The sequence below is a fragment of the Lucilia cuprina genome, chromosome 6 (genome assembly GCF_022045245.1).
Source record: "Lucilia cuprina isolate Lc7/37 chromosome 6, ASM2204524v1, whole genome shotgun sequence".
NCBI classification, from domain to species: Eukaryota; Metazoa; Arthropoda; class Insecta; order Diptera; family Calliphoridae; genus Lucilia; species Lucilia cuprina.
Genome location: NC_060954.1, coordinates 41,451,815 through 41,523,903, shown reverse-complemented (window position 1 = coordinate 41,523,903; position 72,089 = coordinate 41,451,815). Strand labels below are relative to the sequence as shown.

Genomic DNA, 72,089 nt, shown 5'->3' with positions numbered 1-72,089 from the left:
AAAAGTGGTTTAGAATCTGAACAAATTTTCTATGGAAAAGTTCTTCAGAATCTCAACCAATTTCCTATAGAAAAATTCTTCAGAATCTAAACAACTTTTCTATGAAAAAGTGCTTCAGAATCTTAACAACTTTTCTATAGAAAAGTGCTTCAGAATCTGAACAACTTTTCTATGGAAAAGTGCTTCAGAATCTGAACAACTTTTCTATGGAAAAGTGCTTCAGAATCTGAACAACTTTTCTATGGAAAAGTGCTTCAGAATCTGAACAACTTTTCTATGGAAAAGTTCTTCAGAATCTCAACCAATTTCCTATAGAAAAATTCTTCAGAATCTAAACAACTTTTCTATAGAAAAGTGCTTCAGAATCTTAACAACTTTTCTATAGAAAAGTGCTTCAGAATCTGAACAACTTTTCTATGGAAAAGTGCTTCAGAATCTGAACAACTTTTCTATGGAAAAGTGCTTCAGAATCTGAACAACTTTTCTATGGAAAAGTGCTTCAGAATCTGAACAACTTTTCTATGGAAAAGTGCTTCAGAATCTTAACAATTTTTCTATGGAAAAGTGGTTTAGAATCTGAACAACTTTTCTATGGAAAAGTTCTTCAGAATCTCAACCAATTTCCTATAGAAAAATTCTTCAGAATCTAAACAACTTTTCTATGAAAAAGTGCTTCAGAATCTTAACAACTTTTCTATGGAAAAGTGCTTCAGAATCTGAACAACTTTTCTATGGAAAAGTGCTTCAGAATCTTAACAATTTTTCTATGGAAAAGTGGTTTAGAATCTGAACAACTTTTCTATGGAAAAGTTCTTCAGAATCTTAACCAATTTCCTATAGAAAAATTCTTCAGAATCTAAACAACTTTTCTATGAAAAAGTGCTTCAGAATCTTAACAACTTTTCTATAGAAAAGTGCTTCAGAATCTGAACAACTTTTCTATGGAAAAGTGCTTCAGAATCTGAACAACTTTTCTATGGAAAAGTGCTTCAGAATCTGAACAACTTTTCTATGGAAAAGTGCTTCAGAATCTGAACAACTTTTCTATGGAAAAGTGCTTCAGAATCTGAACAACTTTTCTATGGAAAAGTGCTTCAGAATCTTCACAATTTTTCTATGGAAAAGTGGTTTAGAATCTGAACAACTTTTCTATGGAAAAGTTCTTCAGAATCTCAACCAATTTCCTATAGAAAAATTCTTCAGAATCTAAACAACTTTTCTATGAAGAAGTGCTTCAAAATCTGAACAACTTTTCTATGAAAATAGCTTCAGAATCTGAACAACTTTTCTATGTAAAAGTTCTTCAGAATCTGAACAACTTTTCTATGTAAAAGTTCTTCAGAATCTGAACAACTTTTCTATGTAAAAGTTCTTCAGAATCTGAACAACTTTTCTATGGAAAAGTGCTTCAGAATCTGAACAACTTTTTCTATGAAAAATAGCTTCCGAATCTCAATATCTTTTCCATGAAAAAGAGCTTCAGAATCTAAACAACTTTTCTATGGAAGAGTTCTTCTGAATCTGAACAACTTTTCTATAAAAAAGTTCTTTAGAGTGCTTCAGAATCTGAACAACTTTTCTACTGAAAAGTGCTTAGCATTCAACACTTCAATAAAAGTATTTTTTTCTAAGAAAAATTTTTTCAAAAACCAAAGAACATCTGAATATTTCTTTTATAAAAGAGTCCTTCGAAATCTTCCGAAGTGTTTATAAAAATTTTCTTCAGAATCTGTAAGACTGTTCTAAGAAAAAATAAACAACTTCTCGGTGAAATTGGCTTTCTAATGTTCGATAGAAAAGTTCTAAAAAGCTTTTCAAAAGCTCAAATTAAAATTTGATAATCTGAGCAACAGTTTTACTAAGAACCAATTTTCTGAAAAAAAAAGTTCTTAATAATCTAAACAATTTTTCTATCAAAAAGCTATTCAGAATCTGAACGATTTCTCTTTCAGATTGAAAATTTGAGCAAAAGTTTTATTAAAAAGCTTCTTCAGAACTAATTTTCTTTAAAAAAGTTCTTAAGAATCTAATTAACTTTTCTATTGGAATAGCCTCAGAACTGAACGATTTCCTTTGAATGAAATGGTTCACCACAATCTGAATAGCTGTTCCTCTGAAACTTTTCTTTCTAAAAGTTCTTTAGAATGTGAATAACTTTAAACTACCCTAATGCTGACATCACTTTCGGATTCAGTTCATACTTGTACATTCGCCCAGATGCTTTAAATGATAAATTTAAATTTTTATTTAATACAAAAATAGAAGAAAACGTCATGACTACAGTGATATCATCAACCGTACTTGTGCCACCTTAAGCTAACACACTCTGATTTTGTGTGTGTATTTGTGTGTGTTTGTGTTGTTTCTGAGTATTTTGTGTGCCACTTCAAAAGCAACATGTTCAGACATCAAATGTACACATTTAAATTTTTATTGTCTATTGAAATTTGCATAACCAAGACGGTACTCGTATGGAAAGGGTATATTTGTTAGATGTAAAGTAATGTTAAATATTGAATAAAAAAAAACTTATTTTAAAAAGTAAAGTGTTGGGATTTAAAAAGAGACTTAAAATCTAAGAAGGAGTAATGTGCATTAAAAGAAAATTTGATTATATGTTGCCATCTATACATTTACGCATATAATAGCAAAAATAATTCAGACTATTAGAAACGAATTATTCAAAGTAAGAGCCTCTTAAAACCGTACAAATCTCTAAAATATATTTCTTTTTCTACTTCAGCCTATAGTATGTAATTATTTCAAAATTATTTTATTTTAAGCAGTTCCCCTGCTGCCATATTTATTTTCTTAAAACATTTATTTATTTTTTTATTTCTAACCAAATAAAAAATGCAAACAAACATTTGTTAAAAGATTCAACAATTAAATTGTGCTAAAAGTCAAAGTAATATATTTTTATTTATTTTCATTTTGTTTTTAAAATTGATTAATTATTTTCTAATTTATATTTTCTTTTCCTGCTCAAGAATGTAAATAAATTAATGAAAAATAATTTTGGAACATGTTTAACATTTTAAACGCTACAATAAATAAACTCATTTCCTTTTGAAAATATTAAAGCAGCGGTAAAATAAGAAAAACATCAAAAAACTAAAAGATTTAAACAAATAATTTCCATTTTTTATTTCTATGAATTTTTACTTGAATTTGTTATATTTTTATTATGTTTGTGTTATAAAAAAAAACGGCAACATAAAATTGAAGAAAAAATCACAGTTCCAAGGTCTTTTAGTTTAAACAAAAATTATTGAAAGGGGTTAATCTCAAAGGTTTTTGTGTATTCTGAAATTTAGGGGAAATAACACAATTTTGGGTTTCTAAACACGTAACGCATATGAAATTAGTACCAAGCTTTAGTCCATAAACTAGACTTAAGACCACACTTTGCTCTATTCTAGTCTACAGACTAGACTTTACTCTAGTCTATAGACTAGACTTTACTCTAGTCTATAGACTAGACTTTACTCTAGTCTATAGACTAGACTTTACTCTAGTCTATAGACTAGACTTTACTCTAGTCTATAGACTAGACTTTACTCTAGTCTATAGACTAGACTTTACTTTAGTCTATAGACTAGACTTTACTCTAGTCTATAGACTAGACTTTACTCTAGTCTATAGACTAGACTTTACTCTAGTCTATAGACTAGACTTTACTCTAGTCTATAGACTAGACTTTACTCTAGTCTATAGACTAGACTTTACTCTAGTCTAGACTAGACTAACTTACTCTAGTCTATAGACTAGACTTTACTCTAGTCTATAGACTAGACTTTACTCTAGTCTATAGACTAGACTTTACTCTAGTCTATAGACTAGACTTTACTCTAGTCTATAGACTAGACTTTACTCTAGTCTATAGACTAGACTTTACTCTAGTCTATAGACTAGACTTTACTCTAGTCTATAGACTAGACTTTACTCTAGTCTATAGACTAGACTTTACTCTAGTCTATAGACTAGACTTTACTCTAGTCTATAGACTAGACTTTACTCTAGTCTATATACTAGACTTTACTCTAGTCTATAGACTAGACTTTACTCTAGTCTATAGACTAGACTTTACTCTAGTCTATAGACTAGACTTTACTCTAGTCTATAGACTAGACTTTACTCTAGTCTATAGACTAGACTTTACTCTAGTCTATAGACTATAGACTAGTCTAGTCTATAGACTAGAGTAAAGTTTACTCTAGTCTATAGACTAGACTAGAGTAAAGTTTACTCTAGTCTATAGACTAGACTAGAGTAAAGTTTACTCTAGTCTATAGACTAGACTAGAGTAAACTTTACTCTAGTCTATAGACTAGACTAGAGTAAACTTTACTCTAGTCTATAGACTAGACTAGAGTAAACTTTACTCTAGTCTATAGACTAGACTAGAGTAAACTTTACTCTAGTCTATAGACTAGACTAGAGTAAACTTTACTCTAGTCTATAGACTAGACTAGAATAAACTTTACTCTAGTCTATAGACTAGACTAGAGTAAACTTTACTCTAGTCTATAGACTAGACTAGAGTAAACTTAAACTTTACTCTAGTCTATAGACTAGACTAGAGTAAACTTTACTCTAGTCTATAGACTAGACTAGAGTAAACTTTACTCTAGTCTATAGACTAGACTAGAGTAAACTTTACTCTAGTCTATAGACTAGACTAGAGTAAACTTTACTCTAGTCTATAGACTAGACTAGAGTAAACTTTACTCTAGTCTATAGACTAGACTAGAGTAAACTTTACTCTAGTCTATAGACTAGACTAGAGTAAACTTTACTCTAGTCTATAGACTAGACTAGAGTAAACTTTACTCTAGTCTATAGACTAGACTAGAGTAAACTTTACTCTAGTCTATAGACTAGACTAGAGTAAACTTTACTCTAGTCTATAGACTAGACTAGAGTAAACTTTACTCTAGTCTATAGACTAGACTAGAGTAAACATTACTCTAGTCTATAGACTAGACTAGAGTAAACATTACTCTAGTCTATAGACTAGACTAGAGTAAACATTACTCTAGTCTATAGACTAGACTAGAGTAAACTTTACTCTAGTCTATAGACTAGAGTTAGTTAGTTAGTTAGTTAGTTAGTTAGTTAGTTAGTTAGTTAGTTAGTTAGTAAGTTAGTTAGTTAGTTAGTTAGTTAGTTAGTTAGTTAGTTAGTTAGTAAGTTAGTTAGTTAGTTAGTTAGTTAGTTAGTTAGTTAGTTAGTTAGTTAGTTAGTTAGTTAGTTAGTTAGTTAGATAGTTACATAATTTGTATTTCGGTTTAATTTGTAACATTTAACTACAATTTACAAAAAAATTGTCACTTAAATGAACGTTTAAAACTATAATTTAAATTTAATGGCACAAACAAATTTATTACCACAACTAATAGCGTTAAAAATTTTAAAACGCGGAAGTTCTAGACTTGTTTCCAACTGTTTGTTTGTTACTCCTTTTTTATTTCAATATAAATTTCATTGGAGCGTGTTTAAATTGTTTTTGCTTAAGCATGCAATTTTATATGAATTAAGGAACAAAAACCTAATAATATTAAAGTAAGAAAAAATACAACAAATAAAAAAGTATAAAATATCTGTAAAAAACAGAATTATACCAAACCAAACTACTACTGGCAGTAAATTTATTTACACTTGAAAAAAATTTTACACAATTTGTAGCACTTTTCTTTCCATACATCTAGAAAATTTTTGGTTAAATGTTGCAAAAGATAGTATTACAGGAATAAAATTGTTTGTTTTTTTCTTTTTGTTGCTTTAAACTCACTACAAAGATGTTGCTCAAACAATTTACTAATGAAAAGTAGTTGGTTGCAAGAAAATAAAAACGAAGAATTGTTAACATTTATAATAAATTGCAGGCAATCATGCAATTTGTAGTTTATAACGAGAAATTTAATAAATAAAACGAATACAAAAGTTTTTGTATTTAACTTAAATTGTAAAAATGTCTGTTGTGGTTTTAAGTTTTAGTTAAAAGATAAAAATTCAATTTTTCTCTTTCAATAATTTTCATATAAATTAAACAATAGTGCGTATAATTGATGTGATGGGTATGAAATGAATTAAATATTAAGTATACGTCAGGGTGTTTTTACTAATTGTAGAAATATTTAAAATTTATGGAAATAACTATAAAGATTCTAATAAAAACCCTTAAAGTTATAAAAATTTTTACTTATTTTCTTTTAATGACGAGTGTAATGCAATTTGTTCTAACTAACCATTGACAAAGTGTTTCATTTTATTAGTATTAGAAGCATTTCTATTTCATCAACATCATCAGTTTACTTTATTAACTATAATTACATATTTTGTCAAGCATCTTATCACTTTTAATTCTTTTTTTATATATATTTTCTTATATTTCACACCTTTTTCTGCTGTACAGGTATCATTAATCGTGGCGACTCCTTTAGACGTCGTCGTTCACGCAGCAATAGTTTGGCACCCGTCAGTCCCATTCACCCACGCGTTGGTGCTTTAGCTGGCTGCACAGATGCCGATGTTAATCCCAACGATGCCAGCCAACAGCAGCAAGTAGAAGTTTATCATGTCGAAATGCTGGGAGCACCCGGTGTGGGCAAACAAGCACTTGTCTCACAATTTCGTACTTCAGACTGTATTAATGCTTACGATGGACCAGGTAAAGTGAATAATAAATATAATAATCTTATCTCATTACTTGTCTACATCGTTTTCTGTCTTAAGGCATTTACATATATTTACAAAGAAGATGATACAATGTAAAAATATATTTTTGTAGATTAAATGCAAGTTTTTTGAAATATTTTCCAAACCTAGTAATTTAGTAGTGAAATGTATTTGTGTAGTATAAATTACGGCTGGTATATATTTAATAACTGCATTTTATCATATTGTAGAACTGTCAGTTGAAACCTATTATTTGGAAAAATATAAAATGGAAATTAATATGCACATAATTGAGGTTTTTGAAAAATAGTGTATACTGGTAACCTCATATTAAAAATAAAATGTATCAAATATATTTTAAAAATTAAGCTAAAAAAGTTAGACAATTTCTGATTGATGGGAAATATACACCATTTCTATAGGAAATCTTTACGCTATTGTTATGGACTATAGAATATTATCTAATAATATAGTCATGTATTAAACTTATTGATTAAAGTGGTTTTATTTCTCAAAATCAAAGGGAGAAAGAATAATGTTCGCCTAATTCTTTAGCACTTTGACAGTATCATCACACTCTTATAGAACCTCTTGGTCACGCTTTCTATTGATTAGTTACTTAAGAAACCATTGCTTAGTCCACAATCTCTTTTTTCATCATATCTTTTACATAACTGTTTGGTCTATTGGATTTTTCTCTTTGAGTTTAAGGGCATCGTAGCTTCGTCTTGTGTCTAAGGCCTACGTTCTCACCTGGGATTTTTCTTCCTCATTTTTGGAATTCGAGACTTCTTTGAGAAGACATCTGAGTATGTTCTTGTCCAGTTTAGAATCTAGTCTTTGTCTAGTATACAATCCAAATTATATTGGAGTCTATAGTCCAAACTTTAGTCGAGTCTATAGTCCAGACTTTAGTCAAGTCTACAATCCAAATTATATTGGCGCTATAGTCCAGACTTTAGTCGAGTCTATAGTCCAGACCATAGTCGAGTCTATAGTCCAGACCATAGTCAAGTCTATAGTCCAGACCATAGTCGAGTCTATAGTCCAGACCATAGTCGAGTCTATAGTCCAGACTATAGTCAAGTCTATAGTCCAGACTATAGTCCAGACTGTAGTCACGTCTATAGTCCAGACTATAGTCGAGTCTATAGTTCAGATTATATTCGAGTCTTTAGTCCAGACTATAGTCAAGTCTATAGTCCATACTATAGTCGAGTCCATGGTCCAGATTTTAGTCGAGTCTATAGTCCAGAATATAGTAGAGTCTATAGTCCAGATTATATTCGAGTCTATAGTCCAGACTATAGTCGAGTCTATAATACAGACTATATCTCCAGACTATATTCGGGTCTGTAGGTCAGATTAGAGTCGAGTCCGTATAGCACTTATTGTCTAGACTATATACTTCTCTTTAGTCCAGGCTATTATAGATTAGTTTACGTTCTAGTCTAGTCTAGAATTAAGCCTTTCTATAGTATGCAGTAAAGATTATATTGAAGTGTTAAGTCCAGAATATAGTCGTGTCTATAGTCCAGACTATAGTAGAATCAATAGTCTAGATTATAATCATGTCTATAGTCCAGACTATAGACAAGTCTATAGTTCAGACTATAGTCGAGTCTATAGTCCAGACTATAGTCGAGTCTATAGTCCAGACTGTAGTCGAGTCTATAGTCCAGACTATAGTTGAGTCTATAGTCCAGACTATAATCGAGTCTACAGTCCAGACTATAGTCGAGTCCATAGTCGATTCTATGGTCTACACTATAGTTGGGTCTATTGTTGAGATTATAGTACATACTATATTCTAGTCTACAGCCTAGCGTCGGTAGTCGTTAAAACAGTACTGACAAATGTCGATAAAATAGTAACTACAGTCGAATCTACAATCCAGACTATATTCCTGATTATAGACGAGTTTGTAGTTCAGTCTATAGTTTAGAAATTATACTCTAGTTTAAACTTATAAAATCTTATATTCTATAGTACAGACTATAGTTGAACCTTAAATCCACAATATTTTATATACATCATCATTAAAGACTAAAATCCTGTATATAATTTAGACAAGAGTTTAACTTTAAATTTTGTTAACATTTTTCCTTTTTGCAGAATGTGATGAAGCTGAACAAAATATTTCAATTATTTTAAATGGTATCGAATCGGAATTGAAATTTTTAATAAACGCACGTGAATTAAAGGTACGTGTAATGGATATTTCCAAATAAGTTATTATCTAATAAGTATTGCATAACAAAATTGATTTTATAAACCTTTAATAAATTTTAAAAAAATCGATTATTTTATTAGCACAAAAAAGACTTTAAGCAGCTTACCAGCAATTAATAATGCAATTTTGTTTACAATTTAATTTTTAATTTAAAAATATAATAAATTTTTGAACAATTTCATATTTAATAAATGTGACAAATTTATAAATAACGCACAGCACAAATAAATTATAGCAAATATGATTTGTTAACCAAAAAAAAAAAAAAAAGAATACAACAAAAAAATTCAAATTTATTTGACTGCATAACAAAATATGAAACATTGAAAAACTGGCAACTTTTACACATTATAAACCAGACATTTTGGTTGATAATTTTCGTTTTTTCATTTTTTTTTTCAATTCCTACTATGCCTCCACCATTTAAAGTTAAAATGTATTTGTTGTTGTGTAAATTTCTTTGGTTACACTTTACAAAGTTGTGTTTTTTTTTTTTTGTTCGTTTCTACTAATGGGACTTGGTAAGCGCCCGGCATTTTTTGTTTTGGGGGGTTTGTAGTTGGCAAACAAACAAAAACACAAAAAAAATATAAGGGAAAACATGATGAACATTTATTTATTCCTCCATAATATATACAATGTATGTTTGGCCTTTGGCCAAATGCAAAACCCAACAACAACAACAAAAATTATAAATATAATCTATATATAAAAGAGTAGCGTTACTGACTGACTGATTCATCATCGCACAGCCCAAACGGCTGAATCTAGAATCCTGAAATTTTGACAGTAGATGTGTTTTTGGTTATGTACATCTACTAAGGAGGGATTTTTGGAAATTTGCACATTTACAGGTAAAAGGGGGAAAAACGGGTAAAACAGGTTTTCTTAATTATCTTATATAACATTAGTGATACATGAAAAATTTTAAATGCACCTGTATCTACTCTTAAAATGAGCAGATGGGTGTCTGGTACTTTTTTTGAAATTCGTACTTTTAAGGGGTAAAAATGTGTAACAAAGGTGATTTTGGTACCATTTTTAGCCCTTTATAATTTTTAAACTAATTAACATAATAAAATTTTTCTAAATATTTTGGATACATCTCTAAAAATTATGAGACACCTGTTTCGTACTTTTTTGAAATTCAGTCCTTTTTGGGTGTATTTATGGTACTTTTTTTAGCACATAAGAAAACCTTTTTCGGTTTATTGAATTATTCATATTAAATTACGGACTAACTCTGTAATAAAATTTTTGCTATTTCAATGGGTAAAAAAGTACCAAAAAGGTGAAAAACGGGAAATTTAATTTTATTCAAACTCATTGAGCCAACTTTTATAAAATTTCAAAAAGTAGTTTATTTACTCATACAAAATAAGCTTTTGGTATATTATTTTGTAATTCGAGTACGAAGGCCTATATAGGACCAAATTCGAGTAAATTGTTTGGTACCTTTTTTAAGGCACAATCTTTCTGGAATAAATGAAAGCAGATTTGAATCGTTTGAGTTTTATCTGTGATATATCTGTAGATTTAAATACAGAACATTTTCTAAACTTAATTCTGGAAAAATATACTTCTAAGCGAAAAGGGGAAACATTGTACTCTTTTTATTAGTACTTTCCACTTAGGTAAACTTTATTTCACTTTTGGTACTTTTTCTTTCTTCAAATGATACTCTATGTTTGTTCTTTAATATGAACTGAAAACACATGATCATTAAACATACACGGTCCTCATTGAATAAGATTCTTTAAGAGACAACTTTTTAGTACTTTTTATATCATAAATTGTACTTTTTTAATTTTCTAAAATATTCAACCTAGGAACATTAAGTTTAACATACATGGTCTTGACTGAATAATATTCTGTAAGTGGGAACTATTTGGTACCCTTTCTATTCTTTAAATGAATTCTTTATAATGGTTAACCGGAACACATGGTCCTTATTAAATGAGAATTTATTAAGAGAGAGATCTTTGTACTTTTCGTTTTTCCGATGATACTTTTTGATATTTTTACGATATTGAACATAGTTAGGGTAGTGAAGCACCCAGGGTATGCTAGTATATACATAAAAGGGAACAGAGACGTACCAAACGGTTGCAAAATAATAATTTGCATCATTTACAAAATCATATTATTTTGTAAAATTAATAGAAAAAACAGAACAAAAACAACAATACTAAAACCACTTATTCTGTGTGTTTGTTTTATAGAGTTTTTATATTTTAGTTTGTTTGTAATAAGTACAAGTATTAAGGCAAACATGACATTAAAAAGCAAATATTTGTAGTAGTAAATAAATACACTATACACACACACACATGCAGTTACTTGTGTAAAGATGAAAGAATAATGGACCTTAATGCCGCCAACATCATTTTAATACTCATTATCTCTTGTTCTTTCTAAAAAAACACACACACACATGAGTATACATACATATGTACATACATATGCATTAAATTAAATGTACATTGTATGTACCCAGTAAAAACTTTCATTAAAATGTAAGAAGTTAAAATGCTAAAATTTTCTTACACAATAGCATTTTAAGTCATTATTTTAACACGATGATGTCATTGGAGTACTTACCACAACCCTCGATATAACTATAAGGAAAAAAGTATTTCGCGGTTTACCACAGGGTGGCGTTTTGTCACCATTACTCTGTGTTACCACAATTAATAGCATCCTAAAGACCCTAACCGATAAAGGACTTAGATCCGTCTGCTATGCAGTCAATGTCATAATACTTTTAAAGGGAAAGGATCCAAATTAGTTGTGTAGAATAGCTGAGGAGATTCTGAATACGGTCTTAAGCTGGGCTCAACCGAGAGGCCTCAAAAACGGAAACCTGTCTTTTTACAAAAAGGACAAAAATTTCTACGTATACCAGTGACAGACAAAGTTAAGTACTTAGGTGTAATCCTCGACCGAAAATTAAAAAAGAGGCACAACATAGAGGATAGGATCAACAAGGCACATCAGAGCTGGGCGATATGTAGGAGAACTGTAGGCATGAAATGATGTATTAGTCCCACTATGACAAATCGGCTCTATAAAAGTGTACCAGACCAATTCTAGCTTATGCTTCAATAATCTGGTGGACTGCTTAAGAACAAAAAGTGCAATATCAAACTTCTACAGGGAGTTTAGCGTACATGCTGCTTGGGTATAAGAGGTACCATGTATACTACTTTCACCAAGGCTCTGGAAACGTTTGCTAGATATTCCACCCATTGAAATATATTTAAGATATGAGGCGGCGCTTACAGCCGAAAGGCTCTTTACTTTAGGCGGTTATAGGACACGTCATCAATGTATACTGAACACATCGGAAGGTTATATACAATCATCGAACGTGACTGATCGTATACCACACACAGAATATGTCGGAAACTTTGAAACGCTGATCCCAAATAGAATATTTTGGTCAAGCGGAACATTAGAGCAAATACCAGTAGGAATCCGTTACCAAATCGTAACACAAGCAGAAATACGATCAATAACGGAATGTATAAATTGGATTAGAATAAATATGAGGCCCAAAGCGCATAATATATTTACCGACAGCCAGAAGGTAATTAGGACGATATCAGGAGATAGAACTAAATCTAAGACCGTATTAGATTGTAAGAAAACTTTAACTAAATACTCTTCCAGAGGTAAGGGTCACATCATGTGGGTACCAGCCCACTCGGGAGTAGTCGGTAACGAAAGAGCGAATGTAATAGCCTTAAAAGGAAAGTAGCTCGAGGCAGTTAACATGACAAACGCAAAATCATTTGACGCAACAAAAGCTGAACTAAAACAAGTATGAATGTATAGTCGGGCGTAGCCGACCATATGATACCCTACACCAGTCAGTACGTATGTTAAAAATGGGGATTATTTAAAAAAATAAAGCATTTGGTTTGTTTTTTTAACTTTATTTCGGAATATTTTTACTTTTTTTGGAAAAAAAACAGATTTTTTAAGAGGGCTCAAAGGGGAGTAGGGCAAAATATGTGTTATTAAAAGTGTTATTAGTGTTTCTAAGTGAATTTTGATCTTTAAGTCATTTTCTGAAGGGGAGTTTGTATGGGGGATAGGGTCAAATAAAGCCCGATCATTACAAAAATCGATAGTGTCATTTAAAGTTCTATAAAACTAAGTTTTGTCGACTTTTGTTAACATAATTGATCATTTAAATTAATTATAAGCCAAAAGCCCTATATGGGGGGTACGGTTGTATAATGGACCGATGTTAACCATTTTCAATAGGCTTCTTCCTTGGGCCAAAAGAAGCGTGTATGCCAAATTTCATCCAATTATCTTGAAAATTGCGGCCTGTACTTTGCGCACAAGGTTTACATGACAGCCAGCCAGACGGACGGACGGACATAGCTTAATCGACTCAGAAAATGATTCTAAGCCGATTGGTATACTTTAAGGTGGGTATAGGACGAATATTTTTGTATGTTACAAACTTCAGCACAAACCCAATATACCCTCCCCACTAAAGTGGTGTAGGGTAGAAATATGGGTAAGAGAATCCCATAAGACCTCTTAGAATAATGAAACTGTGAGTGAACCACGAAAATCCTATGGGGTGACCCCGATGAAAGCAAGACGAAAAATCTCCTCTAAAGGAGCAAGTCTGAAGTTAGTATCATAGTTCGTATTTTGAGTAGACACACAGGATTACGATCACCTTTATGCAAAATTGGATGTGCGGATTCAGACGTATGTAGAGCATGTGGAATGGACAGTGAAACTCTGGAGCACTTTCTCTGCCATTACCAGGCATTCGTCGAAGTTAGATTTAAGTTTCTTGGAAGTGATTTTATTCCGGAAATAACATTCCTGACTAACACTGATTGGAAAATTCTTAGAAATTACGTTCAGGAAATAGAGTTTCTGAACACTGAAAAATAATTCATTCAGTTCCTTTTTTTAACCTAACCTACCACAACCCAGCAAAAAAGTATGTAAAAAGATGTAGTATTTTCATCACAACTAGTAACCGGAAATGCTTCTGATTCAGGTGAAAAACCTTTGAATTTTACATTAGCGTATCATTGGAGGAATGTTGTTCGTTTTTGGCAACTCTGAACTACATTTAATCTCAGTTTTAGAAGCAATATAAATGCGATATTTGAATGTCATAAATAAAACGCATTCTCTTAATGATAAGCTTATGTAAATTTCACTGGTTTTTCACCAAACCTTGATGTACTTCAAATATGTTATTTGTAAATACTTTTCTACACCTCTTTCCTCACTTTTAACTATATTTTCATTTGTAAGGAAATATATGGTTTATAAAAGTGAAATAATACGTAATCGCATTTTTAGATGTGATTAAGATGTGGTTTAAAAAGTATGACATCAATTATTTTTTGGTGGGAAACGATTACAAGTAATAAGGAAAAGTAGTCATTTTCACTGACAAGATGAGTAATAAATTAGAAAGTATTTATATAACCCATTATTAATAAGACCTTATTAGACTACTTCTATGTAATCCACACCATATGTAGTAGTCATTGAAAAGTATGTTGTTAGGTAAGTAATTACAATTGAAAGTCATTATCCAGTTTTTGCTAAATGCATTAGTGTAATGTTGTTTGCCAGCAGTTCGACAAAGAGTTAATGCATCCAAAAAAGACAGTGATTTCAACTAACTACTGACCAGCTGGTTTGCTCTAATTCCTCTTTCGTAACGGATGTACTCCTTGTAAACTTTCACCTTGGTAAGCGAGAGAGAGGACACTTTTAAAACAAACTAAAGCTTTATGTCTGTCTCTTCGTAATCTATTGGGTGACAATTGACTTACTCGTAGAACAAGCACATATTAAAATAACTGGTCACCTGGACAGTTGGTGACTAGGGATAACCCTTTGTAAGTAACCGAACTACTGGGTTATTGTTGTTGTTGTTGCTACACATATACATTTGTCAGTGTTTTACAAAAGAGAAACAAACAAAGAACTTCTAGGGATTTTAGAATTTTGTACAATTGCAGATTTTAATTTTAAGTTTTATTTCACTAAAGAGAATTTAAATAAATAATATGTAATGTTGTTAAAGTGTTACTTATCCTGAGAAGGACTAAATATATAAACATTAAAAGAGATACTTTTAATAATGATTTAATTTTAAATGAAAACAGTATTTGCGATTTTTTTTGAATTTGATTTTTACTATGACTTTTACTATTCTACCAACACAAATAAAAACTTCGAGTCTTCTCGATCTTATCTAATTTATACTAAATTGCTTGCAGTTATCGCTAATATTTGACAAAAAAAATTTCATGTTTTTGGTCCCTGCGTAGACTTGTAGAAAGTCGGGTATACTTTAAGTCTTAGTTATTTTCATATGTCTACTTTGAAGTGATGCCTTTTTATTTAAATCAATCTAATATCTGCAACAGTAATACTTAACATTGTTTGTACTTTCACAAACCGACGACCTTCAGGAATCAAACGAAAAATTTACAAATTGATGTTCATAATGGGTGTTTGAAAATTTTTCAAGATATTATTGTTAATTTTCACATTCGCTGTAGATACAAAACGAAGTCTGTGACTCAGGCTCTTTACACGATTCTGACGATCGTTGCCCTTATTGATGACTCTTTAGAAGAGATTTTTTCAGCTAGCCTTAACTTAACATTGCTGGATGAATATAAATATTGCAAATTACACTATGTAAATTCTAAAGAGAAGTATTTTATAAAATGAAATATTAGTCAAATGAAGATTGGAGTCAAAACTACAAAACCAATATTTTCTATTTAGATTTAAAATTGCTATTGCAACATATGATCGAGTATAGTTAGATAATTATCAGCTTATGCTCGTTTATAATGGATTCAGTGATCGATAATGCCACCTTGTGATTATATAGTCCGATTTCAGCAACTTACAGACGACCTTAATGATTCAGTCATTACATTGGTTGGGCATAAAAATTCGACTTTGGTTCATCAGGAAGCACATATGATTCTCTTCACTCTTTCCCTTCACTTTTATCATTAATGATTCGATGGAATAATGACTTTCTTTAGCGTTTAAGCAGCATTTTATTTTCAGTCTAGGTTATCAACTTTTAGCTGATTTTACTGTCATCAAAACATGAAATTGAAACATGTTACTTTAGTAACCCTCCATTACCTTCATGTTATTTCAAATCAAGTGTATAGAGTACTGTATCCAGTACTGCAATTCACCGGGTCAAAGTTATTTGACTTGCGGTCTGACTATGGAACGTAACTTATCTTTCATTGCTTTGAACACTGGTGAGGTCACTTCGGCGGAGAAACTATGTATGTATGTGTTATCGATGACGTTTACTATATCTTTGTTGTAGTATGTAGAAAACAGTTAATCTATATCGCATTTTGATCTACTGTTGCCGAAACAACAGAGGCCGCTCTAGAAAAGTAATTGATTTGGTTATAGAGAAAACTTCTAATGATATTTGAAGATTGCTGGATGGGACTGTAATGATCAGATATTACCCGAAAAACATTCACATGCCAAACGAACAGTTTTCTTATGTATTGAGACAAACAACTTCATAATGTCCTTAAAGATACATTGACAGATTCCATATCAACATTCGATATGGCTGTAGTAACATCTCTTAGTTTTCTGAAACTTTTCTCATTTTAATGATCATCAGTGTGACTTCCGATAGGTTAGTGGTTAGTGCTCTAGTAACCTTACAGACTGAAAGTGTTTATAGTAAACAAAGAAATTATATGTGTCGATCTATTACACTTTGATTTTTCAAAGTGTTAATAAATATCTTGTCAGTTGTTCATTTGGCAGGTCTAAAGCCACACTGATTAGATACGTCCAGGTTGGAGGAAACTAACTTAAAACTTTCTTGCAACACACTCGAAAGGCTAAAATTTTGGTAATTAGTGCTCAAGTACTGAGTATGACAAACTCAGACTCAAAACCTCAAATCATTCTTAATTCTTAGCCACCGGTACACATACTAATTTGGTGGTGTATAGTTTGAGTTGATTTCTTTTCGTATCCTTGCAGAAGACAGGCCTAGGTACCATAACTCTTACTCTTAACTATCTCGTAAAATTTTTGGCCTTTTCCCTGTACATCTCCATATTCTCCTCTATCGTTTCTTCTCTAGTCTTTTCAGCATTAATATTTAGTTGGTTCTCCTGCTTGACTCTTTCCTTGTGTCTCTCCGTTATAGTGCGGGAACAATTGGAATCAGCTTTGCAGACGTCTTCATACCAAAAGTTGTCTCAGTGATGTTGTTCTAACCCAGTATATTTCTGCTGCCATTTTATGTCAAAAACGTCTTAAAAAGTTGCTTTGAATAGAATTAGTTTAACGATATGTTTGGTGTAGGCTGTTTCTATATCCGGTGTTTAAAGATTAGCAATATTTAATTAATTTATTTACAAGATTTGCAATGTATACTTTCCCGTCCTGTCCATCTCATCTTCTGGATATCACTCATATCAGACTTAAACTTATCGAGGACATTTGTCAATTTGATAATGACTCCTTCTTTGTAAACAGACATGATATAAAGATATGTTCCTGGAATGACTATATAAGATATGAGATGGATAGTTACCACAGAAGCTGGCCTCCGGTAGGTTAGTGGTTAGTGTTCTAGTCTGGTAGACCGGAGGTGGTGGGTTCGATTCCCACCCGTGGCACTGGTTGAGGAGCGCACAACAGGCCCTATTGAGGCCTAGGTGTATTTCTTCGGATTTGATGTCTATACATCCTCCTTTCAAACTAACTAACTAACTAACTAACTACCACAGAAGCTTGATTGGAAACCTGTGACCTCTGCTTAAGTATTAATGTTATTATTGGTTCTTTTAAAAGTTTGTTATAAAACTCAGTTGGTTTCTCTAACATAGGCGTCATTAGTTACAGTTCAAATAAGTTATCCTTAAAAATACTATCATAACGAAAAGGGGCTTTTATGATGAAAATCCTTACAAATAATGGAGTTTGTAGCTTTATGTCTTTGTAGCAAGTATCAAATGAAAATTGTATCAACATGTAACAAATTTCTTTACCAAAAGTACAAAACTGTATATTTTAGTTTGTCCTAAACAAATATTTTAATTAAGACAAAAATAATACAATTTTGCTTCATTAGTGAATATTACCATAATATAATTATGTTTTTAATTTTCTAATTATTACACGCTCTGCTCAAATTAATAACAACAACAACAAAAACTGAACACACTCCCCCATAAAAAAGGATGAACTTGAAAAGGCCGATGCTTTTTTGGTTGTATACTCTTGCGTAGACAAGGAATCATTTACACGAGCCAAACAGATTTTATCACGTCTACAAGATATGGATTTAATTAGAACACGACCAATTATATTGGTGGCAAATAAAATTGATTTAGCGAGATCACGTGCCGTTTCCGCCCAGGGTAAGTTATAGTTAAAGTATAATTTATTAATTAAACATTTTAGGTGATAATTATGTTATAAAGTGATTTGTTAATCACCATTTTTATTATCCCTTTAGATGGTAAATGTTTGGCCTGTACATTTGGTGCAAAATTTATAGAAGTATCGGTGGGTATTAATCACAACTGTGATGAACTATTGGCAGGAACTTTAACACAAATACGCTTGAAAAAAGAACAAAATTTATTACAGGTAAGTGATGACATTAATAAAAAAATAAGTTTTATTAAGAGATTAAGAAAAACTAAATTTTTAAAATTTTCAAACAAAAAAAACTGGCTTTTTTTCTTTTACTTTCGCTTTTACACAACTACACATACATACACACACACACATGCAAACATAAACTCACTTTGACACAATGTTTCTCTTTTATTTAATTTTTTTTTATTTGTTTTTTATTATATTAATTGGCCGTAATTAAATAAATATTTGTTTTCTAACACATTTTGCAAAACATTGTATATTTTCCTTTTTGTATGCAAATTATTTCATTTTAATTTATTTAATTTTCTTTTTCCACAAAACTTCTTTCATATCTCATTGTTATTGTTCACTTTAGCCTAAAACGAAAAAAATGAAAAATAAATCTAAAGATAAAGATAAACCAAAAGACAATTTAAATAGCGACAATAATTGTCACAATAAAAATAATGATTTTGATCAAGGGGAAAAATCATTAAATGATAAAAATTGTGATGTTATGGTGAGTAAATGATCTGTATAAATGTTTCTTTTTTCTCTTTAATCTAACAAAATTCCCCATTTTCGTAAAACAGTATTTATGTTAAAACAATATTTTACTTATTTGGTGTTTAAATCCTGCCAATATTTCTTAATACTCTAAGCTCCATTATCTCAAGCTCCAGTTATCATTTACCAAAGCAATTATTGTGTGTTGGTAAATTTGTTACAATTAAAAATAACTAGAAATTGAGAAAATGTACATAAATGTTTTTCTTATAAATTTTAAATTAAATTTTTATCCAAATCCTTTTTGTAATATATATCAAACAATGTTTTTGTTATTTATTTATACTCCCTTAAATTATACCATAAATATTTATAAGAAATGTAGCCTTAACATAGGCAATAGTTTTTTAATGTTATTTACAACAGTTCAATAAGTTTTTCTGTAATTCAAAATAGTTATTTTACTTTTAAATTCCCTATAATTAAACTGCAAATATATCTAAAAATGAATAGCCTTTACATATGCAATGGTTTTTCTTTCCCATACACACTTATGTTTCTTTCAAAGCAGATTTCTTTCATTTTCTTTTAATAACTAAAATAACTGAAAGCTCTATTATTACAAAGTTTTCATAATCGGAGCTCAATATTATAACTCTTATAGGTTGTTACATCAATCATAGACCTAAATTATGTAACAGAAAAAAGTTTCGTTTTCCTAAAAATCTGACAAAAATTCCCCATTTCTTTATTATACACCCAATATATTGAGTCCATCACTTTATTTATTTACTATATATGTATGTCATATAACCGGAGTACATAACCTGCATATTCTTTAGAAAATTTTTCTCTTTTCAATATTTATTCTTGGCAACATTTATTAAATAAACTTTTTGATTTTTGTTTAAGATTTTAAAACATTTTCAAATCATCATCTTACATACATATGTATATTTAATGCTTTCTTTTTGTACCCTTTCTTATTTATATGTATATAAACACATATGTATATGTATATATAAACTGCACACTGTAACTATACTGTAAATAATTCAGTTACAATTGAGGTCAATAGCACTTGTGTTCTTATTATTTAAAGAAATACTATTTAAAGGGTGTGCCGAAAAAAAAGACAACTGATTTCAATACATACACACTACAGATTAGACTATAGACTAACTATGAACTAGACTATGGACGAGACTTTAGTCTAGACTAGCCCATAGACTAGACTATAGACGAGACATTAGTCTAGACTAGCCTATAGACTAGACTATATACTATGCTATAGACTAGACTTTAGACTAGACTATAGACTACACTATAGACTAGACTATAGACTTGACTATAGACTAGACAATAGACTAGACTATAGACTGGACTATAGACTAGACTATAGACTATACTATAGACTAGACTATAGACCAGACTATAGACCAGACTATATACTAGACTATAGACTAGACTAGACTATAGACTAGACTATAGACTAGACTATAGACTAGACTATAGACTAGACTATAGACTAGACTATAGACTAGACTATAGACTGGTCTAAAGACTACACTATAGATGATACTAGACTGTAGACTAGACTATAGAGTAGACTACAGACTAGACTTTAGACTAGACTATAGACTATACTATATGCTAGACTATAAACTTAACTATAGACTTGATTATATGCTTTAGTGCAGACTATTGACCGGTCTATAATTCAGATTTGTACTTTAGTGTTCCAAATTCGGCTGTTATCCAAAGTAGAGTCTAGGCTATAGTCGAGACTATAAAGTAGACTTAAGCCCAGAATATAGAATATATTCGAATATACTAGGCTATAGTACAGACGGCATCTACAAGCTAGACTATATATATGTACAATATAGTGTAGACAGTAGACTACAGCCCAGACTAAAAACCATAATCCAGACTGAATGCCATATATAGTAGACTACAGTCAAAACTATGCACTAAACTATATAAGTGATTATAGACTAAACAAAGAGCCCTATTTAAACTAGATTAAGTAATATTTATTGAATATTTAATACGTTAAAAAATTTATTTTTTTAAAAAACTATAATCTTTTCGATCCACCCTCAAACATTTTATGAAATCATGAACATATGTGTGTATTAATATATTGTACAATCTGCATATACTATAGATCTATTATTTAGTCAGATTTCTTAATGTTCATTACATATTTGCTTATAGCTTTTCATTTCCATATTGTACATATGATAAACAAATAAACTATATACAACAATACCACCTCCCCATACATATGTATAGTACTTAAAGATTTTTATTTCCATTATGTTGCACATTTGTTCTTTACATATTTATCCAATATATGTATGTTCCACTGTCGAAAAAACAAAAAGCTTTTATTTCAGAATATTTTACTAAAACTCAGCACAATATGTACCAGAGTAATTAAAAACTAATTAATCAAATCTATATGATTTCATTTTTTCTTGTTTTTTTTTTTTGTATTTTTGCTATAAACAGGGTCATCGTGATACCTCACCCTCACCGGCCCACTGGTACAAGAGTCGCAGTGTTATGATGGCCAGCATGAAGGCAAGACAAATGTTGACCTGGATTTTGGGTAAAGAAGATTCAAAATTTAAACATTGTGAAAATTTACAAGTTTTGTAAAATCTAAACAAAATATTATAACAAAATATACAGGAAATACAAATGATCAAATAATAATATTATTTAAATTATAAATAGTTAATAAAAAATAACAAGCAAAGCATTTCTTTAAAGAAAAACTGAAATTGCTAATAAATATACAAATATATATGAAATAAAATGTTAAATATTAAGGTTTCTTTTCAATATATGATAAAACAAAACTAAAACAATAATAGTTATATATAAATAATTAAAACTATTTTTGTAAAATATTTTTTTTCATTTTTATTTATTTAAAATTATTTTTTTAGAGAAATTAAAAAAAAATATATAAATAAAAGTTGTAAAAAAATTATTAAAAATTTAAAATAAACTAGAAAAAAAATTTTAAAGCCTGATAATCAAAATTAAATCAAATTTAATTAAAAAATCTACAAGCAACAACAACAACAACAAAAAATAATTAAATTTAAACGTTACTGCTTTTAATAAAAGTAAAAGTTATACATATAAAAAAAATTATAAAGATTTTTAAGGTGGCAATATAATTGTTAAAAGAAAAGCTTTATCGCTTAAGCTTTTTAAATTATATTTTAAAATTTCACATTTTTTTAAAATTCAAAAGCTTTTAAACTTTTTTTCTAAAAGAGCTTTTTTAAGATTTATTTAAATTTGACGCTAAAGCTTAAAAAGCTTTTGATTAATAAACTTCAATTACTGTGAATTGTCATTAAGCTTTTATAAAAACTTTAATTTTCAAATAATTCTTTTAAATTGAAATTAATTCCTTTAATTTAAAAATTAAAAGCTCTTTTACAATTTTATTTGTTTAAAATTGTTCTAAAGTGCCTTTAAATGTTTATTAGCTTTAAAGCTGTTTTACAAAGTTTAACTTTTACACTTCTCTTAGGATATTTTTTCCCCTGGAAAATTTCCCACAGCAGTGACTAAAATAATATATATATATATATATATATAAAAGCTCTATTTACAGTTTAAATTCATTAAGCTTTTTATTCGTTTTATTTCGATTTCAATTTAAAGATTAAATTAAGTTTTAAATTTAAACATCCCCAAAAACTTTTGTTAAAATTTTTAAAAGATTTACAAATTTACTGACATAATGCAGTTTTTTTAAAGTTAACTATAAAAGATATAATGAAAAGCTTTTAAAGCTCTGAGAATACACAAAATCTCCTAAAAGAATTCATCATTTTTTTAGCTTTTAACTGATAAATCTTTAAAAGTTTTTGAAAATATTCAAAACTTGATATTTTATAGCAACATATGAAAAATGTTTAAAAGCTTTTCAGCTTATGCGATTAAAATGTTAAAGTTTTTAGCTTTTGAAATAATTGATTGTTATGTTTATAAATGCTAAAGCTTTTAGCTTTTTAACTACCTTTTGTAAAACTATATTAGTATTTTAAAAATATTTTTGGAGTAAAGCTTTTAAAAATGTTCGATTAAGCTAAACAGAAATTTCAGATTGTAACTACTTTTCTTGGACAATATAAGCGTTTTTAGCTTTAAAGCTAAAAAAGCTTTGGAGTAAAGCTTTTAAAAATGTTTGATAAAGCTAAACAGAAATTTCAAAGCTTTTAGATTTTAACTATTTTTTTGGACAATATAAGCGTTTTTACACAATAGCTTAAAAGCCTTTTCGAACAGTCTCAATAAACCTCTTATATCAGTCAACATAATGATTATAAATTTAAAAGCTTTTAACTTTTGAGAGTTTTAGAGTAAATCTATCAAAAAAGTTTTTTTTACAAAAAAGCTTAAAATCAATGATCCTTAATGATCATTAACTTTTCAAATGTTTAGCTTTTATTTAAAAACTTTCAACAATAAAGCTTTTACTATAAAGCTTAAAGCTCTTCTTAAATCAATTATTCTGCTGCCTTAGAAAAAAAGAATCAATGATAAAACTGTGCAACAATATGGAACCAAAATTTTATGAAAATACAATTTTTTCTGTAGTTTTTATGATAAAATCTTAGTAATTAAATAATAAATTTAACAATTAATATAATTACAACAATAACAACAAATTAAATAAAGTATTTATGTATTAGAATAAAAACTTATATGTAAATTTAACAGAAAATAATAAAAAAAAAACAAATATTAGAAATTTCTACTCATCTTTAAATAAAACAAATAAATAAAAATTAGTTAAAATATTATATTTTTATTAAATAAATAAACATTTATACTTACAGTCAGTGACAAAAAGGAATAAAGAGAAAATTTAACTTAACAGTGAATGCAATTAATGAGCGTTTAAATTCATCATAGATTGAAGACAAAACTTTTCTTATTCAGTCAATGTTGGCTGAGGTTGTACTACGTATACAACCCTGTTGTCCAATTCGTAAAACCACCAATTTTATTTCAATAAATTTCATAACTCTTTTATTTTTGTTACCAACTGTAAACCTTATAACATGGTTTCTACATTCTTAAGAAAAAAATAACAAAATAAAAATTCAAATTAAAAAAAATCCAATTAAATAAAAAAAATATTTAGTTAAATTAAATCTATTATAAATATTGCTTCCATTAAACAATTTTAAAAATTTAAATTCTACAAATTTATTTTATTTGTTTTTCATAGTCTTCCTCTCAATAATTTCAATGTTTAACTTTTTTTAATAAATTTTATGTTATATTTATCTTTAACAATATAAATGTTCATAATAATTTTTAATTATACATATTTATAATTTAAAATTGTATTTTTTTCTTTATAGTTTATATACATATAAAACTAAAAGCTCATTTGTAATTAAAATAAAAGAAAATTGTAACAAAAAGAAAAATGATAAAATAAATTATTAAAAAAATATATATATGTTTGTATATGTTTGTAGTCCAAAAAAAAGTCAGATACACAGCAGCCAGACAGTCACGAACTACCTATTTAACCTATCATTTAGAATTAACCCTATTTTAACATGTGCTTGTCCTACAAAGAAGTCAATCATCACCTCATAGACTACGAAGAGACAGAAAAAAGCTTTAGTTTGCTTTTCAAGTATCCACTCTCTAGTTTACGAAGGGTATACTAATATGACGATTTTCTTTACCCCGTGTTTAAAAAGACCACATCCGTGGCGTAAGAAGAAATAGAGCCCAACAGGGCGTTAAACGTAAACGGAAATCACTGTCTTTTTCAGAGGCATTGACTCTTTGTCAAACTGCTGGGTAAAGTTGAGAATAACAGTAAGTATTTACATAGTAAGAACAATTAATATTTCTATATTTGGCTGTGCCGAATCTTATATACCCTTCACCAAGTATGTTAAAAAAAACAGTTTTTATTTATTTTGTATCTCTGCACACATGTCACACATAACATACACACAAATATAAACTGTAGCAGAAAGAAATATTAACCGTTGTACTGTAATACCACCGTCAAACTGTATTACCACCCTCAAACAAATATCAGCTGTATTACCAACATATTACTACTTTATCTCCTTATTCTTGTTATACCCACTTACCTTCGTGAGAACAGAACAGCATCCAAACATACCAAAAAATACACAGCTGAATAAAACCAAATACATCTCCACACGCACATGTACATCTTTATCCAATTCACAGTGTTGTTGTTGCTTTTTTAACAAAGCATGAAAAAATGTGGCTTTTTTATGTATTTTTCAGAAGTTGTCTCGGATTTTTGCTCATATCTCCGTTATTTTTAGACCGATTTTGCTGATTTTAAATAGCGATCTTCTCGAAATCATTTCTAACTAAATTATTGAAGATTCGGATCTCGCCGATATCTGGGGACCTCTTAAAACTCAACAGACAGACAGACGGACAGACAGACAGACGGACATGGCTTAATCGACTCCGCTATCTATAAGGATCCAGAATATATATACTTTATAGGGTAGGAAAATTATATTATAGAAATTACAAATGGAATGACAAACTTATATATACCTTCTCACGAAGGTGAAGGGTATAAAAAAGACTATTGTAAATAGTCTTGACTACATTGTAGTCTATAGACCAGTCTATATTCTTGACTATAGATTAGTCAAATATATAGTTTAGTATAGTAGACCAATCTATAATCTTGACTATAGATTGGTCTATAGTCTTGATTATATATTTATCTAGGCTATAGTCTTAACTATTGATTAGTCTAGAGCCTTGACTATGGATTATTGTATGGTATTGACTATAGATTGACTATAGAGTAGTCTACTGTAACGTCTAAAGACCCCTAGAGATTAGTCTAAAGACCCCTCTATTGTCTTGACTATAGATTAGTCTATTAACCAGTCTGTAGTCTTGACTATAGATTAGTTTAGTCTATAGTCTTGATTATAGATTAGATTAGTCTATAGTCTTGATTATAGATTAGACTTAACTATGAATTAGTCTATAGTTTTGACCGTGGATTAGTCTACGGTATTTACTATAGATTAGCCTATAGTCAAGACTATAGGCTAGTCTATAGTATTGACTGTATATTAGTGTATAGCCTTGACTATAGATTTGTTTATAGACCAGTCTAAAGTCTAGACTGTAGATTAATATGTAGGCTATATAGTCAAGTCTATAGTCTTGACTATATAGTAGACTAGTTTATAATCTTGACTATAGATTAGGCTATAGTCTTGACTGTTGATTAGTTTATAGTCTTGACTATTGATTAGTTTATAGTCTTGACTATGGACTATTGTATGGTATTGACAATATTTTAGCCTATAGTCTTGACTGTAAATTAGTCTACAGAAACGTCAATAGACCCCTATACTGTCTATTAACAAGTCTGTAGTCTTAACTATAGATTATTTTAGTGTATAGTCTTGATTATGGATTAGTCTAGTCTATAGTCTTGATAATGGGTTAGCCATGACTATGAATTTACTATATATTAGTCTATAGTCTCCACATTAGTCTATAGTCTTGACTGTATGTTAGTCTATAGACCAGTATATAGCCTTGGCTATGGACTTGTATATAGTGTTGACTATAGACCAGTATTAAGTACAGATTTGTAGACTATATATTAGACGGTGAGCAGTCTATATATTAAATTCATTATTATCGCTTCATGTTAGATCCAAGCCCCATAAGATAATCTTTAGAAAACAACATCATAATAACTTTATTTTAACAAATTTGTTTTATTTAGGGCTTTTGTTATATTTCTTTTCATCATTTCCTGATTTTTTTGCATCCTTTTCTTTGCCTGTAAAAGCAATATCAACAATAAAAACTTTTCTTGTTTCAAAATTGCCAAAAGTCTATTAAAAGAAGAAATTTTAATTAAACTCTACAGTTAATTAATTTTGTTGTTGTTTGCACTTTTGGATAAAATTACAAAGTTTTTTTCTTTTCAATATTTCTTTCACTGTTTAATTAAATGCAATTACATACATATCTGATTTTTAATTTATTAAAAAATGTTTTTTTTTTTTAATTTTTGCATTACTACTGAACTCATCCTCTTACATCTCCTTAAATACCGATTATAAGTGAAAAATTTTAAAAATATTTCTTAATTGTTATGATACTTAAACTTTGTGCATTTGCTCACGTAAATGATTCAGTAATGACGCACAGATCGTGAGGAATAAATCTTTGTTTTTCTACAAAACTATTTTTAAATCAAGACTTCATTCATTCCATTTACGTTAGTCGAACAGTTTTGAGATTTACTTCATCATGTGTGTTAATAATTTAAAGTAAATATTTAAAAAGAAAATTTGAATTGTTCACCTGAGAAAAAAGTCGTTAAAACAAAAAATATTTACACAAACAATTAAACGTAGCCACACTTTTTTATTTTTGCACATGATGATTTACTTTCATTAAAAATTTGATTTATTTGATTTGGACTAGGAGAATGCTTTGAATAATTAGTAATAAATGGCACACCAAAGATAAGGGGGCAAAGTTTGTGAAATAAAATAAAAAATAGACTATAGAATAGACTAGACTATAGACTAGACTATAGACTACACTATAGACTAGACTATAGACTAGACTATAGACTAGACTATAGACTAGACTATAGACTAGACTATAGACTAGACTATAGACTAGACTATAGACTAGACTATAGACTAGACTATAGACTAGACAATAGACTAGACTATAGACTAGACTATAGACTAGACTATAGACTAGACTATAGACTAGACTATAGACTAGACTATAGACTAGGCCATTAATTAGACAAAAGTCTATACTATGGAGAAAACTAGACTATAAATTTGTTTTTAGTAAGAAACATTTTCCATACGGTCCTTCCAACTACAGTAGAGTATGGTATAACAACTTAGCTACATACATATGTGCATATGTATGTCATACATGTGAATGTATGTACATTCGTTTTCTCAATTTTACTAACACCTAGTAGTGCATTATTAATTAGAACATTTAATAGATGCATGACAAAAAGTGCGTATTCCTAAAACAGCAACTGCTTACAATAGTCAATAACAGAAAAAAGGTGTTACTCGTAGAATTATTTATTTTTTGTTATTGTTAAAATCAGCTTGGTTATTATTTTGTATTTAACATATAAAAGCTAAACGAAATTTACAAATATCGAGCATTTTACTAAGTGATTTAACAATAGAAAGTTGATTGGTTTTCAGTACAACTGAGGTGAAGTAAAAAGTTCGCCAAAAAAAAATCTGTTAAATATAAACACAAGTTGTATAAATTAAAAATATTAATAAAATTAATAATTAGCAATAATTTAAGGTAAGTTTAAAATATAGCATCTATCCCACCCTATGTCTTTGTACAAAATTTGTCCTCTCTTCCACAGTATGACTACATTTTGTAAAATTCTCTTGGTTATCCTGCTTACAACAGTGACTCTGACATCCACAGCTCCTTTAGATTTTGACTCGAATAATTCAATTGTATTTTATACAAATTCGCCCTTGATAAGGCATTTATACAAAAGAGATTTAACTTCTTTGGCTGGTAATGTATTACAGGAAAATCCTAATGAATTTGCCGATAAGGATTATGATATGGAATTGGCTGAGGTGAATGTTTTTAGACCAGTATTTCGTTATCGTGCTTCGTATGCCAGGAGAGGTGGTTAATAATCTTTAATTTTATAATCTTTTAGAATTAAGATATTTAGTACAAGATTTTATTATTTATTTTAAACAACAAAAAAAAAGATAAATAGTTTATAAACTAAAAACATAAAAAATAAAAACAACTAATTTATTTATTAATGATGGAATTAAGTAAATAGCAAATTTTTATTAGTTGAACCTAGTCGTCGTTAATTACATTTAGGGCGGGGTTTTTTCTGATAAAGATCATCTTCAATCTTTGGTTAAACCTGGTTTAATATATGTTTTGTGTTTTTCTGTAATCAGTAAAGTTACTTATTATCTGTAATTGGATAATTAAACCTAAATTATAAGCAGGAACGCACAATCAACAATAAAATAATGAATTCGGAAGAAGAAAAACTTAATAAAAACTTAAACAAGTAATAATTCTATATTCGTCTGTGCCGAATCTTATATACCCTTCACCAAGTAAGTTAAAAAAACAGTATTTATTTTGTATCTCTGCACACATGTCACACATAACATACATACACACAAACAAATATAAACTGTAGCAGAAAGAAATATTAACCATTGTAATGTATTACCGCTGTATTACCACCCTCAAACAAATATCAGCTGTTTTACCAACATATTACTGCTTTATCTCCTTGTTCTTGTTATACCCACTTACCTTCGTGAGAACAGAATAGCATGCAAACATACAAAAAAATACACAGCTGAATAAAACCAAATACATCTCCACACGCACATGTACATCTTTATCCAATTCACAGTGTTGTTGTTGCTTTTTTAACAAAGCATGAAAAAATATGCCTTTTTTTGATGAAATTTTCAGAGGTTGTCTCGGATTTTTGCTCATATCTCCGTTATTTATAGACCGATTTTGCTGATTTTAAATATCGATCTTCTCGAAAGCATGTCTAAGTGAATTATTGAAGATTCGGATCTCGCCGACCTCTAAAAACTGATTTCAACAGACAGACAGATGGACATGGCTTAATCGACTCCGCTATCTATAAGGATCCAGAATATATATACTTTATAGGGTCGGAAAATTATATTATAGAAATTACAAACGGAATGACAAACTTATATAAACCCTTCTCACGAAGGTGAAGGGTATAAAAAGCAAACAGTAATTTTCCGATTTCTTATATCGATATTATTATTGTCTTAAATGTTTATATATATTTTATCTAAAATTTTACATTTTACAAAAGTGATATTTGCAAAAAACAGCTGTTTATTATTTACGTTTTTGACTGAAAAGTTTGCAATACTCATAAAGTTAACTGATCCTTGATCCATAACTGTAAAACACAACCATCATTTAAAGTTCGCCTAAATTTATTCTGAGTATAATCTAACAGCAAGTTAAACCTAGTTTAAGTAGTTAATTAGTTAGTTAGTTAGTTAGTTAGTTAGTTAGTTAGTTAGTTAGTTAGTTAGTTAGTTAGTTAGTTAGTTAGTTAGTTAGTAAGTTAGTAAGTTAGTAAGTTAGTTAGTTAGTTAGTAAGCTAGTTAGTAAGCTAGTTAGTTAGTTAGTTAGTTAGTTAGATAGTTAGTTAAATGATTAATTAGTTAGTTAGTTAGTTAGTTAGTTAGTTAGTTAGTTAGTTAGTTAGTTAGTTAGTTAGTTAGTTAGTTAGTTAGTTAGTTAGTTAGTTAGTTAGTTAGTTAGTTAGTTAGTTAGTTAGTTAGTTAGTTAGTTAGTTAGTTAGTTAGTTAGTTAGTTAGTTAGTTAGTTAGATAGTTAGTTAATTAATTAATTAGTTAGTTAGTTAGTTAATAAGTTAGTTAGTTAGTTATTCAGTTAGTTAGTTAGTTAGTTAGTTAGTTAGTTAGTTAGTTAGTTAGTTAGTTAGTTAGTTAGTAAGTTAGTTAGTTAGTTAGTTAGTTAAATAGTTAATTAGTTAGTTAGTTAGTTAGTTAGTTAGTTAGTTAGTCAGTTAGTTAGTTAGTTAGTTAGTTAGTTAGTTAGTTAGTTAGTTAGTTAGTTAGTTAGTTAGTTAGTCAGTTAGTTAGTTAGTTAGTTAGTTAGTTAGTTAGTTAGTTAGTTAGTTAGTTAGTTAGTTAGTTAGTTAGTTAGTTAGTTAGTTAGTTAGTTAGTTAGTTAGTTAGTTAGTTAGCTATTTAGTTCGTTAGTTCGTTAGTTAGCTAGTTAGTTAGTTAGTTAGTTAGTTAGTTAGTTAGTTAGTTAGTTAGTAAGTTAGTTAGTTAGTTAGTTAGTTAGTTAGTTAGTTAGTTAGTTAGTTAATTAATTAATTAATTAGTTAATTAGTGTGGGGTATCATATGGTCGGCTATGTTCGACTATACATTCATACTTGTTTCATCTTGACTTTAACCCTCTCCGACAAAAAACCGCTTCTATGATTATTTGAAAGTCGAATTGAAAAACCCTACATATTACTGAAACATTATAAAAATATGGTAACTTCTTCATTTGTCACGATATTGGCAACCCTGCGGCCATGAATATTTTTCACGTTTTGTTTTGTTCAGTTTTCTATTATTCTTAAAAAAACGAACGTTTTAAGTGGTAGGGAAAACTAATTGTTAATATTAAATACGCAAATATAATTCTTAAAGATTATATTATTTTTGAATATATGATAATATGATAAGAACACTATGAGTGTACAATTAAAATAAAACTACATTAACTATCAACAAACCAGTAATCATAATAAAAGAAAATTAAATTTGTGCAACACAAAAAAAAGTATCAATTAAAAAGAAAATATTGATTCATCAATTTTTTGCTGAAATATTGTATTTGCTTCGGTGACGAAATAAAAAAATAAAAGTAAAAATACAAGATTATTAATTGTGTACACAAGCAAAAGAGGGAATTCCCCGAAAATCAACAACATTTGAAGAAAGAATAATTTGCAGACAAGTAAACGTTCATTTTTATTCACTTTAGTTACGTTGTTTTGATCAGACTTTTCACAAGTCTTTTTTTTGTTATTACACATTTGTGAACAATGTCCGATGAAGAATCATTTGTTATATTGGGCTCCTCGCCCATGTCCTCATTGGAAATCGATGGTATAGAAACCAAGAAGAACCCGTTAACATCATTAGAATCAGATACTCCGGGCAGCCGTTTTACATCTCTAAAAAGAAGTCAAATTAGTGATTTACATAATGCTCAGGAAATGGCAACACAAACACATGAAGAAAATCTCTCACAGCCTCAAATGGCTATTTCTAAAGAGAAAAGTCTTATAAAGGAAGTTTCACATAGTAGTTTAAAGAGTATTATAACTGATCCAAAGACAGGAATGGAAAATATGACTCCAAAACCACATGACATTCAACCAGAAATGGCTGAATCAGTAAATAAAATGCAAAAATTAAACATTAGTCAACAGGAATCCCTATCAGCAGAAGTAATTGCTGGCAGCAAATTATGGAGCAGACAACCACAGGTTCAAGTAGAAGAACATATGATGCCAATAAGTTTAGAAGATTGTGCTCTAAAGTCACCTTTCGAAAAGGAACAGAAGACAGATAAAAATATCAAACAGATAATAACCAATACAACAGACACAAATTATAAAAGTATAGATGAAAATGGGAAATCTTCTTCTAACTCTAGCAAGACAACACCTCCAACATCGATTGGCAATAATTTGGCTTCAAGTTTTCTTATGGGAGAAGTCAATGCAGATGTTTTAAAGGTAATTTGTGTATAATATTGAAGCAGACTACTATTATTATCATTTTTTAATATTGTTGTCCCCCTTTTTTAATCCCCCCTAAATACACAAACATCTGTTTAAATGTTAGTTTTATTTCCATTTTGCACCTTTTTCGTAAACTAGGTGACAAGACGTCTGAAGAAAATTAGATCAGTTCTTCTATAGCGTTTTCTATTTAATCATGTAAATGCCGATTGTTTTATTTTGTTTTGTAATATGAGGAAAGTCCCCAATTCATACAACGTTTTGTGTTTATTTTTTTACGAAATATAGGTATATAAATACATATGTAAATAGAAAAACTGATAATGTTTTAGATCAGTAACGCTTTTTAAATTCAATTGCATTACAAAACAAAGACTATTCCACTACTAATATTAATATTAGAATTAACTAAAAAACAAAGAAACTAATGCCTTTACTTTATTTTCAATAGGCCAATGATTTCGAGTAAAACTAACACATCTAGAACAAGGCTAATAAAAACTACTAGCATACCCTGGGTGCTTCGCTACCCTAACTTTAAATACGTACACAATTTTGTTTACTTTTATAGAAAACTAGCATACCCTGGGTGCTTCGCTACCCTAACTATGTTCGATATCGTATAAATATTAAAAAGTACCATCGGAAAAACGAAAAAGTAAATAGATCTCTTTCAATAAATTCTCATTTAATAAGGGCCGTGTGTTCCGGTTTACCATTATACAGAATCCATTTGAATAATAAAAAAGTACCAAATAGTTCCCACTTCCAGAATATTATTATGTCAAGACCATGTATGTTAAAATAATGTTCCTAGGTTGAATATTTTATAAAATTAAAAAAGTACAATTTATGAGATAAAAAGTACTAAAAAGATGTCTCTTAAAGGATCGTATTCAATGAAGACCATGTATGTTTAATAATCATGTGTTTTCATATTAAAGAACATACATAGAGTATCATTTGAAGGAAGAAAAAGTACCAAAAGTGAAATAAAGTTTACCTAAGTGGAAAGTACTAATAAAAAGAGTACAATGTTTCCCCTTTTCGCTTAGAAGTATATTTTTTCGAGAATTAAGTTTAGAAAATGTTCCGTATTTAAATCTACATATATATCACAGATAAAACTCAAACGATTCAAAACTGCTTTCATTTATTCCAGAAAAATTGTGCTTTAAAAAAGGTACCAAACAATTTACTCGAATTTGGTCCTATATAGGCCTTAGTTCTCGAATTGCAAAATAATATACCAATAGCTTATTTTGTGTGAGTAAATAAACTACTTTTTGAAATTTTATAAAAATTGGCTCAATGAGTTTGAATAAAATAAAATTTCCCGTTTTATCCCTTTTTGGTACTTTTTTACCCAGTGAAATAGCAAAAATTTTATTGCAATAATATTATTACAGAGTTATTCCGTAATTTAATATGAATAATTCAATAAACCGAAAAAGTTTTCTTAATGTGCTAAAGAAAGTACCATAAATACAGTTTTGTTCCTTTTACACCCAAAAAAGACTGAATTTTAAAAAAGTACGAAACAGGTGTCTCATAATTTTGAGAGATGTATGCAAAATATTTAGAAAAGTTTTATTATGTTAATTAGTTCAAAAGTTATAAAGGGCCAAAAAAGGTACCAAAATCACCTTGTGTCACAAATTTTTACCCCTATAAAGTACGAATTTAAAAAAAAGTGCCAGACACCCATCTGCTCATTTTAAGAGTAGATACAGATGCATTTAAAATTTTTCTTTTATTACTAATATTGTGTAAGATAATTAAGAAAACCAGTTTTACCCGTTTTTCCCCTTTTTAACTTTTTAATGTACAAATTTCCAAAAATCCCTCCTTAGTGGATCTACATAACCAAAAACACATCTACTGTCAAAATTTCATGATTCTAGGTTCAGCCGTTTGGGCTGCGCGATGATGAATCAGTCAGTCAGTAACGCTACTCTTTTATATATATAGATTATTAAACAAGAATTCTTTTGAACTATTTATTTTAAAATAAATACAAATGTACAAATTCTATTACAGACCAGTGTCTACTCACAGTTTCCCAGTATCTCAATGGAGGCATGTGCAGAAGATGTTGTTAAATTACAGAATATGGTTAGCGAATATACGGTATTGAAAAGTAAGTTTCAAATAATATTTGTTTTTCTTTATTTGCTAATTATGTTAAAAACAACTTTTTATTTCTAATTTTTTTTAAGATACAATTAAAAAAGCCAATATGACAATGAAACAATTCTATAATAGTTCACTACAATGGAAGGAAAAAATGAAGACAATGGAAGAAGAAGTGGACAAGTGTCATAAAGAAATTGATATGGTAATTGTATAATATTATCATAGCTTTTGAAGTGTGTGGTTTCTGCTTAATGCTTTTGGGCAAAACGTATTGCATTTATGTTAGAAAATTTCTAAGAGACTTTTCTATTGTCTTGCCTATTGCCCGCCCGGGCATTATAAATTGATGTTGCCAATTTACTGCCTGGTCTAGTCCTTGCATAAAATGAAAAGATGTACCAGAGCACCACATAATCTGGTACTACGTTTGACCAGTTGTCCGCAGGACTATGTCCTGGCTTGTCAGTTGGTTGATTTTTCTTCGGGATCCATGTAGTAGCTATGGTTAAAACCCGAATTTGCGGGAAAAGGGTTGCTTGGTTAAAAGACTCAAGATAACGGAGAATATTATTTTCATGATACATTTCTGTTATCGTTCTAGATGCTGGAGTGGTACGAATTACAGAGCATGACTGTAGATTAATAAAATGTTAGATTTGGGCTAATAATGGAAGGATTGGGTATACGATGTGGAGTTTTCTGATTTCTACTTGCATTCTATAGAGAAAATGGAGTAACTGATGGATTTGATGGATGGAGTTTGCCGAGTCATGTGTTAGAATGTTTAATGAAGGGAAAGATGGACGTGGTGCAAGGTCGTCACTGCCCTCTCTTTGATCTATTTAGCGATTTTCCTACATGATACAGCGTATGCTCAACTTATCACAGTGGGTCTTTGTTACTACTTGATTGAGCTTGCTTATGACACCTGTCTGTCTCCAATGTGACTACTATGGAAAGAGATTAGATAGCTCGAGTACTAAAGCAGAGTGCTTGTACATGGATCGGTATATCCATGTACAAAAATTGCAACCTACGTGTAAGAAACACAAAAAGGGAGTAGCGAGTTGTTTACTTTTTACTCACCCAGTGGTTGAAAAAGTACCACCGTGAGATAGGGCAACATGCCAGTTCAGACTATAGTCTGAACTATAGTCCAAATTATAGCCTAAAATATATGAACTATAATCTATAGACTATAGACTAAACTACACTGCAGACTATAGACTGAAATATAGTTTAGACTATAGACTAAATCACGGTTAAGACTGAACTATAGTCGAGACTATAGACTAAACTACAGTCCAGACTAAACTAGATTCCAGACTATAGACTAAACTATAGTCCAGACTATAGACTAAACTATAGTCCAGACTTTAGACTAAACTATAGTCCAGACTATAGACTAAATTATAGTCCAGACTATAGACTAAACTATAGTCGAGACTATAGACTAAACTATAGTCGAGACTATAGACTAAACTATAGTCGAGACTATAGACTAAACTATAGTCGAGACTATAGACTAATCTATAGTCCAGACTATAGCCTAAACTATAGTCCAGACTATAGACTAATCTATAGTCCAGACTATAGACTAATCTATAGTCCAGACTATAGACTAAACTATAGTCCAGACTATAGACTAAACTATAGTCCAGACTATAGTCTAAACTATAGTCCAGACTATAGACTAAAATATAGTATTGACTATATACTAAATCACAGTTAAGACTGAACTATAGTAGAGACTATAGACTAAACTATAGTCCAGACTATAGACTAATCTATAGTCCAAACTATAGTCTAAACTATAGTCCAGACTATAGACTAATCTATAATCCAGACTATAGACTAATCTATAGTCCAGACTATAGTCTAAACTATAGCCCAGACTATAGACTAATCTATAGTCCAGACTATAGTCTAAACTATAGTCCAGACTATAGTCTAAACTATAGTCCAGACTATAGACTAAAATATAGTATTGACTATATACTAAATCACAGTTAAGACTGAACTATAATAGAGACTATAGACTAAACTATAGTCCAAACTATAGACTAAACTGTAGTCCAGACTATAGACTAAACTATGGTCCAGACTATAGACTAAACTATAGTCCAGACTATAGACTAAACTATAGTCCAGACTATAGACTAAACTATAGTCCAGACTATAGACTAAACTATAGTCAAGATCATTTAAATTAATATACGACCAATGTAAAGCAATACGTTTTGTTTAAAAGCATTAAGCAGGAACTGCACACTTCACTATTTATGACTTTATTATAGTTTCCATGTTGAAACTGTTCGCCTGTTAAGAAAAGGAGTATGATAAATTGTTTTATCTTCTCAAAAATTATTGTTTTTTTATTATAATAATCCTAGATATCTATATTTAACCAAAAACGATTTTTATTCTTTAATTTTTTAAAGTTACGAAAACATAATCAAGAATTGGAACACAATTTTAAGGGACAAATCGAAGCCTTAGAAATTGCACGCAAAAAGGATCGCGAAGAAACTATACAGGAAATATCCGAAAAGAATGCATTAGTCGAAAATATGAGAGCCCAAATTATTAAATTAGAAGAACAACAACTAGTAAGTACATATTCAGTTATAAACATTGATTTACTAATTATAAACAATTTAATATTTTAATTAGGCCTCCTTTGAATTTGTGGCACAAAATCAAAGCGAAACGAAAAACAATGAACAATTTCAACAGTTGTTCATAACACGACAGGAACATGAACTTAAAATGAAACAACTTGAAAGACAATTATCCGAAATGCTGGCTTCGAACTTAGATCTTAAAGATGTCCAGAAACAATATATAGACGAAATAAATTGCCTAAAAGTCAATCTAACAGCAGCTGAAGAATTAATTAAAAAACATCGTAATGAAATAGCCCAGCTGCATGTACTCGATATAGAAAAGCAACAGGAAATTGAAAAATTAGAGCAATCCCTGGGAGAATTACGCGCAACGAATGAGGAACAAAGTGAACGCATAACACTGTTGGAACATCAAAACGAGGTGCATCGCAAGGATTTCGAAATGGAACAGGAATGTCGCCAGACAGCTGTACAGGAAAAACAACAAATTCTGCAGGATTTACGAAATTTACAAAGAAAAAATCAAGAACTAATTGAAGAACATCAAAAAATAGCGGAAAACTATCAGAAGAGATTATCTACAGTCGGTGCAGGAGATGCTATGCTTATGTCTGCGGCAGTAGCTTCGGCTGAATCCTATATCAATAACCCCCAAAGACCCATTAGAGTAAGCCATGTCAGTTATTGGTTTTCTACATGTTTGAAATTTAACTTCAATATAAATTTCCTTTTTCTCTTTTAGACTTTACCTTCGCCGTCATCCGTTCCTGCTGCACCAACTACTGCACCTCCAGTCGCAATGCATCTGTGTCCCATTTGTAATAAAGCTTTTAGGACATTGCATATTTTAACAAGTCATGTTAATGATTGTATTGATAAAAATTAATTCTCAATGTTTTACGAGAAAAATATTAACTTCAATATTCTATAGGTATTTTCAGCGTTTAAGAAACTATATTAAAACGTGCAGTTCCGATTAAAAGATATTCAATTTATGAACAAAATATATGTATTACATTCTATGCTACAGACATATATTTGGTTTTTAGTATATAAAAAATTACCTGTGCGTTTTGGCATAAACTTATTTATTTTTGGAAAATTTCATTTGAAATGTATGTAAAAATTTAAAATCATGTAAATAAAACAATAATTTCAATAAACAATAATGTAAAAATAACGGATTAAATCGAAATCAAATTATATACCGATCTTTATATGGGGGTAGGGTCAATAAAAGGCCGATCCACATTAAATTGGTGAAGAGATTTTTCTAATTTCATCGCTATACCCAGTAATGGACGTTAAAGTAGGTTTGTAAAGGGGAGCTTAAATGGGGGGTAGGGTCAATTATAGACCAATCCAGATAAAATTTGTTGGAAAGTTTTTGACTCTTATGTCAAATTTCTTCGCTATACTCTTATTTTTAAGCCAGTAATTAGTATTATAGTCATTCAATTCAATTGAATCAACGCTCTGGAATGACCTAATTCCTTATCGGCCAAAGATGGTTAACTCAACAACAGCTGTATCAACCAGAAGTTTTTTTCCCCAAGGAAGAACATCCAGTTACATCCAACCTGTTATAGTCATTCTCTAAAGGGGACGTTATTTTGGGGGGTAGAGGCAATTATGAACCGATCTACATAAAATGTATGGCGAATTTCGTCATTATGTTGTTATTTTTCAGCCGATAATAAGCGTTATAGTAATTTCTTTAGTGACTTTTTTTTCATAACCAACGAATTTGCGAATGTTTGAAAATTTTTACACAATTTACCGGGGATGGGGGCTTTAAGAAATCGATTTGCCCAATACCAAATATTTCCGATCAATAAAGAATATTTTGGGAACGCTATCGTGCCAACAGCAGACAGAAGGACGGACATAGCTAGATTCTTTTAGAATCTTAAGAAGTCCCAGAAAACTATTTATACAGAATTGATGGTGGGTATAAAAATATAACGTTTTGACGAGGAAATAATACCACTTTATTGGTACTGATCTAGAAATTAAACAAAACGGAACAAGAACTTAATATACAACTGACCTAAACTAAAACTGATCTAAAAATAAAAAAAAAAAACTGAACCCAAACGGAACTAGAACAAAACATTAATTGATCTTGAAAAGATCTAAAACTTTGACATTGACATTAGTTATAGATCAATTCAGCTTTAGTCTAGTTACGTTCTACTGTAGTTCTACTTCTACATTAGTTCTAGTTCAGTTCTATTTCAGTTCGATTCTACAAATAGTTTTAGTTTATGTTCAGTTTAAGATCTTTTCAAGATCAATTTAGTTCTTTTTAGGATCAGTTGAAATTCTTCATTGAATTAGTTCATTTCTATTAAAGTTTCATTTCTAGATCAGTTCTAGGGCTGTTGAAGTTCAATGTCACTGTTAGTGAACTTCAACAGCACTAAAACTTGACTTGAACTGATATAGAAATAAACAGAACATAAACTGATCCTGAAAGAAACTACTAATGAACTTGAATTGATCTTGAAAAGATCTAAAACAGCGTTTCATTGGAGGGATTTTGTTCATTTTTGACAACTCTGAACTACATCTAATCTGAGTTTTAGAGCGGTAAAAATCCGATATTTGGATGTCAAATATAAAACACATTCTCTTAATGACACACTTATGTAAATTTCACCGATTTTTCGCCAAACTTTGATGTACTTCATTTCTCAGTTTTAACTGGGTGTTTATTGGTAAGGAAATATTTGGTTTAAAAAAGTGAAGAATATGTAATCGCTTTTTTAGATGTGATTAAGATGATTATGATGTGATTACAGTCGTAATTCAGGTCTGAGTTGGGGAACAACTCTCGCGTCATCGCGATTATTTCTTAAACGCGTTCAGGCTTGTGTTTGTTGTCTGGCTTTCGACAGTTTTGCGTCTCGCTCGCATTGGTGTAGTGTATTACTTCATATAACTGTTCAAAGTTATATGTTGTCTACATTAACCTCGTGCTTTCGTATCAACTCAAGTGAGGTTATGTTTTATTGGTGGAGACCATAGAATACTCAAACGTTTTTAATTGGTGGAGACCATAAAATATTCACGATATAACCTGGTGGAGATCACTTAAACTAATGGAGACCATTAATACTTTTGATGAAATTAAGTCCGGATGCTCCAACTTCCTATATGAAGTTATAGGTCGTTTGGTGGGGTTTTCTCTGGACAAACGTGTGATAACCTGGCAATATGAGTGCTTAATGCAAAGCCATCCTAATTAAAACCTAGAATTTTTAAGAGAGAACTCGTTCTCCAAATTGTACTTTCTTAAATATCCCTAATGTTTATTGTCCATAATAGTGATTTCCATAATGTATAGTCTGTTGTTGTAGCAGCGACACATGTAAAGTCGGTGTGACAGGATTGACAATCCTTTGTGGTTGTTCGTTGAACTCCGAGTCGTTCCGGTGCGAAGAACCGATTGTCGTGGGAACGATACATACGATATAGTCTGTCGGTAGGCTTGTTGGTAGTTTGCTAGTCTATCGATTTGGATGTTGTGTGTTCGATTCCAACCAGAGATTCTGGTCTAATTCACTACAACGGACGTGTGGTCCTGCTCTATAAATAAGGTTAGAATACGATTTGTAATAGTATTGTAATGGATATTGATTCATTCTGGGAATTAAATCCAAAATTTTGAATTACATATTGTCCTATTATATTCTACAATGGAAACAATTATTAGAAGTGAGCTTAGTTTACCCAAAAATAAATCTTGCGATCAACAAACATAATATGTATATGATATAGTCTAATAAATAATAATTAGAATTAAGTTAATTAAAAGTATATATTTCCGATATATGTGCGTATAAATGTTTATTTATCTTAAATATATAATAATTTATATGTAAAATGTAAAATAGAATTGTATATGTATATAATAAACATGTATAATTATTGTTAATAACAAAAAAAAAAAACACCCGATAATTAGCATTTTATAATTTACTAATTATGGGAGGAGGAGCCAACGACCAAACACGCTGAATATCTTGATTAGCTACTAAATTATTTAAAATACGTAGATCTAAAAATAAAAACAAACAAATATAATTAAATAAATAAAAAGTTGAAAAGAAAAAAACGTATACCATTTGTTTTAGCATAATCCTCCAAAATGGAACGTATTGATATTATAGGTACTGCACTATTTATATTCGGATAAACCACATTATCCATTTTAATATTTGACACACATATGCCCATTATACAGCCGTGTTCGTCAAACATGGGACCACCACTCTGGCCAGCCTGTACACAGCCATCGGACATTATAGCAGCTGGTGTATATTTAATAATGCGACCTTGAAATATTGAAGGATTGAAATCGTATTTTAAATTGAAATTAACAAAATAAGGAAAGCCAGCATTATAAACAGTTTGACCCAAGCTCGGTTTTGATTGGGCCAAACGTACGCAATAGCGTTCAGGAATGTTGGTGGGTGCTGAGAGTAGAGCCACATCGAAGGCAGTATCATAGTGAGGATTACGCCAAAGAACATCGGCTTCAAATTCGCCGTCTACACCGCGACAGGCTACTTTTGAGTTAACCTGGAAAATGTAGTAAGTGGTAAGATGTACCAAGATTGAGATTAACAAATACTAACAACATTACCTGAAAGACTACATGCGAGCAAGTCAATATGAATTTCTTATTCTGTACTTTAACTAAAGTACCAGTTCCCTGGCTACCAGCAGCTTCTATAACTACCATTGTACGTTCCCCTATAAAAAAGAACAACAGACATAAGATTAAACCATTGATAACAATTCATAGTTGCATTAATTACAGGCAAAATTGGACGGTTCTCTGGGCAGCATAATAGTGGTGATTTTTATGCCTAATTGATTCATAAAATCTCTTAGTAAATGTGCAAAATTAGCTGCCATAGTCATTTGTAGATTTTCGTTATTACGCTGAAAAGCCGTGGAAATGATGAGACCAATTAAACGCCTAAAAAAATTGTTAAAAGATACAATAAGTTAAGTTCTAGTTTATTTTTAGTTTAGTTCTATTTTAGTTTTAGTTCAGTTCTAATTAAGTTCTAATTCATTTCTAGTTCAGATCTAGTTCAATTCTAGTTTAATTCTAGTTCAGTTCTAGTTTAGTTCTATTTCAGTTCTACTTCAGTTCAAGTTCAGTTCTAGTTCAGTTCTAGTTCAGTTCTAGTTCAGTTCTAGTTCAGTTCTAGTTCAGTTCTAGTTCAGTTCTAGTTCAGTTCTAGTTCAGTTATAGTTCAGTTCTAGTTCAGTTCTAGTTCAGTTCTAGTTCAGTTCTAGATCAGTTCTAGATCAGTTCTAGATCAGTTCTAGTTTAGTTCTAGTTCATTTCTAGTTCAGTTCAAGTTCAGTTCTAGTTCAGTTCTAGTTCAGTTCTAGTTCAGTTCTAGTTCAGTTCCAGTTCAGTTCTAGTTCAGTTCTAGTTCAGTTCTAGTTCAGTTCTAGTTCAGTTCTAGTTCAGTTCTAGTTCAGTTCTAGTTCAGTTCTAGTTCAGTTCTAGTTCAGTTCTAGTTCAGTTCTAGTTCAGTTCTAGTTCAGTTCTACTTCAGTTTCTTCCTTTTTTATTAAAAACTTACAATTTATTATTAAACACCGCTGAGCCCTCACATCCCAAAGGCAAATTGTTTGACAACACAAATAGGGAACCATCTTTGCCAATAACATTGGAAACCTTGCCAATACTAATAGTTTTATAAAAATTTTCCATACCAAAAGGTGTACACATGGTCAAAACATCATCCAAAGGTCTAATGGGATATTTATATCTCAAATAATGTGCTATATGTTCTAAAAATTTTTCAAAACGTTCAGGGGAATCAATAGATTTAGCCGGACGCATAGTTAATATTAAAAATGAAGTCAATAGCACTTCATTGTGATCTTTAGTTGATGTATTGTTAAAGCTTATGGAATTTAACATTTTATGCAAATTTCTAGATATTTCTTGTGAGCTAAAAACGTATAAAAGTTTCGCTCGATATCTGGTCAATATATGCGGAACATTGGCATTTCGTTCCGTAACAGCAGCTGGTAACTTACGGCGATCAAAAGTAACCTGATAACTAAGCGAGTTTAAATGCTGAGCCTCCTCACTTTGACCATCCTGAGCATTGACCAATTTACACTGTTGCAGTTTGTGTATGATTTTTGTGCTGGCGCAGACATTTTCATTAGTATGATCGGCCACAAATGGTAGTATGGGTCTGATGTAGGGTTGTAATATACAGCCTGATGTAATGATAACTTCATTGTTGATAATAATTGCAGATTGTTTGGCATTAGGATGGTTCGTCACCTCCAATAAAGCGTGACGTATTTTCAGTAACATTTTAGGTATACTTGCTTGTGCAGTTTGTTTACATTAACTAAATATGTGCTAAAATTTTAAATATTATTTTTAAACTTGTTTAAGAAAGTGTTTTTTAATTAATTTTACTTACCGTTTTCAAGCCTGTGTATAATACAAATATCTTTATCATTCCAGAAAGTCCATAAGTCCAAGCGTATTTGTCAGAGATAACAAGTTCTTTTTGTTTATGTGTTCAACATTTTAACTAGATTTTCGTGTTTAGAAAAAAATATCTAAATAAATTTTAAATAATTTTATTTGTTTATTTATTATTATTTTTTTTAAACAAATAGCAGTTTTTTGTAAAAAAAATCATGCAAATTAGTTAAATTATATAGTAATTGTATTGTTTATGCGTTTATTTTTCGTTTTCTTTGTTTTTCTTTATATATTACTTTCACAATAAATACACTGTTAACAACAACTCTGTTATAGATTAACATATATTGTAAACAAGGTTACCAGCTTGTTTAAATTTTGTTTATTTCATTTTTTAAGTATATCAAAAATTATATGGAGTCAGAATTAGGGTTCTATAAATCAACTTTCGAATAATCGAACAATCGACATTTTGTCGAAAAAAGTTGAAGTCGACTATTTTGTTCCAAAAAAGTCGAAAAGTCGACTTTGTGAATAAAAGTCGAAAAAAGCCGAAAATTCTGAAAGTCGATAAATCGAAAAAAGTCGATAATTCAAAAAAAAAATCGAATAAATACGAAGAAAGTCGAAGAAAATCGAAAAGTCGAATAATTGAAAGAAGTCGAAAAGTCGGAAAATGTCGAAAAATCGAAAATTGTAGAAACAAGTCAAAAATTTTAAATAAGTAGAAAAAACTCAAAAACTCTAAAATAGTCGGAAAGAAGTAGAAAAAAGTCGAAAATAGTCAAAAAGTTGAAAAAAGTCGGAAAAAGTCGAAAAAAGTCGAAAAAGTCGAATAAATTCGAAAAGTTGAAAAAGTCGAAAAGTCGACTATTTATAAGATACTTATAGTCTAAAAGTCAACTTTTATTTAAATGAAAAAAGTCGAAAAGTTGAAAAATCGACTTTTCTTAAAATGCAAAAGGTCCTAAAGTCGACTTTTAACTAAATGAAAAAAGTCGAAAAGTCGACTTTTCGTTTCAACTGTAGAACCTTATATATGATATTTTGACTTATTTTGGTATATTTTATCGATAAGGGTACTAGAGCTGAGTAAAAAATGTAACGATATAAAAGTATTGCGCTTTTTGTTTATTTTACCCACAGTACTACATTAAGCTGTATTTTTTTTCAAACACAAAGTTCTGGCAACCTTATATTTTACAGCTGTAAAAATAAAACAAAAACACAACAAATCATTTGTTTACATTTATACAATTGCAAAATATAAAAACTAGGAAGAAACTGCAATAAAAATGATAAAATCATTGTTATTAATGTTTTTAATAATTACGCTAGTTGCTGGTGTAGCCCACGACTGTACAACACTATTGATGGGTCAGTATTTATGCCCAGATCCTAGTAGAAAACAAATTGATCCCAAAACGCAACAATTCTATGGTTGTCAACAAACAGGTGTGGCCAAAGGTAAGTTTATTTCAACTTGTATCGAATAGACAAACAAATAGATAAATAAAACTTTAATTTATAGTCTGGTGTATAGCAGCCGATGGCATAGAATGTATGGGTACTAACAATAATACTTTCACCAAGGAATTACCCTGCAAATGGACGTAAGTAGTAGTATTTATTTAGAATACACAGTTTTTTTAAGTTGTTCATTTTTTTCTAGTAATGGCTATCATTTGGATACAGTTTTATTACTTTCCGTCTTTACTGGCATGTTTGGTTTAGATCGTTTCTATTTGGGTTACTACGGCATGGGCTTACTAAAGGCGTGTACATTGGGTGGTTTCTTTATTGGTCAATTGGTTGATATTATATTGATTGCTTTACAAATTGTTCGACCAGCCGATGGTTCTCATTATATTATACCATATTATGGAGCTGGTGTTGATATTATAAGAAGTAATAATGAAACGTATCGAGTGCCGCGTGACGATTGGTGAACAACGGTTGAAAGTGATTATGTTTGAAGTAATGAGAATTAAGGACTGTTTAATAAAGTTAGAATTAAATAGAAGTTAAAGAAAACAATATCTGTAATAGGCGGTGATACCGTGAAAATGACAAATAAAAATTATGCATAATAATAAAAGTAATGAAGTTTTAATTTAATATGTGGAAAAAACGACCTTAATAGCTCTTGGAAGATATTCGAAGCAAAATGCTATCGCTATCTAAAAAAAAGTTGGCAAGTATTAAAAACTCATATTGTTAGGTTATCCCACGTTGGGAGAGCCCCCCAATCGACGTATACCTTCATATAGAAAGTTGGAGCCCCGAACAAATTATAAATCCAAAGTTATTTATGGTCTCCACCAGTTTAATTTAACATATCCTCAATGCAAACAACGCATAACTTGGAAACAGTTATACGGAGTAATGCACTCAATTGGTGCAAGTGAGATGCAATTCTGTGGAAAACTTGGCCACAAACATACGACTTCCCTGTAATCCTTAAGAAAATATATTTAAGTCAGTTGTATAATTACAAAAAATTTCTCAAAACTATGAATAGGGTTTCCCCTTATATTTACACTAGGGTTCTATAGTTTAAACGAAAAGTAGACTTTTCGACTTTTTGCATTTTATGAAAAGTCGGCTTTTCGACTTTCGACTTTTTGCATTTAGTTAAAAGTCGATTTTTCGACTTTTTTCATTTAATTAAAAGTCGATTTTTCAACTTTTAATATTTTATAAATAGTCGACTTTTTGACTTTTTCCGACTTTTCGATTTTTTCGACTATTTTCGACTTTTTCCGACATTTTGACTTTTTCGACTATTTTCGACTTTTTCCGACTTTTTTCCGACTATTCGAATTTTCGACTTTTTTCGACTTTTAATATTGAATAAATAGTCGACTTTTCGACTTTTTCCGTCTTTTCGACTTTTTTCGACTTTTTCCGACTTTTTCCGACTTTTTCCGACTTTTTTCTACTTTTTTCGACTTTTCCCGCCTTTTCCGACTTTTCGACTTTTTTCGATTTATTCCGACTTTTCGACTATTTTCAACTTTTCGACTTTTTCCAACATTCGACTATATTCGACTTTTTCCGATTTTTCGACTTTTTTCATAGACGATAGTCGTGTTATCGACTTTTTGGAACAAAATAGTCGACTTCGACTTTCCGACAAAAAGTCGATTGTTCGATTATTCGAAAGTCGATTTATAGAGCCCAACTTTACATATGCCTATGATGTTATCAAATAGTTGGATTGAATAGCATTAAGAAGAAGAAACATTTATTTGTAAACAAACATTTTTAATTGTATTCATTTACCAATCCATTATCAACAATATTTATGTTAAAAATTCCAATCTCTTTTAACAAATGTTCGGTTCTATAGCATTATATTATAATTATGATGAATCCAGTGAAAGTGACGCTGAAGAGACTGTCGAAAATATACAGCCTCCAATAGTTGTTCCTAATGAAACAAATATCAATCCTATAGATTCGTTGGTAGTTCAAGAAAATACCTGCGACAATAAGAAGAATGATTATAAACGTTTATATTTAAGAACCTTACGAGATGCTTCAAATGTCCTGGACTTTTCGGAAGAACGGTATGATTTAGAATCTGATGAAGATTGAGAAAATAATACTTTTTTTTAATTAGATTTATTAACGCTTTTCGTATCAACAAAGAAGTATTCGCTATGCTACTAGATGAAATAACACCAAACATGAAAGTTACCTATCGATGTACACACATTCCAAGATCTATTAAATTGGCGAAGTTTTTAGCATTTCTTGGCAATGGTAGTCTAAAGTCTGGTGAACACGAGACACCTATGTCAAAGTCTCAAATGTCTAAAATAATAAATGAAATGTTGGATGTTTTTCATGATTATTTATTATCAAAATGGGTCAAATTGGAACGATCACAGAAGGAGGAAAGCTTAACAAAAGAACATTATTATAATCGTTTGGGTATACCGGGTGTTGTGGGATGTGTTGAGAACACACATATACGTATTAAGACACCCGATAAAGAGGTAAAACATCTTTACAACAATGTTAAAGGTGTTCCTAGTTTAAATGTAATGGTGGTAGGTATTAAACGTATTAATACTTATGTTTAGTTTTTAAATATTGTTTTTGAAATTAGATATGTGATCATAATATGGTTATAACACATGTAGATGCTAGTCAACCGGGTAGCTATCAAGAGGACTATGTTTGGGGTCAAAGTTCTGCCGATAGTTATTTTAAATCTAAATATTTAGACGGTGAAAGCAATACTTGGGTTCTTGGTGAGTTTTTTTTAACATTTGTACTTCTATGGAAAATTATATTGATAGAGATTTCATTTCAAAGTTTGTCTGTTGAATAACAATGTTAGCATTTCATTAAACAGGTGATTCTGCTTATAGACCTCAACCATATCTGCTAACCCCCTATAGAAATCCCCTAGATTCCAGTCAAATATTGTTTAACGAAAAACATAACCAAATAAGAAATACTATAAGCAAATGTTTAAAAGTTTTAAAAAAACGTTTTGGTTGCCTCATTACTACCAATGGTTTACAATATACTCCGGAAAAAGCTATAAAAATTGTAAACTCTTGCTGTATCCTGCATAATATATGTATTGCATATAAGAATGATTGGCTCCCCGGTGATACAAGTTTGGAAAATGATATTGTAAATGATGAAGATGAAGAGGAGACAACTGAAATATGGCATGAAGAGTGTTTAGAGTCTAGTTCAATAAGAGATCAAATAGCCAATATGTTACCACAATGGGTACCGAAGGAAACCACTCCACAACTGATACTAGAAGATTGTTGCACGAACAATAACAATGATATACGTTTAAATCTTAGAAATCTGCGAGATGCTACAAATATTATGGAGTTACCAGAAGAACGGTAAGTTTATTATTCCCCACTTTTTTGTAGAGTTTTTTTTTAACTGTTTATAACTTTAGTTTCATTAGAAGTTTTCACATAAATAAAGAGGTATTTTCTGTGCTACTAGAAGAAATAAAAGATAAAATGAAAGCAACCTATAGAAGTACCCACACTCCTACACCCATTAAACTAGCCACATTTTTAGCATTTATTGCTACCGGTTTCCAAAAGTCAACTGATACCACAGAATTGGCCTCTAAAGCTCAAGTTTCTAGAATAATATGTGAAATGCTTGACATATTTGAAGAACATTTATTTTCCAAATGGATAAAATTTCAGCAAAGTGAAGAGGATGAAAACAAAACAAAAGACTATTATTACAATAGATACAGCATACCGGGTGTTGTGGGGTGTGTAGCTAATACACATGTCAGAATTAAAACGCCTGTCAAGGAGATTAGACATCTTTATAAGAATAATAAAGGTTTTACCAGTCTAAATGTTATGATGGTGAGTACATAGAGCTGAAATATGCAACAATTAATGTTTAATTTGTTATAATATATATTTTAGATCTGTGATCATAATATGCTTATAACATATTTAGATGCTAAACAACCGGGTTCCTATCAAAATAACTATGTTTGGGAACAGAGTTCTGCCGACAACTATTTGAGAACAAATTATTTACAGAACAAAATAAATACTTGGCTAATTGGTAATTATCACACTTATCTTTATAACTTATAAGTACCATATAACCTTTAACATTATCCACAATAGGTGATTCCTCTTATCATCTACTGCCCTATCTTATGACACCCTATACAAATCCTCAAGATACTTACCACCATTTATATAATGAAAAACATCGTGATATTAGAAAGACCATTCAACATTGTGTCAAAGTTTTGAAAACTCGTTTTAGCTGTTTAAATACGCCCACCGGTTTACAATACACTCCCGAGAAAGCTGTGAAAATTGTAATAACTTGTTGTATATTACATAATATTTGTATTAGCTATAACAATCAGTGGCGACCTTCAGATAATAGCCAAAATGAAGAAGACCATGATAGTGTTAATGATAATGATGTTCAGACATCCTATAATGAATGTGCATTATCCACTTTTATAAGAGATGAACTTGCTAGAAATTTATATGGTTTTAAAACAGATTCATATACATAATTCATACTGAAACTTTTGTTTTGTGTAAATAAATGATAAATAAATATATTTGGTCAATTCACAATCAATGTCGTAACGTTGTAGTGTTGTATGTCATAAAAAAACAAATTAATAATAAAATAATTACGACATAGTACAAATACAACCGTACGACACCGATTGTGAATTGGGCAATTGTTATGTTTTATCAATCGATTCCTTGTTCAACATAAACGATAAAGTACCAAAAAAGGCCACTCAGAACCCTAATTTAGAAACTTAATTAGGTTTCTGAGTGACCTTTTTTTTTGTCATGAATGAATGTCATGAACGATAGGACGCTACACGTTTAATGGTCCTAGTTAAAGAAAAAAAGGTACCAAATAAAGTTCAATACACATCATGATTCAAGGCTCATATTTACGGAAATATCAGAAGTTATCAGTTGAAAAATGAAAATGTCTTTCTACAGATTTCCATTCACTCTTGAGCTTGAATGTTTAATATTATGTTTCTAAATTCAGCGAATGAGAGAAAAAGTACCACAAAGTGTGCTTCGCTACCCAAAAAGCAAAATGTCTTTAGACAATACCGCCTCCAATATATGCCCAGCTTGTGGACAGGGTTCCCATGATACCCTCCACATATTCAACCCATGCTACTTCACTTAGCCCAATGGATTTATGGACTAACCCTATTGAAGTAGCCCGATTCCTTGGCTTGGAACTAAGTACAAAACCCCCGGATTAGTTAGTTAGATAGTTTGAAAGGAGGATGTATACACATCAAATCCGAAAAAATATACCTAGGCCTCTATCGGGCCTGTTGTGCGCTTCTTAACCAGTGCTACGGGTGGGAATCGAACCCACCACCTCCGGTCTACCAGACTAGAACACTAACCACTAACCTACCGGAGGCCACAACAACAACGAAAACCCACTCAATAATTTTGAAGATTTTAACTGTAATAGTTTTCCAGATGTATAATTTTACGGATGTTTATTAAGATTTTAATGTAATCGATGAAAAATTGAAAAAAAATCATCTTGTAGTTTCTCAGATAAACGATATTTTGTATTTAATTCATATAGGAGGTGCCAAGACCCCATTGAAAGTCCGATTCTCTAAATGTTCATATGAATGTCAAAGTTCTTCATGTAGAATTTAAAGATTCTAGCTCTAATAGTTTCTCAGATATACAAATTTTTCTGTTTAATTCACAGTCCGCTCTTTTATTTCCAAAATCATTAGATATATAATAAAGTTCGTCTTACAAAATTTGAAGAATCTGTTTCTATTTAGTTACCCAGTTAACGAAATTTTGTATTTGATTCATTTTTTTGAAAAAATTTGCAGATTTTAGCTCTAATAGCTTCTCAGATATAAAAAAAATCCATGACGAAAGTCCGCTCTTTTATGAATATTAAAGTTCTTGGTGCAAAAATCGAAGAATTTAGTCTAATTAGTTTCCTAGATAAACTAATTTTTGTATTTTTTAAATGGGAGGTGCCGCTCCTCTCATGGGAAGTTTGTCAAATTTTGACATTAATGTTAAAGTTACTCGTGCAAATTTTTAAGATTCTAACTGTAATAGTTTCCAAAATTAACGAATTTAATATATTTTTAATATGGGCGTGGCATCTCGCCCAACTGTTATATTATTTCAAATATACGGATTTAATATTTTCTTAATATGGGCGTGGTATCTCGCCCACTTGAAATTTCAAAACAAAAATTAGCCTATTGTTCTTTCCAGATATAGAGGAACACACGGTGAAAATTTCAAGAAGATCGGTTCAGTAGTTTAGCCTCCTATAAGGTAGAAACAAACAAATAAACAAACACACATTGATTTTTATATATATATATAGATATACACAGAACCCTATAAGTATAATGAATTTAAGGTTCAATGTTTAATATTATAGAAAACCAAAAAATCCTTTATTACAGATTTCTAATCACTCTGGATTGTGATTGTTTACTTTTATGTTGCAAATTTACAAAAATCAAGCCATATATTAACATTCTAGATGTTGAGGGTGTGTAATGATAAAGCAGTTGTTAACGTTAGAATTTTTTAATTATATATAAATGATAAAACAGTAGTAGCTAACGCAGTATCTTTGTAATTATCTGTTAAATTTGAAGATACCGAACGCATAAATAAATTCATACTTTTATACGCAAATAAGGATTTCTTCTTAGATCTTATGGCACAATTTCCTGAGATATGTATAAGATTATAGACAATGAATCAAAATTTTGGATAAAACTTATTCTCTCTTGACTTTTTTTTATAAAAAATTTAAAATATATAATAATTTTAATTATGCCCAATTTTAGGGAAATATTTACTGATCATTTCATTCAATCTGATATTTAAAGGGTTCTATAGTATCAGTAGGGTTTTATAGTTGAAACGAAAAGTCGATTATTCGATTTTTTTCATTTAGTTAAAAGTCGACAAAAAGACGATTGCTCGATTATTCGAAAGTCATACACGTACACAAAAATATACATATGTATTAGGGTTCTATAAATCGACTTTCGAATAATGGAACAATCGACTTTTTGTCGAGAAGTCGAAGTCGACTATTTTGTTCCAAAAAAGTCGATAACTCGATCGTCTATGAAAAAAGTCGACTTTGTAAATAAAAGTCGAAAAGTCGGAAAGAGTAGAAAAGTCGAAAAGTCGGTAAAAGTTGAAAAAAGTCGGAAGAAGTCGGAAAAATCGAAAGAAGTCGAAAAAAAATTTAAAAAATTGCAACAAATAGAAGAAATATAAATAAATTTTTTTATTAATAATAATAAATAATAATAATATAATGTAAAATGGCAACATTATAAATTTACGCTTCTGGCAACTTTATAAATTTTTAACTCTGTTCGGAAAAAGTCGAAATAGTCGGAAAGAAAACATTCGAAAAGTTGAATAAAAGTAGGAAAAAGCCAAAAAGTCAAAAAAATCGAAAAGTCGGAAAAAGTCGAAACGTCGACTATTTATAAAATATTAAAAGTCGATAAATCGACTTTTAACTAAATGCAAAATATCGAAAGTCGAAAAGTCGACTTTTCATAAAATGCCAAAAGTCGAAAAATCGACTTTTCATAAAATGCAAAAAGTCGAAAAGTCGACTTTTCGTTTCAACTATAGAACCCCACATACATATTATGTATTAGCCGCATTAGACAGAAGCGAATTAAACTGCATTACCTACCTTCTAACAATAATAACTGTAATAGCAACCTACAAAAAAATATAACACTGATTCTAACTAGAAAACTTCTCGAAAGTATGTCTGCCATAATTATGGCAAATTAGGATCCCAAAGTTATTTTGGGATTGCTTTCAACAGACACACATTTGGAGAGACATAAGAAAAGACAGGGAAAAATATTAAATGTTTTTTTTTTTTTAATCTGAAATTCTTTTTCACAAAATCGTGAATTAAATAAAATATAAAATTCAACTCATGTCTGCGCGTTTACAAAACAATTACTATAAACCATTGTTTAAATCACATTCATTGAAATAATTATTGTTTTTTTTTTTGATTTGTTTATTTTATCGTGTAATTTTAGTTATTTTATTTTTAATATTCATTCGATTAAAAAACATACGCATTTAAAATAATGTATGAAGTACGAGTGAATATTTATCGGCAACACCATCTCATTTGTTCGATTTTAAATTACAATCATTATTAATTACTTTGATTTTAATTATTTATTACATTATGTCCAAACACCTCATTCCCACTTCATTTATTTATTTGTTTGTAATTGTTGTTGCTGTTGTTTTTGTATGTTTGACAAGAAAATCGGTTTTGCGCGCGCACACAGTCTGAATGTGAAACTATTTTAGGAATGTAGCTTAAGCGCCCACTAACATTTGCCCTATGGAATTTCAAGTAGTGTTGTTGGTTCACCAATAAGAGAAACATGTTGTGAAGGTAGCCCCAAACGAATGTATTCTTTGTAATTCTATGTCAAAATTCGGTATTTTCCTATTCATCAGTCTATCTATCTATCTATCTATCTATCTATCTATCTATCTATCTATCTATCTATCTATCTATCTATCTATCTATCTATCTATCTATCTATCTATCTATCTATCTATCTATCTATCTATCTATCTATCTATCTATCTATCTATCTATCTATCTATCTATCTATCTATCTATCTATCTATCTATCTATCTATCTATCTATCTATCTATCTATCTATCTATCTATCTATCTATCAAACAAAACTAAACAGGATACATCCCCATTTTTTCAATAAGTCATACTATGTTATGAAGTGAACTACTACTCGTACTACCTGTTGCGAACAATAAACAAAACAATAAGCTGCAACAGCAGTGAGCGAATCAGCAACATTTGTTGCATATTAAAACTATTTCAGAATAACAATTTCTTGCAGTAGTTCTTTGAAGTTTTGTTTTTGCAACAAACGAGACATGTTAATGAGAATCCGAAAAGTTAGTCTTTGTTTTTATTACAATGATTTTTATTAAGATTTTTTTTCTTTCGAGTTTTGTTAAGCTATTTTATCATTGTTGAACAAGATCGATGTGACACATTATATTGACAATTTAACTGATAAGAATTAAATTGAAAGCAGCAAATGTTGCAACTGCAAATGTCTGCTGTTATGTCTGTCTGTGTACTCCGTGTTTAATAAACAAGACCAACAAGTGTAATGACAATTGTTGTTTTTTACACTAGACGCGATATTTACAGATGATTTATATGATAAATGACATTTCTCCTAACGATGGTTTTTTTTTGTCACCCAGTAAAACAGAAATTGTGGAATGGAAAAAATATAAACTAGTTGGCGCCTAATTTGCATGGATTGCACGTGTTATTATTTTTATATATAGTGCGGGAAATATACATATTATGAAACAGAGTTATTAAAGGATTATATCATTTAATTTTAAATATAAATACATGAGACGAAATTCTTCTAAAGAGCGTATCACTTCATGTAGCTTTCCTCCTTCACAAATGAAAATATTCTATGACTAGTCCGTAGACTAGTTAATGGAATGATTCATAAGCTAGTAATTATACTTATCTATAAACTATTTTATATTAGAGTCTATAATCTAATCTATAGACTAGTCACTAGCCTAATGTAGATTCGATTATAGACTTATCTATAACTAGCATACCCTGGGTGCTTCGCTACCCTAACTATGTTCAATATCATAAAAATATCAAAAAGTACCATCGGAAAAATGAAAAAGTACAAAGATCTCTTTCAATAAATTCTCATTTAATAAGGACCGTGTGTTCCGGTTAACCATTATAAAGAATCTATTTGAATAATTGAAAAAAAAGGATCTTATTCAATGAGGACCGTGTATGTTTAATAATCATGTGTTTTCAGTTCATATTAAAGAACATACATAGAGTATCATTTGAAGGAAGAAAAAGTACCAAAAGTGGAATAAAGTTTACCTAAGTGGAAAGTACTAATAAAAAGAGTACAATGTTTCCCCTTTTCGTTTAGAAGTATACTTTTTCGAGAATTAAGTTTACAAAATGTTCCGTAATTAAATTTACATATATATCACAGATAAAACTCAAACGATTCAAATCTGCATTCATTTATTCCAGAAAAATTGTGCTTTAAAAAAGGTACCAAACAATTTACTCGAATTTGGTCCTATATATGCCTTAGTACTCGAATTTCAAAATAATATACCAAAAGCTTATTTTGTGTGAGTAAAAGTTGGCTCAATGAGTTTGAATAGAATTAAATTTCCCGTTTTTCCCCTTTTTGGTACTTTTTTACCCAGTGAAATAGCAAAAATTTTATTACAATAAATATTACAGAGTTAGTCCGTAATTTAATATGAATAATTGAATAAACGAATTTCAAAAAAAAGTACCAGACGAATTTCAAAAAAAAGTACCAGACACCCATCTGCTCATTTTAAGAGTAGATACAGGTGCGTTTAAAATTTTTCTTGTATCACTAATATTATGTAAGATATTTAAGAAAACCTGTTTTACTTGTTTTTTCCCCTTTTTACCCGTAAATGTGCAAATTTCCAAAAATCCCTCCTTAGTGGATCTACATAACCAAAAACACATATACTGTCAAAATTTCATGATTCTAGGTTAAGCCGTTTGGGCTGTGCGATGATGAATCAGTCAGTCAGTAACGCTGGTCTTTTATATATATAGATTTACATAGATTTTTCAATCGGCTAGTCTATATAATAGTCAATAGAACGGTCAACAAATTGGTACATGAACTAGTTCATAGATCGCTCCGGAGACTAGACCTTAGGATAGTCAATAGGTTAGTGCTCTTATAAAGAGGTAATATAACAAACAGTAAAGTAAACTAAATGAAAGATATTTAAAAAAACTTTTAAATTAAAGAAATACTTAATCTGATATAATTAGTTATATCGTTATATCAAATACTTACTACAAATAGTACAGTCTTTTATAGATCTGACTTAAGGGCTGGTGACATTCATTACGTTTATATTCTTTCAATAAACTAGGGCTGGGGTTTTTATTTATACAAAGTGTCTTTTTTTCTATTCTACTTAAGTACTTTATTGCATTTATTTGTTTTAATTTTAATTTTGCTCATTTTTTTCTATCTTTAGAAAATTTTCTATTCCAAACAGATGGGTTTATCCAATGCCCTGTCAATCAAAGTGTTGCAATATTTTGTCACAATAAAGGTGTATCCTTGTCACATTTGTTCTGTAATAAATCACAATTTATTTTAAAAAATCTGATTTATTTGCCAACAATTTAAACATGACATATTTCAAGTAGCGAACATAAATTGACAGGGAAACTTTTGCACATTAAATACGTTAGAGAATTTTGAATGGTTTTTCTTTTGCGGGACTTTAGGAAAATTGACAATGAAATTCATAAGAATAATACACAAGACGTACCTGTTGATTATTTTTGAATAAAAAAATTCTAGAGATAAGTACAATAAGTGCCCAATTGATGAGTGTTTTCTTTGTCCGTCTTTTGTCTTTTTTGTACTCGTGTGTTTGCTGCTGTGGGGCAAAAATTAAGAATAAACTAATTGCTTCACATTAATCCTCATGAAATAAAATGCCATCACGTTTTGTTCTAAACACAAAAAAATAAGATTCTTGACATTAATTAGAATACCATAAGTAAAGACGAAAAAAACATATACACTTATATATATTTAAAACACATAGTCACATCTGCCCACTTAACCAAATTTATAGACAAATTTGCTCTAAACTTGACCGTGGGGCAATACATTCTTAACATTGAAATAATATCATCTGTTGTGGGTAAATATGAATTACAAGAAAAATAACGTGAAACAAGAAGGTTGTCAAAAGTTAATGCCTTGCACTAACTAACTAACTAACTAACTAACTAACTAACTAACTAACTAACTAACTAACTAACTAACTAACTAAATAACTAACTAACTAACTAACTAACTAACTAACTAACTAACTAACTAACTAACTAACTAACTAACTAACTAACTAACTTACTAACTAGCTAACAAAATAACTAACTAACTAACAAACTAACTAACTAACTAACTAAGTAACTAACTAACTAACTAACTAACTAACTAACTAACTAACTAACTAACTAACTAACTAACTAACTAACTAACTAACCAACTAACTAACTTACTAACTAACTAACTAACTAACTAACTAACTAACTAACTAACTAACTAACTAACTAACTAACTAACTAACTAACTAACTAACTAACTAACTAACTAACTAACTAACTAACTAACTAACTAACTAACTAACTAACTAACTAACTAACTAACTAACTAACTAACTTACTAACTAACTAACTAACTAACTAACTAACTAACTAACTAACTAACTAACTAACTAATTAACTAACTAACTGACTAAATAACTAACTAACTGGCTAAATAACTAACTAACTAATTAACTAACTAACTAATTAGCTAACTAACTAACTAACTAACTAACTAACTAACTAACTAACTAACTAACTAACTAACTAACTAACTAACTATCTAACTAACTAACTAACTAACTAACTAACTAACTAACTAACAAACTAACTAACTAACTAACTAACTAAGTAACTAACTAACTAACTAACTAACTAACTAACTAACTAACTAACTAAGTAACTAATTAACTAACTAACTAACTAACTAACTAACTAACTAACTAACTAACTAACTAACTAACTAACTAACTAACTAACTAACTAACTAACTAACTAACTAACTAACTAACTAACTAACTAACTAACTAACTAACTAACTAACTAACTAACTAACTAACTAAGTAACTAATTAACTAACTAACTAACTAACTAACTAACTAACTAACTAACTAACTAAGTAACTAATTAACTAATTAACTAATTAACTAACTAACAAACTAACTAACTAACTAACTAACTAACTAACTAACTAACTAACTAACTAACTAACTAACTAACTAACTAACTAACTAACTAACTAATTAACTAACTAACTAACTAACTAACTACGTGTCTGTAAAAAAAGTAGAATCAATGTATTTGTATGCTGAAAGTTACAAGTACAAAAGGGTAGAATGCCTTGACGCGTAGAATGCTTAAAGTAGATCTACTCTCTACTTTTATAAGCGTCACAACGGCCCACGAACATGTCAGCTGATTTTGACATTTTATATGCTTTTTTTAGTGCATATTAATTTTCACAAATTAATATGAGTTTAATGATGAAAAAATAAATAAATGCTGTAGACAAACGCGAAGTTTTTTTTTAAAATAAAACAAAAAATTGATGCTTAACAAGTATGAATTTATAGTCGGACATTACCGACCATATTATACCCTAAACCGGTCAGTATGTTAAAATTGTGGATTTTTTTATATAAAGCATTTAATTTGTTTTATTGTGAAATTGTTTATTTATTGTTGACAAAAAAGAGATTTTCTACAAGAGGGCTTATGGGGGAGAAGGGGGAAAATATGGGCCTATCCTTATAAATTTTGTAGATGAATTTATATTTACTTCAAAGTCATTTATGTCGATTTTGATCGTTTTATTAGTAATTATAAGTTAATTTTGACCTTCGAGTCATTTTCTGAAGGGGAGTTTGTATGGGTCAAATGAGGCCCGATCACTATAAAAATTAGTATTGTCATTTATTGTTCTATAAAACTAATTTTTGCTGATTTTTTTTTTTTGATATTAAAAAACATTTTATGTAATTGTGAGCCTAAAGGGCCGATTCGGGGGGTACGGTTGTATGGGGGCTAGGAGAAAAAATGGACCGATTTCAACCATTTCGTCTTTGAACCAAAAAAAGAGTATGTGCCAAATTTTATCAAATTATCTTGAAAAATGCGACCTGTAGCGTGCGCACAAGCTTTACATGGGCACACAGACAGACGGACATAGCTAAATCGAATCAGAAAGTGATTCTGAGGCGATTGGTATACTTTAAGATGGGTCTAGGACCAATATTTTTGGGTGTTACAAACTTCAGCACAAACGCATAATACCCTCCCTACTATATTGGCGTAGGGTATAAAAAGCGTCACTTGTAACTTGAAGCGTGGAATGCGAAGTAGGTACGAAAAGCACATCATGCTTTGACGCAAAGACGCGTAGTGTGGCCCTCCGGCTTAATAAAGTGTATGTAATCAATGACGTGATTGTCGGTGTATTATTTTGATCTGTTTAGATGTCTCTCTTTGCATGTACCAAATCACCACAAAAACTATATAAACGGGGGTTTCACGAATAACGTGTTAAGTTCTTAAATCATAATCCTAATAGGCTTAGATTAACTAAAAGAAAATATCAGAAGACAATGGCAACTTACTAAAAATTTCATACAAACAAAACAAAAACAACTATTACCTATTATAGCTTAAATTCAATTAATTATATTTTAAAGGAAAAAACTAATGCAAAACGTCGTTCACCCATAACTCTAGAACTGCTTAATATGGTCATTAGTTAACACTATTTATTTTCTTGTCATTAGAAAATAATTTATTTCAATTAGAATATTTCTATATGTCAGTGTATGTCTGAATGTGTATCCACAAAACGATAAACTAATCAACCAGTCAGTCAGTTAGTCAAACATCTAGCACCACCAGCAACAGCAACCAACGATGCATTCATTCATTCACTCAATCATTTTTTTATACCCTACACCACTATAGTGGGGAGGGTATTAAGTGTTTGTGCTGAAGTTTGTAACAACCAAAAATATTGGTCTTAGACCCACCTTAAAGTATACCAATCGCCTCAGAATCACTTTCAGATTCGATATAGCTATGTCCGTCTGTTCGTCCGTCCGTCCGTCTGTCTGTGTGTCCATGTAAACCTTGTGCGCACGCTACAGGTCGCAATTTTAAAGATAATTTGATGAAATTTGGCACATCCTTTTTTTTTGGTTCAAGGACGATCGCTATTGAAAATGGTTGAAATCGGAACATTATTTCTCCTAGTCCCCATACAACCGTACCCCCCGAATCGGCCCTTTAGGCTCACAATTACGTTAAATGTTTTATAGAGATCGGGCCTCATTTGATCCTAGTTCCCATACAAACTCCCCTTCAGAAAATGACTTGAAGGTCAAAATTGACTTATAATTTCTTATAGAACGATTAAAATCTACATAAATGACTTTGAAGTAGAAGTAAATTCATTTACCAAAATTTATAAGGATAGGTCCATATTTACCCCTTCTCCCCTATGAGCCCTCTTGTAGAAAATCTCTCTTTTTTGTCAACAATAAGTAAAAATATTCCACAATAAAACAAATTAAATGTTTTATTTAAAAAAATTCAAAATTTTAACATACTGACTGGTGTAGGGTATCATATGGTCGGCAATGTCCGACTATAAATTCATACTTGTTTTTTCTTACGTTCACTTTACACTTTATCAACGAACTAATGATGACTAGATGAAATGTTGTTGTGTTTTTGTTTGAATGCTGCGTGTCAATTGCCATTGTTTTGCTGTTTCGTTGTTGTTGTTGTTAATATAGCTATTGTAATTATTATGTGGCGACTTTAAGCTAATAGTCATACAACTTAGTATTATGCCCCCACATAGAATAAATGACAACAATATAGCAGCAGCAACAATAATGACAAAAGTTAACACACAGGGTGCAAACACAATGTACGATACGGTATGAGCGAGCGACCGGTCGGTCGGTCCTCCGACCAAATGAACAATTGAATTGAAATGTCTGTATCGGAAATGCCAAAAACATTAAAGTACCACTAATAAAATATATAGTATATATTCGTACATCTAAACATCTACACTTTATTTATATGACTTGAAGTTTATAGTATATATTTAAATAAAAATAATAACAAAATAAACAAAAGATTTAAAAATTGATATAAAAAGAGGAAACCAATTCGAAATGTTGGTATTAAACGACGTGAAAATGCACTTTTGTAATTAAAAAAAAAGTTTTTTTTTTTTGTAAGGACACTTCACACAATCACACGTTACGTACCTTTACCTTCATATAGGAAGTTGGAGAACCGAGCTTAATTATACCAAAAGTATTTTTTGGTCTCCACCAGAATAAGCTTTAGAGATTTAATGGTTTCCACCAGTTTATGTTTGAGTTAAAATGGTCTCCATCAGTTTTAAACATAACCTCACTTTGAGTAAAACTAAGGCAGGCGTTTAAAAAAGACAACGAACGAAATACGAAGTAAAGCTGGCTTTACACGATCACACAAGTAATATGATCTGTCAAAATTTTGTGTAGAAGAGTACGGATGGGATCGCCTAAACGCAATATGTAATGAAACCACCACAAATTGTGAGAGATAACATATGGAAAATTTGACAGTCGCATGGCTCTCTTCATTTTTTTGAAATGATTAAAACCTGCTTGGTCGCATTAGATCAGGGATGTATTTTTATGTAAACACATACAAAAAAAGTGAAACAGCTGTTTCCATCTTACTTTCCCAGCAGTTCGACAAAGAGTCAATGCATACGAAAAAGACAGTAATTTCCACTAATAGTTATCCACCTGGATGATCGTAATTTGTATGTTTTGGGTCATTCGTCACGAATGTACCCTTTGTAATCGAGAATGAAGACAGTCGTCACTTTAGTGTCCCCTTTGTAAGCGGGAGCGGAGACAGTCGTCTCGTTACTGTCCTCAAGTAACCTAGAGATTATACTCTTAAAAATTGTTTTTTTCTTGTACTTCCGAAAGTAGTTATTTTACCCATCTTTTGGAGAAATTATTATTATTTTCTACTAATATGCCTGGTTGACTCAAATTTATAACTTTTGGGTCAATCGTCACATTATTGTCTCAGTATTCTGCAGAGTAAACACTTGAAATTTTTAAATTTTAGTTCCATTAATATCTTACCACCTGGCTGACTCCAATTCGTATGTTTTTGGCCTTTCGTTACAAATAAACTCTTTGTAATCGAGAATGAAGACGGTCGTCACTTTAGTGTCCCCTTTGTAAGCGAGAGCGGAGACAATCGTCTCTTTACTGTCTCTTTGTAGGGTGTAAAGTGACGATTGACTTCCTCTTAGGACAAGCGCATGTTAAAATGGTTGGTCACCTAGGTAGTCAGGTTTATAGGGGCCAACACAAGTGGTAGGTTAAGTGGTGAGTTCGGGACTGTCCCATCGAACTGCTGGGTTGTTATTGTAGATATGAAAAGCGCATAATGCTTTAACGCGTAGTGTGGTCCACCGGCTTTATATTCAAGCAACACCCCAGCAGTTCGACAAAGAGTCAATGCATACGAAAAATACAGTAATTTCCACTAATAGTTTACCACCTGGATGATCGTAATTCCTATGTTTTGGATCAATTGTCATGAATGTACCCTTTGTAATCGAGAATGAAGACAGTCGTCACTTTAGTGTCCTCTTTGTAAGCGGGGCCGGAGACAGTCGTATTTTTACTGTCCTCAAGTAGCCTGGAGATTATACTCTTAAAAGTTGTTTTTTGTACTTCCGAAAGACAGTCGTCACTTTAGTGTTCCCTCTGTAAGCGAGAGCGGAGGCAATCGTCTCTTTACTGTCTCTTTGTTGGGTGTAGAGTGACGATTGACTTCTTCGTAGGACAAGCCCATATTAAAATGGTCGGTCACCTGGGTATTCAAGTGGCTAGGGGCCACCGCAAGTGGTAGGTTAAGTGGTCAGTTCGGGACTGTCCCGTCGAACTGCTGGGACGTTTGCAGAAAAGGTTGAAAATAATATGAAAGCGGTCGATTGCGAAAATATACATTTTGAAAGTAACTCTCAAATGATAGATATGGGTTTGTGAACTACTCTATTAGACCAAAAAACTGCTCTAGGTTACGTGAAGAGTATAGACACTTTATGTAATTTTGTCACATCGTGTAATATAAACTTATTATATCATTTTGTACTGTATTGGTAATAACAAAAAAACAAGTATGAATTTATAGTCGGACATTGCATACCCTACACCAGTCATTATGTTAAAATTCTGATTTTTTTTAAATAAAGCATTTAATTTGTTTTTTTGTGGAATATTTTTACTTATTGTTGACAAAAAAGAGAGATTTTCTACAAGAGGGCTCATAGGGGAGAAGGGTAAATATGGGCCTATCCTTATAAATTTTGGTAGATGAATTTACGTCTACTACAAAGTCATTTATGTAGATTTTAATCGTTTTATAAGTAATTATAAGATAATTTTGACCATAAAGTCATTTTCTCAAGGGGAGTCTGTATGGGGGCTAGGGTCAAATGAGGCCCGATCACAATAAAAATTAGTATTGTCAATTATTGTTCTACTATATACTACTATATTGTATCATGAGCCTAAAGGCCCGATTCGGGGGGTACGGTTGTATGGGGGCTAGGAGAAATAATGGACCGATTTCAACCATTTTCAATAGCGATCGTCCTTGAACCAAAAAAAGAGTATGTGCCAAATTTCATCAAATTATATTGAAAATTGCGACCTGTAGCGTGCGCACAAGGTCTACATGGACGCACAGGCAGACGGACGGACAGACGGACATAGCTAAATCGATTGAGAAAGTGATTCTGAGGCGATTGGTATTCTTAAGGGGGGTCTAGGACCAATATTTTTGGGTGTTACAAACTTCAGCACAAACGCATAATACCCTCCCCACTATAGTGGTGTAGGGTATAAAAAACATAAACGATTGAGGAGGTAGAGCAACATGAAACATATGTAAGTATTTTTTCATTATAATTCCTTTTTTGATACTTTTGTAACAGTGGCGGTCGTTTGTTGACGTTAACGGCGTCAACGTCTAGCCTGAGAATTTGTTTGTTTAATAAAAAAAGGCAAAGAAGAAATGACTACATACCTATCAAATACAATGAAATGTACCTACCTATGTACCTCTTTTGTACTCTCATAGTTAAGCCCTTAACCAATCAACTAAAACTGTATACCAAAAAAGCACAACGTTGCACTATATTGAATTTAACAACACGCTGTTGTACAATTTAAGTGAGTCATGCATCACCCAAAGTTCATAAAACAAACAGACATACAAAAACCTAAAATTATACTTTAACTGCCACAGTTGTTGCCACAGTCCCGGCTATAGCCACAAAATAAAAAAGTTAAAAAAATCGAAAACAAAGTGTAAACAAAACTAAACATAAAACTATAAAACATTTACTCCACACATTAAAAATTCCTTGGAATAACTAAACCACTATTATCGAATAGTGTTTCTTAACGGCCATCCGAAATGGGCAGCAAAAGAAGAATTGCCACAGAAATACAAACAACAACAACAGTAATGCGTGAATAACAAAGTGTGGCTGAATGGTTGGTTGGTTGTTTGTTTGTTGTTGGTTATCGAAAAATTGCAACTTGATGGTCTAGCACAAATTTGAAGTGCTATTTAAAGAACGTAAATAAACAAACCAACTAAAATGCAACAACAGCGACTAAAACACAAAAAAATTGTTAAGTCCTAGAGCCTGAGGAATGTTTGTTTAATTGGCCGAACCATTGTTAATGGATGTGTGAGTGTATAGATATTAACACACTCGGAAAAATAATGTTAATTAAAATCCAATATAAATTTTCTCCTTTAAAGATTAAATTTTTCCGTAATAGGCCAGGCTATACTAGACTACATACCAGACTATACACTATACTAAAGACAAAGTTACAGACTAAATTATAAACTAGACTATAGACAAGGTTACAGACAACACTATAGACTAGACTATAGACTAGACAATAGACTAGACTTTAGACTAGACTATAGACTAGACAATAGACTAGACTTTAGACTAGACTTTAGACTAGACTATAGAGTACACTATAGACTAGACTATAGACTAGACTGTAGACTAGACTATAGACTAGACTATAGACTAGACTATAGACTAGACTGTAGACTAGACTATAGACTAGACTATAGACTAGACTATAGACAAGACTATAGACAAGACTATAGACTAGACTATAGACTAGACTATAGACTAGACTATAGACTAGACTATAGACTAGACTATAGACTAGACTATAGACTGGACTATAGACTAGACTATAGACTAGACTGTATAATAGACTAAAGACTCAATTTGAATGAATATAATGTTGTTTCGTACTGAATGTTTTATAACTATGAGGATTACTTTATAATTGATCAACTTTGTACAAATTTTTATTAGTTACCATATTAATGAACATTATTCTTTAAGTGTTACATCTTAAATACTCCGATGAAAACTATGTAAGTGTAAATACATGAACAATAAACCAACAACCAAGCCTTCAAAAATACACATATACACACGATATATATCTTTAGAGTCGCGCATGTCTTCCTAAAAGAAGGGTACAAACGATCTACTGTAAAAAGATCGTAGGATTTATCAGCAGCAGTTACGACAAGCGGCAGGCTACATACCATAAAAAAACAAACATATTTATTCATTCATGCATGGACCAACACAACACAGCGATATATTATGATCCGATACCAAGTCACTTAGTGTACTCGATCTAGCATCAGTCAGTCAATACATTTAAGTACGTAAGTCAGTCAGTCATTCAGTCATGACCATGTTTAGTTGTGGCTTTAAGAAACCAAGCAAAAAAATTGTATACAGAGATAAGATGTTAACATGGTCAAAAATTAAAAAAAAAAAAAATAAGGAAAAAAGAACAATTCAACAATTTTGTCATGATATTGGACGTAGTCTTGTGTTGCTTGCAAACGCCATGTACACAAAAATGTAATTAAATTAATGAAAATAGTCAAAAGATGGCTGTATCTTGGTGGAACTGCTAGAGTAAAAAGTTGTGGTGTTATCTGTGTGTTTTAATTGTTGGTAAAAATAAATACTTTATCGTTTTTGGGAATACCTTTCTGGGTTTTATTGCAAACAATTGGAAAATAGTTGGAATGAAATTGACAAACAAACAAACTAACTAAATAACTAACTAACTAACTAACTAACTAACTAACTAACTACCTAACTACCTAACTAACTAACTAACTAACTAACTAACTAACTAACTAACTAACTAACTAACTAACTAACTAACTAACTAACTAACTAACTGACTAACTAACTAACTAACTAACTAACTAACTCACTGCCTGACTACCTAACTAACTAACTCACTGCCTGACTAACTAACTAACTTACTAACTAACTAACTAACTAACTAACTAACTAACTAACTAACTAACTAACTAACTAACTAACTAACTAACTAAGTAACTAACTAAGTAACTAACTGCCTTACTAACTAAGTAACTAAGTAACTAACTATTTAACTAACTAACTAACTAACTAACTAACTAACTAACTAACTAACTAACTAACTAACTAACTAACTAACTCACTGTCTGACTACCTAACTAACTAACTAATTAACTAACTAACTAACTAACTCACTGCCTGACTAACTAACTTACTAACTAACTAACTAACTAACTAACTAACTAACTAACTAACTAACTAACTAACTAACTAACTAACTAACTGCCTTACTAACTAAGTAACTAAGTAAGTAACTAACTGCCTGACTAACTAAGTAACTAACCAACTAACTGCCTGACTAACTAAGTAACTAACTAACTAAATAACTAACAAACTAACTAACTAATTAGCCAAGTAACTAACTGACTTACTTACTAATTAACTAACTAATTAACTAACTAACTAACTAACTAACTAACTAACTAACTAACTAACTAACTAACTAACTAACTAATTAACCAAGTAACTAACTAACTGACTTACTAACGAACTAACTAACTAATTAACTTACTAACTAAATATATTCCTAATTTCAGGTTTACGGCATAAGTCATCGGTTCCCATTGGCCAATACTGTCGGCCATATTCACAAATATTACCTTCTGAAAATATGCCCACAAGCAAACATAAATATTACTCATTCACCCTTTTATCATTTACATTAGTATTGTTATCGTGATCATTATATATTTTTTTAAATTATTAATAGCTTTATATAAATTGTTTTTTGTTTTCAATGATTTCATAAAAAAATCATATTTTCTTTTAATTTACACATTAAAACCATTAATAATTCCATTAATTGTTAAAGTTCAAAAGAAGATTGCAAAAACGAAACAGAAATACTAATATCCCCCAAATTCTACCCTTTTCATTACACCCACATTTGTTTTGCTCTGCTCAATGATATTGATGATGAAGATCATCATCGTCATTATTACTATTATTATCATCATTGTCATTATTATCTTGTGTTTATAATTGAACAATTATAAAATAAAGTTTGCTTATATTTTTCTATCATGATATTGCGTCTAATTGTAAACAATATTCGTTGAAAAACATTTGTTTCTATTGTTGATCTTAACAATGCCTTCCTTTATGTTTTGTTTGTTAAATAAACTATTATTATGTATTATAAATATTTTCACTTAATTGTAATTGAAAAATGATCAATAAAATATGCATTATTGTATTGGCCACCTCTCGCGTATGTATTGTTAATGAAATTTATTGAATTGTAATCAAATAATAAAAATTGAAATTAAAATAAAACTAATATTTTATTCTAACTGAACGATGAGCGGCAGGCAGCAGTGATTACAAATGATAATTGCTTTGAATTATCGATCTAAACAATAACGATTTATGATTTTTATAATAAAAACAATTAAATATTTTATGAGATCAAAACAAATGTGAGATGATTTTATTATAATTTCATTTAAACAAATTTAAAACAAAGAAATTGTAAAATATTGGCAATTATACTTTTGAATCAAACACTTGATTTAGAAAATTAAAAAAAAATTAATATTAACATCATCATAAATATTTGGACCGTACAGATCTAATGCCTATCTTTAATCATGTTATATACTTACACCAATATTTACAAACAAAATTTTTATTTTATAAACAGTTTATAAAATAGATTTTGTAAGGAAATTTTGTTTTATAAACCTTTTATAAAGTAACAAATTAGATATAATATGGGTTTTAATACTAATTACTTATAGGGGGCTCTTAACAGCGTTTAATACCCTGACACCGACATCGGCCCTATGTAGACTTGGTATCCTAGCCAATTATAGCTTTCGCGGAGTGACTTTCGATCATCAGAATCTCATTGATAGAAGGTCACAATGAATGGGATCCACACTAAAAATACTCAATACTTGAAACATCATACCTAAGTCTTGCAAAACAGAAAAAAAATTTTAGCAGGTGATATCATTATGCTGGATATCGGGTCTTAAATGTAAATTCATTGACAACTGAACGGTGAGCATTATCCGCTTTAAATAACATTTTCGGAGATCAGCTAAGGAACAAGGGACTTTTAGAAGTCTTAAAAGTACATATCGCGGAATTATCATTGATACTTAACAGGCATTTAACGGTGAAAAACATCCGCTTTTATAATCATTTCTAAAAGCTGAGCTGAGATCGTGACAGAAGTCTTTATCCTCTATATCACGAAATCTGTAGAAGTCGTAAAAACGAATTGGAATAATAGTGATGAACTTGTTAGAGTCATTACAGATTCTCGGAGCTTAGCTACTGATCTCAAGACATCAAGTGTGACATTTTGATTATCTATATTCAGAAGAAGCTTTGGATTTTATTAAAGAAGACTACTTACAAGTCCATATCTCGTCTAGTCTATAGTCTAGTTTATAGTCTAGTTTATAGTCTAGTCTATAGTCTAGTCTATAGTCTAGTCTATAGTCTAGTCTATAGTCTAGTCTATACTCTAGTCTATAGTCTAGTCTATAGTCTAGTCTGTAGTCTAGTATGTAGTCTAGTCTATAATCTAGTATATAGTCTATTCATATAATACTGAAACCAAAATTATTTCAAAACAATTTCCAACAACAAAAACAATATTTATTTACTTAAATCTTAAATTCCTATTGGGAATTCTTTTAATTCAACGTTTTAAAAGCGTTGATTGATTATATTTAATTGCTTTTATAGAAATAATTAAATGTTATTGTAGTATGTGACTATGTGTAGGTAAGTAAGTGTGTATGCATTTAAAACGATACTCATATTTAATAATATTAAACGTTTATTTTTGTGGCATCTAAAATGAAATATAAAATACAAGTTAAAAAAACTAAGCGCCATGTTACTATTATATTAAAAAAAAATAAAAAAAAACAATAACAATAAAATGAATAGTTGAATATAAGTATATATTTAAAAACATCATGTACATGTAAGAATTTATGATGTTAAAGATTATAATGACTTTTTGATTTGACTGTTTGTGAACAGTAATTTGTACTTGTAAAAGTTATTTGAACAAAGACAATTAGAATAGAATACTCCCACCTAGGGGAAGTTTTAGGAGTGGGGATATAAAACGTTTGAAATTAAATAACCCGGTAAAAATTGTACAGTTTATAAAATGTTATCAAATGGATCAGTCTATTGAACCATTTTTTTATTCTATGTATAATTTCTTTTAACGAAATTTTGCGACAGAGAAAACAAAACAATTTGTTTTAGAAAAATTAAAAAAATATGCTATAAAAATGTTGGTAATATGCTAAATATATGCAATTTAAAGCAAAATATACAATTTATGCATTTATATCAAAATATGCAACAATATGTAACAACAAATCGATGTCATTTTCTAGCAAATTCTTTGATTCGAAAAGAATTAGTTAAAAGTTATTTTGAGTTATTGTCTACAAACATGCATTTGCATAGAAATCCTTGCCTTGGTTATGAACTTTTTCCATCCTACTAATAAAATGAGGAATACATTCCTAGAACGTATCAAAACTATTTCAAATACCATTCATATCGATCGAAACAAATAGTAATGGGATCGATCAAGTTCTGTACTATAAGAAGGATCCATATACTAAGGAAATTTTCGTTTAATGCTAACTTCAAACGATAAGTTCAATTCAGTATTTGATTTAGGTTTTGTATTTCACTGGCTTATAATAGATAGTGCCCTTTTTGGTCCCACCATAAAAAAGCACTACTTTAATATTTCGCTTTGAAATCTATAGGGCTGATAGTCCATGCTTAACGAGCTATCACTTACGTTTCGAGTTATCGTAACTTTTTTCATTTTATGATTTGATCAAATATGATATTCTCTTATAGCGCCGGAGCATGATACTTTGATGTACGACCCGAATCTTGGTGTATTGCAATCCCGACATAAAGAGGTCCTATCAGTACCTCTAGTGTGTCGGGACTATCAACTGATGATGTCATTTCTCCCCTTGGTTATTCCTTGCTATGATTTGACATGAGGTCTAGCCAGAGCATCATAATCGGGTGGCCAGTTGCTCGCAGGACAGTGTCCTGGCTGGTCAATTGGTTGAGATTTCTTCGGGATCCACGTAATGGTTGTGGTTTAAACCAAAACTCGCAGAAAGGTTGATAAATTTCTATTATCGCTTATAGATTCTAATCTATGAGCTAATAATGCAAAGATTGGGTTTAGGAGGTGTTGCTTAACATCAGGTACTTCTATCTGATGAGTTGGTTTATTCTAGTTGTATCTGAGGTTAGTCAGATGAATTTGATGGATGTAATTATGGTTGAAGTGGCGGAAGAGATGTGCTGAACTGAGGTTATACAAAACGTGGTGTGGAGCCTTTTTTTAACTTATCGGCGATTTTACCTCATGGTTCCCAAGGTGCTCTTCAACATTTATTCTCTTATAGCGTTTAGCAACATTTGTTATATAAAAAGTGACATTTTAAGATCTATCAGCTGATTCTCAATGTAAGAATTATATTGTTGTACAAAAGAACCTGATAACTATCAGTTCTGACATTTCCCTTATAGGAGTGTAGTATAGACTGCTAATTCCTTTAATTTATATGTTTTATGAAAATTAATGCTCTATGCAGTCTGCTTTACCACATGTTATATATCGTCTAATAATACGGAAGGTCCTTTAAACCTTTGACTATATTTCGCAATTATTTTTTCTGATCTATGCGACGTTACAAAAACTGTATGTAGTTACAAGGATGTACATCGAATAGAAAATTTCTAGTTATTCGACCGATTTAGGTACTTGAGTCATGGGTAATGTATCGTCTATGGTTTATTAATGTTGTGAAACACAGTGAAATATTTTGGGTTCTCTTGCTAAATTCTGAGACGATCTAGCCATGTCTTTTTGTCTGCTTAAATTACAATAGGGATAACGCGGTAGGTGCTAGAGAATTGAGATTTCTCGCATATATAATCTATTAAAAGGTTTGTTTAAACAATATCGGTCTCCGATTTCACCTAGCTGTTCATGCAAATGATGCTTTGGAATACAGTTTAAAGAGACGTAAATAAGTCATATAAAAATCAATCGTACTCTAAAATTTGCACAAGGACATTGGATCGTACTTCACCTAACCCTTTATATTAGGTCCCTTACAAATGATACCTTTAACGCTTACAACTGGATTCGTTATACCAATATAGCGTTAAAATTCGATATAAATAGGTTTTATGAAGATCGGTTCATAACTTACCCCATAAAAGTTCAGACATTGGCTTAAAAGCTCATAACTGGCTCAAAAAGTATAGAGATGAAAACTTATTTTGTCTGCCAAATGTAGACTCTCAAATAAAGTCCTCGCTAAATATTAGAAAAAGTTATTGAAGAAAAATTGTTGGCACATTTTTTGCTGGGAAATTAACTATTTGACTACTTTAATTGTATATCTTATTTAGTTGTTTAGCTATATTGACTGTGGATTAAGATCGATTATTATTGGTTGGATAAA

The 72,089-nt window shown here is 30.4% G+C and overlaps 5 protein-coding genes across 7 annotated transcripts in view; 4 read left to right on the top strand and 1 right to left on the bottom strand.

The window, feature by feature from the left end:
* LOC111688824 (ras-related protein Rap-2a) overlaps window positions 1–21,762 on the top strand; it is a 22,946-nt gene extending 1,184 nt beyond the window's left edge. Inside the window, exons 2-7 of one of the 2 annotated variants that reach the window (XM_046955392.1) lie at window positions 6,419–6,673; window positions 8,797–8,885; window positions 18,174–18,354; window positions 18,453–18,586; window positions 18,957–19,100; window positions 21,605–21,762. In XM_046955392.1, coding sequence (XP_046811348.1) covers window positions 6,419–6,673; window positions 8,797–8,885; window positions 18,174–18,354; window positions 18,453–18,586; window positions 18,957–19,100; window positions 21,605–21,754 — 953 coding nt within the window. In that variant the 3' untranslated portion in view covers window positions 21,755–21,762. The remainder of the gene's footprint in view (window positions 1–6,418; window positions 6,674–8,796; window positions 8,886–18,173; window positions 18,355–18,452; window positions 18,587–18,956; window positions 19,101–21,604) is intronic. The other variant, XM_046955393.1, reaches the window with a different exon arrangement.
* A 9,578-nt stretch (window positions 21,763–31,340) lies between these two features.
* LOC111688825 (NF-kappa-B essential modulator) lies at window positions 31,341–38,440 on the top strand. Of its 2 annotated transcripts, none has more exons than XM_023451335.2 (6): window positions 31,341–32,509; window positions 34,556–34,655; window positions 34,735–34,853; window positions 37,093–37,260; window positions 37,325–37,954; window positions 38,021–38,440. In XM_023451335.2, exons 1-6 carry the CDS (start codon window positions 31,811–31,813, stop codon window positions 38,162–38,164), a joined length of 1,860 nt encoding a protein of 619 aa, XP_023307103.2. In that variant the 5' UTR covers window positions 31,341–31,810; the 3' UTR covers window positions 38,165–38,440. The 2 variants fall into 2 exon arrangements, with proteins under 2 accessions (XP_023307103.2, XP_023307105.2); XM_023451337.2 differs by having other exon boundaries at window positions 31,342–32,509; window positions 37,325–37,945.
* A 2,673-nt stretch (window positions 38,441–41,113) lies between these two features.
* LOC111688827 (peroxisomal leader peptide-processing protease) lies at window positions 41,114–43,962 on the bottom strand. The gene is made up of 6 exons (XM_023451339.2): window positions 43,755–43,962; window positions 42,891–43,690; window positions 42,105–42,268; window positions 41,930–42,039; window positions 41,406–41,865; window positions 41,114–41,341 (listed from the first exon to the last, which is right to left on the bottom strand). The coding sequence occupies exons 2-6, from the start codon at window positions 43,640–43,642 to the stop codon at window positions 41,253–41,255; spliced, it is 1,575 nt and encodes a 524-aa protein (XP_023307107.2). The 5' UTR covers window positions 43,643–43,690; window positions 43,755–43,962; the 3' UTR covers window positions 41,114–41,252.
* Window positions 43,963–44,987: 1,025 nt separating this feature from the next.
* Window positions 44,988–45,780, top strand: LOC111688828 (TM2 domain-containing protein CG10795). Its single transcript, XM_023451340.2, has 3 exons — window positions 44,988–45,229; window positions 45,294–45,375; window positions 45,435–45,780. Exons 1-3 carry the CDS (start codon window positions 45,058–45,060, stop codon window positions 45,709–45,711), a joined length of 531 nt encoding a protein of 176 aa, XP_023307108.2. The 5' UTR covers window positions 44,988–45,057; the 3' UTR covers window positions 45,712–45,780.
* A 1,237-nt stretch (window positions 45,781–47,017) lies between these two features.
* LOC111688826 lies at window positions 47,018–49,854 on the top strand. The gene is made up of 7 exons (XM_023451338.2): window positions 47,018–47,334; window positions 47,388–47,820; window positions 47,880–48,024; window positions 48,129–48,642; window positions 48,702–49,134; window positions 49,198–49,342; window positions 49,408–49,854. The coding sequence occupies exons 1-7, from the start codon at window positions 47,099–47,101 to the stop codon at window positions 49,812–49,814; spliced, it is 2,313 nt and encodes a 770-aa protein (XP_023307106.2). The 5' UTR covers window positions 47,018–47,098; the 3' UTR covers window positions 49,815–49,854.
* Window positions 49,855–72,089: the final 22,235 nt, after the last annotated feature.

Excerpts from the sequence above, each read along its gene's own strand:
- LOC111688826 (XM_023451338.2), top strand. The coding sequence starts at position 47,099 with ATGTTCGGTTCTATAGCATTATATTATAATTATGATGAATCCAGTGAA. Across the intron at positions 48,643-48,701 it reads ATGGAGTTACCAGAAGAACG|TTTCATTAGAAGTTTTCACA; the intron begins GTAAGTTTATTA and ends TTATAACTTTAG. Across the intron at positions 49,135-49,197 it reads CCAGTCTAAATGTTATGATG|ATCTGTGATCATAATATGCT; the intron begins GTGAGTACATAG and ends TATATATTTTAG.
- LOC111688828 (XM_023451340.2), top strand. The coding sequence starts at position 45,058 with ATGATAAAATCATTGTTATTAATGTTTTTAATAATTACGCTAGTTGCT. Across the intron at positions 45,230-45,293 it reads ACAAACAGGTGTGGCCAAAG|TCTGGTGTATAGCAGCCGAT; the intron begins GTAAGTTTATTT and ends TTTAATTTATAG. Across the intron at positions 45,376-45,434 it reads GAATTACCCTGCAAATGGAC|TAATGGCTATCATTTGGATA; the intron begins GTAAGTAGTAGT and ends ATTTTTTTCTAG.
- LOC111688827 (XM_023451339.2), bottom strand. The coding sequence starts at position 43,642 with ATGTTACTGAAAATACGTCACGCTTTATTGGAGGTGACGAACCATCCT. Across the intron at positions 42,269-42,890 it reads GCGGTGTTTAATAATAAATT|GCGTTTAATTGGTCTCATCA; the intron begins GTAAGTTTTTAA and ends CAATTTTTTTAG. Across the intron at positions 41,866-41,929 it reads GCTCGCATGTAGTCTTTCAG|GTTAACTCAAAAGTAGCCTG; the intron begins GTAATGTTGTTA and ends TACATTTTCCAG.
- LOC111688825 (XM_023451335.2), top strand. The coding sequence starts at position 31,811 with ATGTCCGATGAAGAATCATTTGTTATATTGGGCTCCTCGCCCATGTCC. Across the intron at positions 34,854-37,092 it reads GTCATAAAGAAATTGATATG|TTACGAAAACATAATCAAGA; the intron begins GTAATTGTATAA and ends AATTTTTTAAAG. Across the intron at positions 37,955-38,020 it reads GACCCATTAGAGTAAGCCAT|ACTTTACCTTCGCCGTCATC; the intron begins GTCAGTTATTGG and ends TTTCTCTTTTAG.